This window comes from Perissodus microlepis, chromosome 7, assembly GCF_051167445.1.
Source record: "Perissodus microlepis isolate ML-2025 ecotype Zambia chromosome 7, ASM5116744v1, whole genome shotgun sequence".
NCBI lineage: Eukaryota > Metazoa > Chordata > Actinopteri > Cichliformes > Cichlidae > Perissodus > Perissodus microlepis.
In genome coordinates this window covers 2,968,421-3,029,398 of record NC_140467.1, presented here as the reverse complement: position 1 = coordinate 3,029,398, position 60,978 = coordinate 2,968,421, and the positions used below count along the sequence as shown (strand labels likewise).

Genomic DNA, 60,978 nt, shown 5'->3' with positions numbered 1-60,978 from the left:
ATACTGACATAGAAAACTAACAGACTGTAACAAATTTGGTAGTTATTCCACTTATTTTCTCTTTCAGCTTTTGTTTGTAGACAGAGAACAGTGTTAGGATTTGTCTAGCCACGGGCCACCATGAACAGTTCTAGCAATTGATTACTTCTGACCATCTTCAGGATGGTTATTAAAATGTTGAATATGGCGATATTTCCATTACTATGTGACGTGAGCAGTAAAGAAATTTCAACAAAGCTGATTCTTATGAAAGTTCAAGAAAGACAAAAGGAACTGTAATTTAGCTGGATTTTTAAAGATTGTGTGCAACCATATACACCTGCTAAACATCATCTTAGGGTCTAAATAAATCCGTGACGTGTTAGCACACATTGTGGGCAGAAAATGCTCAGCTTTCTGTATCGGTGTCTGCCTGCTTACTGCGTGGTGAGTGTCTGCCTTCCCTCCCTCTTGAATAATGTAACAAGTGGCCAGTGGTGTGGGTGGTATGGGGGATGGCCTCTCCTCAAAATAGACTCTAGAGCAAAAGCAGAAGACTTCAGAGGTGATATACAGTAGCATATGCCTGCATTATTAAATTGCTCTGAAGGGTTTATGTTGTCATTACATCAAAAAATGCTGCAGCAAGAATTAAAGGTGTTATAACAAGTTACATCTATAACACTGCTGTCATCATTTTTGGTAAAGGTCAGATTTAGATGAAAAGGAAAATATGTATTGTATATGTGTGTAAAGTGATGTATGTTTATGGTTTGTTTTCTTTCCTGGTTCATCTCAGAAGTGAGCAGGAAAGATGAAGCACAGGGTGTCCTCGCTCTGCTCGGAGAGCTGGGACACTCCAACTTTGTCTGGGCTGGCGGCGTTCGGCACTTTGTGCAGATGGGGAACGATTTAACTGGAGCATAGACTTTGATTCTGGGGGAGCAGCATGAGTGGTGCCATGTACTTATAAGAAATCCCCCTGCACGTTTTAAGAGTCATCACATTTCCGTGCATGCCCTCGGCGGCAAATCTTTCCACTCTGCGAGGTAGCGGCGGCTGCGGTTCTATTTTTAGAAACAATGTTGCGGCAGGGCAATCAATCAAACTGGCGCTAAATCTTTGCATTCGTGACAATCTTCTGCTGTTAGTGATGCAGTCTTAATGCGTTCCTGCCTGCGCTTGCTGCGTTATAGGACAAGATGGTGCATTTTTATCTCAGCTGATGCCAAATTCCAAATGATGCCTTTCCCCCTAACGCTCTCCAGGAACGCACACCGGTGGACTGCAAACTTTTATACCATGGAATCCAACGCACTCTGTGGCGAGAGTGGCTGCAATGCTTTTGGGACCTCATGTAGTTCTGGGTTTTTTAGCAGTACTGGAATTTCTAAAGAACTGCACAATTTGGGATGTAAATGAGAATTCTCTGATGTCAAAGGACTGAAGGGACTGATAATCGCCAAGCACACGTTTTTTCTCTTTTACTTCTGAGTGCACATTTTTGCTGGCCCTTATGGGAATTAAGCACTCGTCCCGCTGCATGCTCCTCAGGAGAAAAATGGCGGAGTCTGAGAACACTGAGGTAAGTGTTAGAGACAGCTTTAATATTCCCGATAAAAATCAGAGTCCAGTTTTTTGGAATCTATCGGCGTCCTGGATGCCTCTTGCAGTAGCCTGCGTGTTCCACCTCTAGTAGAAGTTGCATGTCGGACAAATTATAGGATGCCGACTGTCCAGAGAGTGAGACTGACCGGACTGATAGTCTCCCTCTTTGCAAGGATGTTTACCCTCCCGAGGAAACAGGCAGTCTGTGCAGAGCAGGGCAGTTCAAATTAGTATTCCCAACCTCAAACGCACTTGGAAAAGTCTCGTTTTTTGTAGCTGCTAAAATTAGGATGCCGTACGATGATCAGGGTAAGGAGCGGGATCGACTCATCCATTCTGCTTCGCAGATGTTCTCCGGCAAGAGTCTATGAGATGAAGTCTGAAAAAAAATATATGAATGTATTTGAAGCTCTGGGTGTTACGTGTGAAAGAATATGCTGTGAGCAGCGTGAGATATAACAGGACAGTGTGTAGCTGCTTCACTCTGCGCGCGATGGGAATTAGAGCTGTCCAAGGTACTGCAGCACCTTGCAGAGGAAAAAGAGAACGCTCAGACTTCTGGTGTGAAGCAGTTCTGCAGAAAGTACAGTAGGTTGCTGAAGATGTCATGTCTCAGCCACTTGAACTAAATCATCCACCCCTCACTCTAACTCTAATCGACACTAATTGACAATTTAAAGGTCGATACAGGAGGGATGCTGATTGTAATACTTAGCAGATTCAAACACCCTGCGATGTGTGCGTCACACCCCGTGATGCTCTGTTGTAATTATTAATCAGAAAAAGTTCATTCTAAGCAAGTTCATGAAAGAAGCCCTGCACACACTCATTACATTTGATCAACATTCTGACCTCTGAGAGCAGATGGTAGGAAATACTTCATAATAATATCCCTGCCACTGAGGCTGTATCCTGTTTCGGAATCAGATATCCCAAAGTGGCATAATGGCAGAAGACCAAAGGTATGCTCTTTCCTGTTAGAGGACTTTTTCAGTGAAATGCCTTCACCAATATGAACAGCCGACTAACATACAGCTACTACAATTAGTGTAATTTTAGTGCATTTATTAGAATAAATAATAGTTCATCACCATTTTCCATTATCCTAACTGACTAGAAGCAACAGCATAAACTCACAGGCTAAACGTCAGCATTCACACAGCTACAAAGTGGCTGTGGGTGTCCTCTCATGTGTAAGTGTGTGTCCTTCTCGAATAACAGGTCTCCCCTCAGTGTAGAGATGAGGATCCAGTCTGAAATACAACCCTGAATGTGTTTATTTGTTTTGAAGGTCAGAGGCAAGGATGTGCTTCACCCTCTCTTTCCTGTGTCAGGAGATCTCGGTTACACTCACTGCAGCTGCTCTTCTCCGACCGTACCCCTAACTTCACGTTAATCTGTCCCACAATGACTCTTTCCCCCTGCATTGCACAGATTCTGTATTAAACTTGGCAGTCTTAATCGCCTCTTCTGCGACTCTGTCTTATAATTATTGACTTGCTCAGTGCTCTCTTGGTGCCAGCTGTTTGTCAGCTCTTTTTCTTTTTTCACTGTTGCTAGTAATTTTTTCTTAACACAGTCTCAAGGTTTTAATTGCATCTTTACATCTGTTATGGTGAGCAGCTCTGAGCTGACCATAGTGTAACTTTAGGCCACTGGTCGCCTCGGTGATCCAGATGAGTAACATGTGAGAAAATGAATCCTTCACGCAGTATGGTAATGCTCTGCAATGAACTAGTGTCTCCTCTGCAGATCAACATCAGAGCTGAGAGGATTAAGTATTAAGTTCAACAGTTGGTCTCTCCTCATTAAGAATGTGGTCTTGTATGTTATCAACATCCAAAACCCTGTGAACCTCACTAAGCAGAGACAGTAATGACTTTCAATGCTACTCTTGTGCTGCAGAGAAAGGGCTACTCACATTTTCTTTTTTTTAGATATTCAGTCACTTTTCTGGTCAATTATAACCAGATAGAACTCTATTTAATAATAATAATAATAATAATAATAATAATAATAATAGTCTTGATTCTCTTAACAAAATATTTAAGATGTTTCATGTGATTTAAACTCTTAAATTTTGAATCTTAATCTCTTATAATTGGCCAAGTATAGCTCATGGGATCATCTTTTCTTCCTTTGTTTGTGTGTGGTGGCAAAAATAATCAGGAGCTTACCAGTTTTATTGGAAATCACCCAGACTACGTCTCCCTAAAAGGCATACAGTAGCTGATCTGACATTTCATTGAAAACTTCAAAACCTTGATGGGAAAACTACAGAAGAACTTAAAGGATCATCAGTCAATGGAATTTGAATAAATAACAGACAGGTAGACCAGCGCTGTCGTACTCAAAGTCATGCAGTTAGCACGGCTTCTCGTATGCCTCAGTAGTGAAAACCTGACATTTGACTGAATCATATCAGCTTCTCTTTGAATTCATGATTCAAGACCCATTATTTACTTTATTTTCATGGTAACTACATTCCAGTGTGTGCCATTTAAGCCCTGCGGGACAAAGGTGCAGGAGACATAAATACTGTATGATGGCCATTTTAAAGAGAGAAGAGAGAAAAGGGGACCGAAGAATCAGTTCTTTCAACCAAGGAAAAGCCAGTGCAGCAGATAGAAATCTAATTTTTATACTTTGCTTTCACTGTAAAGGAGAATTGAATAATTTCATCTGCCAGGGAGGTTATCCACCTCATTAAGTCGTATAGATGTTTAAGATGTATGTCACTCCTAGAAAAATAAATTAAAGGACTGATGACAAGCTGGGCTCATTGGTTTATTTAAAAAAAATACTTGAAACAGTTATGGGAAAGTCCGTGAATAACCTTCAATAACCTTGTGATAATAGAGATGGGCTTCATACAAGATAATTTTGTTGTAATCTCAATACTTAATCTGAACATGGCATCAAAAATAGATTTCCCAAAATCAAATGTACAGGATACAGAAGCATAATTAAAACATAAATTAAAGCTGTAGAATTAAACTGAAATTGCTAGAAGATCCGACTGAATGAATGCAAACTGAATGAGGCAATAACAGTGGCAGAAAACACTCATAAAATATCGTTAATATTATGTAGAAACTGAGTGAGAAAATGTCTTGCAGTCTTTCACTATCCTTTCCTTCTTTGTCACTGTTGTCTGAAAATGCCTCCTATTTTTGGTGGCATTACCAGTTTTATCATTTATTTTTAGACTCCCAAGTTGGAATGAGAATAAACACCAGAATGGCTTATTGGCTCAATACTGAGATGTGAAGTTTCTGTTTCTCCATGCACATCGTGGTTAGAGCTTCCCAGCAGGCGTTATAGGTGATAATCCGGGCATTACTGGTGTACCTTCTGTGCTGAGATGAGCTTTCTTGCCATCTCTGGCTTTTGTTGACTCCATGTCAGTGATCAGCATATCCTCCAGACTCACAGGGCTCTCTGCACTTTGTGAACTCAAGAGACGAGTGCTGGGAACATGAGCTAAGAGTGCAGGAACAAAATGTAAAGGAGAAAAGCTTACATGTAAAATCCCTGTTTATGAATGCAAACCACAACCTTATTGCAGCCTGTACTTATTTTGTTTCTTACGCCTCAGGCCGCAGCACTGAAGAGGTGTTTTTCTTCTTTATCTGTGTTTTTTAGCAACCACAGTCGCAACCAGAACCGATCCGCATAATTCCATCGCAGTCGGCACAGCCAACCGCGTTACCCAAGCCTGTGCCTTCTATCCAGCATGCGCCTCGGCCTCCTCTTCCACCGCACACGCCCCACGCCGCCAGCCTCCCTAGCTGTCCAGGGAGGGGTAAGATGGCCAAGTTTCTCAACCCAGAGGAGATGACCTCGCGAGACTACTACTTTGACTCCTATGCCCACTTTGGCATTCATGAGGTACGCCTTGTCATCGCAGTGTGGATGAAAATCACATATGTTAATCAATCAGCTTTATGGATCAATAAAGCATTTTATAATAAACAGGGAATTTTAATTTCCATTATTGCTGCTGCACATTTCACAGAACCAGAGCATGCAATGCCCTTGTGTACTTGCAATTAATTTTAGAAAATTATTAGATTATGCATCATCCTTGTCTTAATCATTTCATATGCTCTTCTTGCTTTTTCTCTTTTAGACATGTTCTTGCCTCAGTTTGCCCGTGTGTGGGCAGGATAGTTTAACGATGATTGTGTATGACTTCTTTTTTTTTCTTGAAGTGAACCCCTCCGCCCTCTAAACCGAGAGCTTTATGTCAAAGATGGTTTAGGCCATGGCAGGAGCTACAATCAGCCAATCCCTTGAAAGGACAGAAAATCCTAACGTTCCCTGACAGAAATGTTTCCCAGGAAAACTCAGGTTTTTTGCAGGTGCCCCACAAAGCTCTATGTACAGTTGTTAATTGATGTAGGATGGTGATGAACTGCCTGGAGCAGTTTTAAATCTTGTGAAACTTTTGAAAACTTGAGGAACAGAGAGCCATTTTTTCGAACACATTAAAAGTGTGTATTGTGTTGTGTATGCCTATTTGTCCACACGGTTTCCTCAGAGTTCACAGAGTTCATCTGCATTTTAGAGAGCAGATGCAGGAAGCATTGGAGGCTGTATAAAAAGAGTATGTTGCGTGCGTGACCTGTGGGATGTTTTTTTATGTATTTGTGGAATGTAGGTCAGGTGTATTTTAGTCATTTCTGAATATTCTTTGCACTCACACATGCACACACTGTGAAAGAGGTACAGATAGAAAAGAGATGCAGACAGGCTGAGCCTGCGAGCTCACAGGGCTTATTCAGAAACACCAACAATGGATTTGAATGTAGAACCACAGGGCTGACAGGGAATAGAGTAAGATTAGGTGAAGGCTGTGTGTTATTTGTAAATGCTGCACTGAAGATATCGGAGCTATTCAGACCACTGACATCCAGCCAATGTTTTTAATTTCACACAACAAACTGTCGCTTTCTGCAGGAGTTCGTGTTGCCAGGACCTTTCTTATATTTTTCTCACATGTCAAACCAGGAAATGTTGAAGGATGAAGTGAGGACACTCACCTACAGGAACTCCATGTACCACAACAAGCACATCTTCAAGGATAAAATAGTGCTGGATGTTGGAAGCGGGACTGGGATCCTTTCTATGTTTGCGGCCAAAGCAGGGGCAAAGCATGTATATGGGGTAAGATGTGTTTCCCTTCAGTAAACTGCAAACATGTGGACCAATTAGGATCTGATTTCCATGTAGCCCAAGCCTCACAAGGTGCTTATATTGTCAGCATGTAGTGCATATGTAGGTCTGCTGCTGTGTGGGTTAGAACATACAGTACATTTTAAACCATCTAATCTTGGGTAATATTTCTTTTGACATGCAGGTGATAAAACCGTGTGACCTCTCAGGCAGGTTGACCAGCTAAGCCATAGAGATTTGAAAGCTATTAGTGTTATTGAGCACTGGGGCAGAAGTAATTGCAAGTCAGAGCATGTCTGAGAATGCCTGCTGCACACACACACACACACACACACACACTGCTAGCTTGGGATAACCATGTGGAACTTATTTTTGCATGGTGGGTCGAGACGAAGTGCTTCAGGGAAGGAATGATTAACTTGGAATTGCCAAGAGACTTGTTCTGAGCCACTGAATGACATTATGTGTTTATGTGTGTGACTATGCCTTGTGTCATGTGTTTGCTTGCCTTTCCTCTCCTGCTGCCTCAGTCAGTTTTTGTCTCCCTCTCTCTAGCATCCTGTTTTAGTACTTTAGTTGATTTGATTCAGAGTTTTGTTACTGCAGTCCATCTGGCAGGATTTTATCCACATAAATGGGGACAGGAGTTTCAGGATTTTCTTATCATACCTAAAGCTTTTAAAGTTTGATGTGAGGGCCCGGGCTCACGAGCTGGACGAATATACCCCCGATCATTCCTTATCAATAAGAACAGTACATGACAATGTACGTGTGTTTAGTGTAGTCCTTCAACAATTCCAAGTAGCAACAAGACACTTAGGTAACATGTCCAACCTACGCATGACCTGTGCACCACAAAGGGTCAAGGCAAACTAGACTTGTACTAATCTATTAGCACACTATTCACTCCCTTTTGAATTTCCTGCCTGCTGCCGGCTGGATTCCTTCGTTCTTATGGCTGCTGTCCTCAGTTAGCAGAGGAGGGTCGTATTCTGGATTATTCTTTTTCATATACTTCAGTTCCTCAAGCTCACTTTTATGTGTGAGATGCCCTTTGATTCTGTTCACAACTTTTATGTACAGACTTTCTCGGAGGTGGAGGGTGTCCAGTTCAGTGGTCTGAGGATCACATCTTTGCTTTTGCAGATAGCAAAGTACTGGTGGCTTCACTGAGTGGTGTCCCATTGAAGCCTTTGGCTTTGGCACCATCAATCCCGAGGCTCTGCTTCCCAGTTAGAAAAGACAGGATTGTCCACTTTAGGTCAGGGATGAGATTCTATCTCAAATTCAGGAGTTAAAGTCTCTCTGGGTTTTGTTCTCAAGTGAGAGTAGAGTAGCGCTATATAAGAATCAGTCCATTTACCCATGCTTTCCGAGCTGCGGACAGGCTGCAGACGTAGCCGTGCCATTCCAGGGCTTGGTTTTAGCATGGGGGGTCTAGCCAGGACCCTTACTGGATACCGGGAGGTGTCCCGCTCCAAAAGGTGTGTAGTCTTATCACTACACTATCCAGCTGGATGCCTCCTAAACTGCAAGTAAGTGAAATAGTCAATGTGGGAGAAGGTATAGCTCTCTGTTGGCCATTCGTCTGGGTAGCTTTGTTTAGAGCGCTGTCCCTGTGACCTGGATAAACTGTAGAAAATAGATGAATAACACATGAAAAGCCAGGTACTGTTTTTTCAGATAAAAACAATACATTGTTCAAAAAACTGGTTAAGCTCAGTGTAGCTGCTTTGATGATTCTAGGAGTGTTTCTAATGTCTTTATGTTAGTATGATGCAGAGTTTAGTTTCTGCCCAGTAATAAAATGCTTAAGGTTGCTAATAAAAAGTAAAGAAACTAAACTATGTGTAAGTCACAGGTTAATAGCTCAGATAGAGGACAAAAAGTACAGTGATATCTGGGCAAAGTTAGAAACTTCTACTTGCTGTGTCTCCAGAGTAAAATACCAGTAGGAGCCTGCAGGGATGTCTTCGGTGACAGTGACACTTTCTGACACTAGTGAGAGGTGCGAGAGGCAACCTGTGCGGGGGTGCCTCTGTCAATACACCCTGAGGCTTCAGTGCGCTCCTACTGGATCGTGACTATGACAGACACGTGGCTAATAGCTGTCTCTTATGACTTTGACTCAGAAAGAGATGAGGAAGATTGCCAATTAGAACCTGTTATTACACATGAATAGAGCAATACAGTTACATGCGTCTCCGCAAGTGCACAAACATGTTCACACCTGATGCAACATTAGCCTTTGCTGGTTATTTATGGATTTGGTACAGTCTTTTTAATGGGCAGCAGAGGCAGCAGAAGCCTCCTTCCTCTTTCTCTGCTAATAAGCAGCAGAAAACAAGGCTGCTCCGGGGAGTCAGTGCTAATGTGAAGTCCCTACAGCCTATATGCCTGCGGAAAAACCCAAAAAGTTTATGTTCTGTATTTGAGTTACTGCAGTATAATAAGCAGAGATTGGAGCATTGGAACATTGGTTTTATGGCATGTTTAACTGGTTTCTTTCCTGTAAATAATAGCCCTCAAAGACCTCATTCTTCCATGCCAGTACAGGGTCAACTAACACCACACTGTAAAATGACTCTGTCTTACATGCGTAACTGTGAGTTAAGTAAAAATAGGCAAGTACAAGGAAAATATACTTTAAGTATAAAATAAAAAACGCTGGTCATACTATCAAATAGTGCAGCACTTACAGATTACAAGTGCTACACTATTATCTCTTATAGCATTATATTATTATTAGTAACAATTTGATGTAAAAATGGGGTTTTATTAATTTATTTGGTTTAATGGGTTGATTTAATAAATGGTTGGAAAATTCTCTGAAAATACTGAGAAATGCCATCACAAAATCTCTGAACTAATATATATTTTTGCGTGAAAGTTAGAAGGTGCTTCATGGCGTGAAAGGAAGCACTGTATGAATGTACCCTACAGTAGAAAATTCTTTAAGTGTTCAGAATAGGAAAGAGCTGGGTGAGTAGCTGCCCATCTACAACCTATTTGTTTAAAAAAATGTACATTTACATTTTTTACATTTATAATTTTTGTATAAAAAGTCATATTTTTAATGTAACAAATTACTTCAACTGTAAGATAAATAAAGTAAACAAAAAAAAGCTGTACAACTTACCTCTGAGAGTTAGTAGAGAACATGCACTTATTTGCACTGAACAAAAATAAGTGCCTCGTTTTTGTGGCTACCTTATCCACAAGACCCCCAGTCTGACCGGCTGCTTTGTGACACAGAGCACCCAGAGTTCATTAAAGGGTCTTCTGTGTGACTATAACCAGATGGGTCTGTTGCAGCATGCTGCACAACTCTGACAAAAATGCTAAGCAAATGGGACACAGTGTTCAAAGGTGAAAATCTATACTCTCAGATTCCCACTGCTGTAAGAGCCTAGTATTGATTAATGTATTCTGCTGAATTATGTCCATATTTTATTTGAGAGAAACCTGAGTGTAGTTTGATGAATCAATGAGCTTTATTATGTTATAACGATGATATCAGTGGCAACTCAATAAATCAGCTCTGAGGCAGAAGAGAATGTACAAAATATGCCAAGAGTCAGGACAGTGATATAAAAGGAGGGACATCTATCTATCTATCTATCTATCTATCTATCTATCTATCTATCTATCTATCTATCTATCTATCTATCTATCCTTGACTCCAGGTTTCTTTGGAGTGTTAAATTAACCATGGTGGATTATGTCATCTGATGAGCCCTCCCTTGCTAGTTACCTATTGCTATCACGCATACTATTCACAAACATACTAACACAACTTACTTACTGCTAACAGATGCTCAAGCTTGTTGGCTATTTGATTTTACTTCCTCACTTTTTACTGAAATCTGGCAAAGATCACAGAAGTTTATTTTTTTGTTTAAAGAGCTAATCCAGAGGTAGAGAGGCTCTATAAAAAGATCTGATCTCACTCTCCAACATGGGGCCTTTTAAAGATCATGTGAGTGCTTATAAAGCAGTTTTGTTTCGAGCCAAAATGCAACACAATCCATTGTTATTGGTGACTGGAAAATTCAAATTTTCTACAATAAATTGGCTATCTTGTGCTCTTGAGGCCCCCCACATATTTCACGGTTCACTAACAGCTACTGGCACACGTTACCTCCCTCTGACTGTTATCCTGTTTCCAAGAAGTCTTCGTGCCTTCTCCATTCCTGGCTCAGTCCTTTTCCTCCTTTGCTCCACTGGATGTTCTTCATACTACTGAATAGGTTATCTAAGCTCCACATGCTCTCTGGACCCAACAACCTTGCCTAGCCACCCTATGGTCGACAGCATCAACAAATCCAAAGAAAGTGGTGTGGCACCTACAAATTTCAAAACAGCTGCTGTTTCCCCCATTCTCAAAATCCTGACTTGATTTTATGATCACAAACACCCTGCAGACTCTGGCCACATTAATTTCCTCATTACCCTGGACCTTTCAGAAACGTTAAACACAGCCTCCTGTCCTTCTTGACCAGCTATCCAACTATTTGGCGCTGTCTTCACTCCTGCTTTCAGGATGCTTTATGTCACCTGGACACCTACTTCATTCTCTGCTCCAGTGAGTCAGTCAGGACTTTTCATCATTTACATTCACCCCCTTGGTCAGATCATCTTCCACCATCGACTAAGCTTCCATGATATGCAGTTATATCTAAGCACTAAACCCTCTGGTTAGTTCCCTGCTTTGTCCCCTATCAGCAGTCTAAAACTATTTAACCAATTCGCTCAAACAGAACAAAATAAAGTCTTGGTTGTGGCTCCTACGTCACTGCTTTCAAAGCTGACTGATTTGGGCCTTAATTTTGAGTCTTCACAATCTGGGTGTCATTCTGGACTCCATTCTTTCATTTTCATCATATATTAAACCTATCTCTAAATCTGCCATCTACCACATCAAGAACATCTCCAGACAACAGCTTATACCCTTAAACTCAGCAACAGAAATTCTCATTCAGCAGCTGGAACTCTTATTTATGCTTTTATCACCTCTGACATGGACTGCTACGGTAGTGTTCTGTGTGGGTTGCCAAACAAAGCCCTGCGCGCGCGCACACACACACACGCACACACACAAGCTGCAGTATGTTGCATGTATGTATCAATAAATCAATCAATCAAGGCTTTATTCGCCACGTGCAGGTTGCCCTGCAGTGGGAACCCCCCCCCACCTTACACACACAACACAGACATCACATGGGGATACAGGTTGGAGATTGGTAGCGTTACAGAAAACAAACACTGAAATATACACTACAATGGGAAAGTACAAGAGGAAAAAACAGAGACCTCTACTCATGCTGGGCTCCTGGGAGGACAGCATGAGAACAGGAAACAAAAAAACTCCTCTGCACAAAAAGCACATAAATGTCCACAGCACAACATTATGGAACACGTGACAAGCCACAGGGTTGGGTGGGGGGTGAGGAGTAATCCGAAGCAAACACAGCAGCCATCCTGCCCAGCGCTACCATTCCAGCGCGGGCTCAGACCCGACGTGTTCCCAGGAGGGAACAAGCATCGAAGGCGTTTGGAAAGGGAGGGGGGATGAGTGTGTGCATATCAGTGTATATGTATGTGTGTGCGTGGCCAGAGTTCAGCTGAGACAGTGTCCTTTGCCCTGCTAGGCTAAGTAAACAGTCTTCCAGCCAACCCAGGTGGCCTTGCATGGAATGGGAAGGAACAGACTAAACACAGTCGTTATCAGGGTGTTTTTGTTCGGCTCCAGCCTTGAGACCACAGCTGGCGCCGAAAGGGTATCCGCATGAAGTGATGGTGCTTTTTACTTTAGTGCGAACAGCTCATATGAATTTCAAAGCAGTTCTAACAGTCCAACACTGGTCTCTCAATCTCCCGTTGGAGAGCCGCGAGCTTTGCCATGATGTTATCAAACTTGCGCTCTGCGATGTTGTCATTCTTGTGCTCAAAGAGCCGATTCTGAGAACTCACGACCACAGTGAGCCTCCCCAAGATGTAATCCAGTCTGCGCTCAGAGATCTTATTCTGAGTATTCACGGCAGCCGTAGCCTCTCCAAGATCTTATCCATGCTGCACTCAATGAGCCCATTTTGAGAAACTCACGCCTCTTCCCATCGTTTCAATCCCAGCGGGCAGCCTTGTGGGGGTTTGAACAGCCGGTTCTGCTTTCTTAGTTCTTCGATAAGTCAGGGCCAAGCCAGCTCCGATCAGCCAGAACCCTGTTACCATGGTTCCGAATAGGTAGATATCTTCAGCACTCAGGCTCACCCAAGCCCAAACTTCTCGTTCAGAAAGGGGTGTCAATTGCATTTAGGGACCAGTTGATCAAATCCATAATTCCTCTTTTAGGTTTTAGAGAACAGACTGTGAGAGAGTGTTCCAGGGAAAAGTAATACAAAAAACACGAGACTACACAAGGACATAAGAGGCTAAGCAGGGAAGCAAAGGGAGAGGAGGAAGAGGAGAGGAGAAAAGTGCGACCGCCTTCGTCAAGAGCAGAAAAAGAAAGAAAAATGTATCACCCCCAGTTTTATGCAGTGGTTCCCGGTTAAGTGTTTCCTAAAAAATTCTCACCTACCAACCTATTCACTGCTCCACAGGACCTACTGGACTTTCTACCTTACACCTCATCTTGAACTCTGTGTTCCTCAGTGAAATACTTTCCATGCCCCATACAGGACTGCAGTCCTTTGGGGACACATCCATAGTTGATTTTGTTGTTGTTATTGTTATTAGTATTATAGAGACTAGGTTAACAACTCTTTCAGGTTTAGTGACCAGGTTAAATTTAACCAGGTTAAAGCAGGTGAAAGCCTTCAGGGTTTTATTCTGTTTTATTTAGGAGTCGAATGCGCAGCATCAGCTTAGAGATACTAAACAAGGATGACCTTGTTTTTACCCCAGACAGCTTTATGGATGGTTACACTGTTACACAGACATTTCTGCCTGTAGCAATGATTCAAATTTCAGTCTCAATTCTGTATTTGTTTTTAATCTCAACTCACACGGTGAAATGTGATTATCAAGTATAGCAATGTCAGTGTGACCAAAGTCACTGTCAGTGTCTGTAAGTGTCAGACAATATTCTAAAGTTTAAAAAGAAAAAAGTGTCCTTGTGTGTGATCAAATTTTGATCAGCTATCAGCTGTGGTGGAAAGTATCTACATACACATATAATAATCCTAGACAATTCACTGCTTTGTTGTGGAACAAACTGCTTGTCTACACGAACTTGTGCCATCTTGCAACAGTGCATCAAGAGGGTGGGCTTTCTTGTTACATTATGAAACTCTATGAACAGTTCCACCAACTCCAAAAAGGTTGGAATGGTCATTTTTAAATGATAGATTAAGATGTTTCAGTTATATTCTTTGATTATTGTAATTCACGGGTTTTGGTTGTGCTTGTGTTATATTTTTAGTGCTAGGATTTTGGTTTATTTTGGCTTTCTCGTGTTCCTCGTCTTGTCACGCTTGTCTTCGTGTTCCCTCTGTCTTTCCAGTCAGTCGTGTCTCCGTCTCAGTGACAAGTCTGAGTCTCTGTGTTATACTTCCTGTTTTACTTTGACAGTCTGTGTCCTTTGTCAATTATTCTGCTTTGCTTCCTTTGTCTCATTAGGTCTGATTACTCCCAGCTGTGCTGCCCTTTGTCGCGTCGTACCCTCACAATGCTGTGTTTTTCCAAGTTTACAGTTCCTGGTTTGTTTTCTAGTTGAAGTTTCTTGTTTCCAATTTTTAGTTTAGTTTTGTATTTAATGTTAGTTTTTTCCAGTAATAAAAGGTGCTGCTTTCAGTTACATTCGCGTGTGTGAGTCCTGCATTTGGGTCCTACATCCTGCCAGTTTTGTGCTAGACTAAATAAAGTGTGCTAAGTATTTGTTTACACTCTGGAAATATGTCCCGCACAAAAATTCGCACAACTTTAACAAGTTACATTTGGAAAATGCTGCTCAAGTACAATTTTAAAAATATCACACAAAATGACATATTGTAACAACCTTTATTATTGTGGTATAGCACAGCCAGTGTGTGTGAGTATAGTGGCAGCCGTTACATGCTGCTCGTGTGTCTGTTCAGAGAGACCTCACCATTGTAACGGGCTGGCACCGGCGACTATCGATCTCCGTGCATGTATGTACGGACAGAGTCGAGCCGTGGAGACCTGGCTTGTATGGTCTTATGTTGCTAACAACAAATAAAGATCTGTTGTTCGATTTAACTGACTGGCTTCGAGTTATCTGGCTAACCTCCACAAATGCTGGACCTGCTAGCCGCTCCTTCCTCGCCAGACTGCTGTTACAGTATCAGTCGCAAGGATGAAACTGAAGCTTTTTGGTTTTATGCTTTGATTTATTGTTGCTGCTAATATGTAATTCATCTGTATTTGCATGACTAAACGGATTCAAGAGTTTCATAAATTTTTTGTTAGAAGTTTGTTATTTATTTTCTATCTACTTTTGTAATTTATCATGGAGTATGCATGTAACGTTTCCAGTTTGTGCAACAGCAACGTAACATACGGTAGTTTGGCTTTTATCCAGGGCTTCCCAGGCAACATCAGTAGGGCAGTAATATTTAAAATCGCCTGCATTATAAGTGAAGTCATGTTATTGTGAGTACAGGCAAAGTGTATGTGAAATTCTTCACTTAAATAGCTTTTCTTTTTTTCTGCCAGATTGAGTGTTCCAGTATATCGGAGTACTCCGAGAGGATCATCAAGTCCAACCACCTTGACAGCGGTAAGAGCTGCAGCTGTTCCTCGTCTCACAATTCTGATGACACATGCACTCCATCGTCAGTGAAGAGAGCAGTAAAGTAGGTGAAAGTCATGATAGTGAATGAAGATAAATGAGGGAGGAGTGGCAGAAGAGAACAAGAAGAGATGTGATCAGCTGTCCAGGATCACTGCTAATATGTAAAGATGATCTTTTCACATTAAAAAAAACTGCTCACTGCAAACTCACTGCTCGTTGACTAGGTTACACTGTATATACTGCTGGTTCTGTCTAAGTGCTGTGACATGCATTTCATTTGATCTAAAATAAAATGTCCAAATAAAAATTAAACTGTGCTGCCAAAAGCATTTGCTCGGCCGTGAAAACACAATCCACTCCACATTCCTCAGTAAGTTTGGAGGTCTATAGTGACGCTGCAGAAAGCTAGCGACCTCTGTGGACTACGCACCTCAGCGCCTGCTGTGATTTTAAGTGGCCTACTACTATGTCACTACTTCATTGTAATACCACTAACACATAACCGTGAAATTTTTAGTAACAAGGACATTTCATGACTATACTTGTTGCACAGGTGGCATCCTATCACGGTACCATGATAGAGTTCACTGAGCTTCTGAGAGTGACTTAGTCTTTCACAAATATTTGCATAAAAAGTCTGCATGCCTGGGTGCTTGATTTTACACACCTGTGGCCAGTGTTGGGAAGGTTACTTTTAAAATGTATTCCACTACAGATTACAGAATACATGCCCCAAAATGTATTTTGTAATGTATTCCGTTACGTTACTCAATGAGGGTAACGTATTCTGAATACTTTGGATTACTTAATATATTATCATGCTGTTTACAGCTACATGAATGTGATTTATTGCTATTACTGAAGGTCCGCGGCTCCGAACCGTAGTAAAGGGACCTCTGGCTACTACGTCGGGTTCCGTGTCGGGCTCGTAGCCGAAAAATAGCTTTACTTTGTTGTCTGGGTCAAGTTTGCTAGCGAGAGACAGAGAGAGGCGTTGAAAGGCTGCTCCAACGGAACTTATTGTTTCGGAGGAAAACACGAACAAAGCGTACAGTCGAGTCTTAATAGCTTACTTACAGCTGGGCTCGTCAGGCTCTCTTCTTGGCTGCAGTGGTTATTATTATATTTACATGCTTCCAGCTCCCGTTTTTGCTCGATGACAACTGGTAGTTTTCCACTCTCCTTTTTCTCCCTCCCTCGCTCACAGACACATAACAGGTATGGCAGTCCATTCTCCCTGCAGCACGGACTACACTGCCCATCAGGCTACATTCTTTAGGGCTATGCCTGTAGCATTCTGCCTATTAGCTTAGCACAACAACAACAACAAAAAGGCGCTCACTCACCCAGGAAACACACAGTCGCAGAGAGAGAGAGCGTCACCCTGTAACCATGGTAATCGTAACGCTGCCGCCTGGAACAACAGAACGTAGCTGTCAAACAAAACCCAAACAGTCCTGACCCGCGACAATATGAAACAGGAAAATACCGCAGTGTAATCCATTTATTTCAACAAAGTAACTGTATTCTAAATACCACCTTTTTAAACGGTAACTGTAACGGAATACAGTTACTCATATTTTGTATTTTAAATACGTAACGGCGGTACATGTATTCCGTTACTCCCCAACACTGCCTGTGGCCATGGAAGTGATTGGAACACCTGAATTCAATGATTTGAATAGATGAGTGAATAGAGTGTAATTACACTGCATGTACCAATAGGCTAGGTTAAATATTGTATGATGAATAATAATAACGATGAGTATGTTGAAGGTATACTTTAAAACAACAGCGCGTGCACATTGTACAGTATGAGCATATGCGTGACCAAGGGCGTTTATAACCCAGCACATTTTTGAGTGGACATTCCTTCATCATTGTTCTTTACACTGGCTCATTTGTATTCATTTGCAGAAATATGCTTCCATCCTGTGTAACTTCAAAGTGTATGTTATGATCAGACCACCTGCTGTGCGTCAAATTTCCTGCCAAGCCCCTGACTCTGCACCTACCAGATAATGGAGCTATAAACCACCCTGTCAGCAAATGCCCCGTTTTTTTCTAAACCTATGAATAACAAGTATGCTTAAGTAACCGAAGAAAAGAGTTATCTGTGTGTTTACTGAGTTCTGGAAAGCAAATAAGCAATCAGCAGTTGGAGTAACAGGGTTGACGTGTCATTGTGAAGACATCTTACTTACATTTTACTGAATTTCCCGGAGGAACCCACCCGAGGGATTAATAAAGTTTCATCTAATCTAATCTAAGCTCTAATCTAATCTGTATAATCAGGGAAACTCTTCAGTCACTTCTTTCCAAAGCAGAACAAACAAAGCTGAAGTCAGCTAATCTCAGGCAGGGCGAAGATCGACTCCTCCACCGCAGTCCCCAGCTGGTTTCATTTTCATAACAACACAATGGCTGCTGTGTTAGCCTACAAAGCATGAACAGGTGTGTCACCACTCACAGTTTCTTTTCTAAAATTACTAGTAATAAACTACGTTTTTGTTGGAAGTGGTTTAACAGATGGTGCAGCTATTCCTTCACCCAGCGAAATAATAATAATTTTAATAATAATAAAAGTAACAAACAACTAATAATACAACTTTCATACGTCCCCTAAAATATACTTTACCTTATACTTTTTAGCCCCCAGAATTCCCACGTTATTGTAAAGACTTAAAGATTCATTTAAACTTTATTATATTACGGTTTTAAAATGTTTTGTGTGTTTCAGTTATCACCATTTTCAAAGGCAAGGCTGAGGAAGTGGAGCTTCCTGTTGAAAAAGTTGACATCATCATATCTGAATGGATGGGCTACTGCCTCTTCTATGAATCCATGCTCAACACTGTCATCTTTGCCAGGGACAAGTGGCTGGTAAGACGTCTGGATTGTGTGCGTTTGTGTATCCTACAACAACACAAGTCACCAAGATACCTGATACGCTTATGAAGAACACGTAGGCAGATGGAGTTAAATAAACACGAGCTGTTGATCATTGAAGAAAATATCAGCAGCACAACAGGGAGTATTAACAGATGATCTGGCAAGGAGAAGATTAGGGACACAGGTGAAAACAATCGTGAAGTCAGGGGGAGACAGACAGGAAGCTCACATAAGACGCTTCAAAGTAAAATGTTTTATTAGCGAGGGAGACACGAATACTAACGCTAAACATGAGGCAAGTAAACAAAAGGGACCGAGGCATCAATACAGTCTGAGACAGAGGGAGGTGTGACAGAAACAGAAGCAAGCCAAAGCATAAGAAAACTAAAACTCACGACTAGAAGCCGTAAAGTAAATCAGCAAGAGACTCCAATGTAGTCAGAACTTTGAAAGTCAAAGCACGAATCTAAAAAAATACAATAAACAATGATAGGTTTGTAGCTTGAACCTATTCGCTGGAACGTTGAAGACAATATAATTACACAGCAAGCAAGACACGAAGTAGGCAAAGTTCTTCATGTTTCTCGTGCACGGGAGAGAACCGGACAAACGCCGTTCCTTCGCTTGACCCCAGTCGCTCTCGTCCGCTCCCCCGTAACACTGCTCTTTTATTGAGGTTACATGAATATGCATAGGTTCATTAACATATGACGTCTACATACAAACAAAGAGTACCTTGCCTGTGTGTGTGTGTGTGTGTGTGTGTGTGTGTGTGTGTGTGTGTGTGTGTGTGTGTGTGTGTGTGTGTGTGTGTGTGTGGGGTCAGAGTGTGACCCCATAAATGACTTCCCTAAACCTGCTGGTCTGGAAGTCCAACAGTTCATCTAAACAAAAGGCACTTAGACTAAAACAGATATAGCTACGTTTATCCTACCATAAAACAATAAGAGAAGGTACGACCTCTCCCATGCTCCCAGAGTGCTCTGGACTGCACACAAAGTTTGCAGACTATTAAGGATCAAACCTCTACCAATCTAAAACTAATTATAAAACTCTAAGCATACATAAGTAGATATTTCTAAGCATAAATGACAATCAACAATACAAAACCTAACAAACACAAAACTCTAAACTTTACACAGAGGAACAACAGAAGAACCTCAGAAACTACGAAATCCAAACCAAGCAACCACGACCGACACAAAATGTTTAAAGTAATAAAATACAGAAAGTATAAAGCTGGAATTATAATATTCTCAAATGTTAGGACAATTGAACAGATTTAGGATTACATTTCTAATAACACTCACAGCTGTCTGCACTCGCTGTTAGCAGATCTCGGCTGAAGTCCCGGGGTGACCGTGCGTTTGCTCTGGCTGCCCCGGTCTGATTCCATTGCACTGTTCAAATCACGACTAAAAACCCACTTATTCAATCTTGCCTTTCCCTCTAGTTAATATTTCTTTTATGATTTTATATAATGCACTTTTATGCTCATTTAATTTCTTGTTTGCTCTGTACCTGTTGCTTTCCTATGTATCAGTGACAGCTACCTGCTTGCATACTTAGTACTTGCTTTAGTCCTATTTCTATTATCTTCCTTCTATTCTCTATGTTACTTGTTAAGCACCTTGGCATACCCTTGGTTTTTAAGTGTGCTTTATAAATAAAGTTTATTATTATTATTATTATTATTTATTTATTTTAAAGATCTACATGTTAGTTTTCAGTTTATTTTATTTTATTTTGGTCAAACGTTTTGCAGTTTTGATGCATTCCTAATTCATCTCTGGGTTTTTTTTTTTCCAGAAACCTGGTGGATTAATGTTTCCTGACCGGGCCTCCCTGTATGTGGTGGCCATAGAGGACAGGCAGTACAAAGACTTCAAAATACACTGTAAGTGCAGTTTATTGCCAAAATCATGTTTTTGCCACTTGTCCTGTACATAGCGTGGCTCTTCAGTGGCTGTAACCAGAAATACGACTTGCTGGATGGATGCAGAAAGCACCATCAACACACCCACGTTCTGCTCTCCACTGTGGGCACACACACACAGCCTTTCCAGCTCTGCAAATAATTTTAAACTATTTCTGAGGTACAAGACTGGGCGTGATAATTGATATTATAAGTCAACAAGCCTCTCCATCTCTGTATGATCCCCTGTATAAACCCTGCAAGGAGCACTGTGGGCGATTTATTGCTGCTGGACATAAAGCAGCATAAAGTCTGCGCACAACCCAAAATGACAACAGTAGGCCTCCTACTCACAGTCCTCCATACATCTGGGAAATTATACAACCACAGTGCACCAGATAAAATCTAGCCAATCATATCATATTGGCCTTCTTATGTCTGGCTAGTTCAGTTAAGCTCGCTGTGGCTCTGAAGTGCTCTATGCACAAAGTCACGCTGAGACAAGTGTACATATTGACCGCAAACTTTTTCCAATGGCACGGAGCCAAAGACGACCTTTATCTCAGTTGGAAGTGCCTTTCTGTAGCACTCCAGCATTCTAAGAGCATCCTGCAGTCATTAGTGCTACTCTGGGCTGCAGAGTAAGTTAAGTGGGCAGCAGGAAATGCAAATACACAGCATTACAAAAGCCCCCGGGGGTTTGTGACCTGTTCATTATCACCAGTATTTCAGCGCGTTCAAGTAGTTCTTCCCTGCCTCTTGGGCCACAACAGAGATGTTTGCTCACACACTCTCTTAAGGTGCTTTGTGAATAATTTATGCACCAATTTCACTTGAGCAACGAGGATATCCAGGGCAAGAATGCTGCCTGTGTTCAAGGGGCTCGTGTTGACAATTCATCGCCATATACAATGTGACTTTCATCTGTCAAAATGAAAATCATTCCAAAATGTCAGGATATATATCTCTAGGATCTTAGATGAGACTATTCTGGGAGGAGCAAAGCCCCCAACCAGAGATTTTTATTTATTTATTTTTTCATATTCAGCCCAAATGTTTACATATCCTGTGGCTTTTGCCGGCTCTATAAACCAAATAGAAACTTGGAGCAAATACAACAGAAGAAAATATTAATTCTAAATATGTTTAGAATGTGATAACAAATCATTTTGTGACGCTATATTTACCAGGGTGGGAGAACGTGTATGGCTTTGACATGACGTGTATCCGTAATGTGGCCATGAAGGAACCCCTGGTGGACGTAGTAGACCCCAAACAGGTGGTGACCAACTCCTGCCTGGTCAAGGTTAGTACTGTGAATCATATTTTGGCTCATGGGTAATGTTCACTGCCTGATCAGTCAATATGCACCACTGCCATTGCTGATTATTAACTGAAGCAACAATAAAAAGGGTTTAATGCCAATTCTGAGCTTCAGATTTCATTTCTTGCTCTGGAAATATACAGTTTAGCAGTTCTGTTTGTGGCATAATTAACCTGGTAAAACACACCAGGGTTGCACGTTAACTACTGATTAACTACCCAATGACATTGTTTGACTGGCAAACGTATTGTCTAACATACCGCGGCTGTTATGAGTGCCACCTCGATGTTGTTCTGTCTGTGGCTCCCACTGTGTTTATTTGACTGATCACACTGCTGTGCCATGCATGCCAATAGCAGTCTGTCTAGTCTCCCTGATTGTGCTCCTTGTCATAGTGACCTTCTTATCGCTGGCCTTGATTAGATGGCTCTGCCCTGTCACACCTTTGTCCCGGTGGAATATTGTTGTGCGGTTATACCTGCATTTCAGTGTTGCCTCTTTCATGTTCCCCTTTTAGCTCATACTTTTGTCACCTTACAAGTCTTTCCACACCGCTTTGAGTTCAGCTGTTTTCAGTCCTATTACCACGCAGGCATCCCATTTGCCCTTACAGACATTTGTGAAAGAAATAATTGCTCTGAAGAGGTCAGTGAATTTGAATGTGTTACTGTAATAGGATACAATTGTTGCAACAATTTAGTTTGTGAAATTATTGACAAAAGGAAGCATTTAGGAACCACAGCAACTCAGCCACAAAGAAAATTTGCAGAGATCGATGAGCGCTGAGGCACATGTTAGCTAAAGAGCCATAGACCTCCTCAGGCATTAACATCAGCACAAAAACTGTGCTAGGAGCATCGTTCCATGGTTTCCATTGCCAAGGTGTAACATGTAGGTGGGCCAGTACTTTTGCCCATATAGCATATATTGTGATCTGAGAACTTTCTAGAGTCAAAGCTGCTATGGTCCCATAGCAACTATATGACTATGGGGAGTATCACAGAATTATAACGTATCACGGTGTTTTGAAATCTAAATGCTATGATTTTCAGCACTATCAGCACAATTTCTGCTTCCAGTTAAACTGACGATGTATTATAGAGCATTGCAGTGCACCCACACCCACGAGTGCAGTCTCCAGTATTGGTAAAATAAGCTGAGCTCAGAGAGCAGTGAAAGATGACAAATGCAAGTAGCAAAAAGAGTGACTCACTTAAAATAAAAAGAGTGAGATTTCTTTTCTGTGAAGGTTCTCAGTCATCCAGCTCATCCTAGTCTAAATAGCTTAGAAACGTTTCAACTCTCATCCGAGAAGCTTCTTCAGTTCTAAGAGCAATTGGTGGAGAGTCCCAGATTTAAGCCCTATGGAAGTGTCCCCCCAAGAGAGTCATGGACCCCTTAATGATCCTCTACCGGTCCGTGAGTCGTTTGGTACCGGGTCGCGAGAGTTGAGGCTCAGGTGTGAAATGTATGGTTTTCAGGGTTTTTATCGGTTTTCAGCGTTATTTTGTTATCGTTTTTATCGTTAACTCTGTTTTCCTGGGTCTTTTCACGTGTGTTATGAATAAATCTTCTTTTTTTCGGTACCGGTACTAGTTTTATTTTGTTGTATTTATCCGCGACACCTTAAAGGCCGGTCCATGAAAATATTGTCGGGAATAAACCGGTCCGTGGCGCAAAAAAGGTTGGGGACCGCTGCTCTACCTAATCACACGAGCCAAGGTGTGAAAACAGGTGTGGGTCACAATCAGCCAAGGTTTTGGGTGAAGCCTAGCGCCACCCTATCATGTGATTTCCTGAGGTCAAATGGCCCAGGATGTGATTGGGCCTTATGGTGTCTGAAGGGATCTCAAAACTGGATTCTAGATGGCAGACAGTTGGTGTCGTAAACCACCGCCTCTGTTCAAAGATGGACATGGATGCTTCTTTCACTCCTCTTTCTTCAATGGATGGATCTGTCTTCTCTGTCCAAAATGTGAACATTGGCATCCTCGAAGGAGTGACCTTTGTCCTTTAGATGCAGGTGAACAACCGAGTCTTGTCCTGCTGACGTGGCTCTTCTGTGTTGTGCCATGCGTTTATAAGTATGTTAGTCTTTTTAATCAAAGCAAAGGTCTGTTCAATATTTCTTGTGCAAACTAGTTGTTTATATGAGTAGTTCCAGTAACTTAAATCACTGCAGCTTAGTTTTTTAGTTTTAGTTTCCCCCTCTGTATAAACTGACTTAGGCAGACAGCCCTTGAGATAAAAAGTGTATGAGGCTGATGGGAATAGGGGTTTTTTGCTTCTGGGATTTTTTTTATATCAAGGCCTTACACCATTGATACCACACTGAAAAGAGTGGTATTAAGGCCTTGGTGTAAGGCCTTTTAAAGACATGCAAATCCATTCAAAGTCACTGTGTTGACTTTAAATGAATTACTGAATGACCTCATTAAAGTTGTATAACCGAGGAGTAGCACGTACAGGACCCCGTGTTATTAAACCTTGACTGAAAGCTACTGTAACGATACTCGGGGAGCATTATTAGCAAGTATGATCGTGAAGAAAACAACCTGTATGATGGTGCTCTTAAAATGTTTATTTTGCCTTAGGAGTAATTGCTAGAGGATAAACATTGCAATGCAGTATATTGCTGTCTTAAACTTTGAAATGTGACTTTGAGAAGTTTATACTGCATGACCAGAGTAAACATCTCGTAAATGTGTTTATGGGATTAATTATATTTTAAAGACAGCAGGGGAAATCTGATATTATTGTTGCAGTGTTTTATTGTCACCAAACATAAGGCTCATTCCTCTGCAGCAAATGTGGCATCTGGCACCAAAGCCATCAGTGAATATCTATTAGCACTGATGCCACGTGAAATGCCTTCATGTTTATGCTGTGGTAGCAGGTTTCGGGTAAGCTTTCCTCTGTTGTGCAGTAATCATAGATAATTCTTTATGTTGACAGTAAACCAGAATAAGGAGGAACGTGCTCCACACTTAGCATGACTCACTGGAATGATATGGGAGACCTTGTAAAATTGATTGGAATCACATTTATAGACTTGGGTTGTAGAGCCTTGCATGACATGATCCCCAACACTTGGATCATGACAAATATGGGCACAGCTCCTTCTTCTTGTCTATCCTACACAGCGGTTACTGGCTTCTACTTGTGGAGGTAAATGGTAAATGGACCGATTCTTATATAGCGCTTTTCTACTTCACGGAGTACTCAAAGCGCTCTATACAACATGCCTCATTCACCCAATTACACCCATTCTCACAAGCACTTTATCTGCACTTAGTGCTTTCTAACGACATTCATACACATTCATATGGATGCATCGGAGAGCAAGTTGGGGTTAGTATCTTGCCCAAGGACACTTGACATGCAGACTGTAGGAGCCAGGGATCAAACCACTGACCTTCTGATCAGTAGGTGACCTGCTCTACCTCCTGAGCTACAGCCACCCAAGTGGAAGCTTCACTGTAGGCTCCATCTTAATGTTGGTCGTTTTTTCCTCGATGTATTGCAGATTTATTTTTTACAGCCTTTTAAAAATGGTAGGTTTAATTTCTTGTTGTGTGAATAAATAAAAGGTAAGAGCAAAGCGCTCTATTAAAGAATTCATATACATTTCTAAAAGCACACTTCTGAGACTTTTCTTTGAAACACAGTGAAAGGGAGAACTTAATGTAATGACTCACATAAGAAACTTGTCATTTGTTTATGTAAAAAAAATATTTTTTACTTTTACAGGAAGTGGACATCTACACAGTAAAACCTGAGGACCTGTCCTTCACATCATCTTTTTGCCTGCAGATCCAGAGGAATGACTACATCCACGCACTGGTCACTTACTTTAACATTGAATTTACTAAGTGTCACAAGAAGACAGGTTTTTCCACAGGTAAGATACCCAGCACTTCTGCTTACTTCATATTCTGTACAAGGCGTCTTCATCTAGCTGTTTGTTTGCCAGTTTATGCACAGCTTCAGTAGTCGAGCTGCATTATATCTATTAATGTGACAATTAAACTTTCTGGTCATCATCAAGACATAAAAATTTGAGAAAAATAGCCTTACAGCCACTAGCAATCTGACTCCTGGCCCTCTGAATCTGAGGTCTGTAGAGCGAGAGATGTAGTGTTTTTTTTCTTTGCAATTTCTCTGAGCATTGCACAGTCTGACCTCGAGGTGAGTTTGCCTTGGTGTCCACTCCTGGGAAGATTTGCAGCTGTCTTGAATGTTTTCCACTTGTGAATAATCTTCCTCACTGTAGAATGAAAGATGTCTTCATTTTATTTATTTATCTGCTTTTTTTTTTATTGAAAGGGCCTTATAACTCTACCAGGATTCATTGCTTTTGTTTTTCCTCCTGGGCACTGTGATAAAACACACACACATAATTATTACATATCAGAAACTTCTGATCATCTAAAAGTGATTACCAGCACCTGGTTGCTACTTTACCTTCTTAATTAGTGTGGAAACAGACTGCATAGAGTCCTGTGAAAAACGTGTTGCACTTTTGATAGACATGACACATAATTAGAGACTAATCAGCAAATAATAGAGCACAGACATTATATGGAGATAACCAGATGAAACCATCCAGTTATCTGCACCGTTTTGTCTTAAAAAAGAAAAAAAAAAAACTAATTAAAAAAAGACAAATCTACATAAACAGATCTAAAACTATTTTCTAAAACTAGTCTCTTTTATTCCATTGAGAGAATTCTGAACTTTCTTTGGAGCAACAACCTCAAAAGGCCCGGTCTCCTTTTGTCTTGAGCAGTGTTGGTCAAGTTACTTGAAAAAAGTAATCAGTAACTAAATACTGATTACTTCCCCCAAAAAGTAATCCCGTTACTTTACTGATTACTTATTTTCAAGAGTAACTAATTACTCAGTTACTTAGTTACTTTTTAAAAACACGATTTACAACCTGAACAGGTGATAAAGCGATAGATCTTTCAGACCAATTCTACTTTTTCTATATAATCCATCATACAAAATGTAATCAAATGGAAAAGTCTCTTTTTAAAACTTGTTTTATTAGTTTTTATCTTTTAACTTTATGCATCAAGCAAAGATTTAATTATATGCAACATTCTCTGACTGGAAGAAATTTGTTTAATATTTAAACCTATTTTCTGCACATTCCAGCACATAAAATATATATTTTTTTGTGTGTTTACACTCAGTCTATCAAATAGATGCAAGTAAAACACAGCAGAAAATAAATAAAATCAAAGACTAGCGGTCCTGTTGCTCTATTTTCACCTGTTAAGCAGGAGCGGGGTAGGCGGAGGTTTACCCTGGTGCAGGTGTGCCGCAGCGGTCAGTGGAAGAATCCGCGAGTTTTTCTGTGAGTTTCCCATCACGTCGTTGCGCACTCGGTGCTTGCTCGGAAGTTTAGGGTTTTTTTCGCTGTAAAAAGAAGTTTTCTTCCCACGCACAACGGACGCTAATGTTTTTGTCACTTTTTATGGAATCAAACTCAAAGTAAGGTCAGTACTTCCACGCTTTAAACGCTGCACGCTCATACTCTCTCCGCACTTGATATATGATCCATTGTTGATCTGCACACAGCTGTTGTCACCAACCTCGCACTCGCTTACGTCACTGTCATGAGACACTCTTGCAAAAAAATCACGGTTTTAGTAACGCAGTAACGCAGCGTTCCTACGTGAAAGTAACGGTAATCTAATTACCGTTTTTGCAATAGTAATCCCTTACTTTACTCGTTACTTGAAAAAAGTAATCAGATTACAGTAACGCGTTACTGCCCATCTCTGGTCTTGAGTGTGGAAACTAACAATAAACCCTGATAAGAAGACCATGGATTCCTACTGGTATTATGTGCTACAGTTGCAAGAAGAATGGAATCACATCAGGGAAAACCTGCCTTTATGTTTAAAAAACCCAATCCCTTTCATAGTAGGACATACAAATAACACAAGTCACTTTCTGCAGTCTAAATTAGGAGTGATAGATTCAGAAGACCCTAGGTTAAAGAGTGTCCTGTTTCTGAAGCCCTGTGTTTCATCACAGTCCAATGAGAATCAGAGCTGTATACTTTGCCCAGTGGGAAAGGCAAAAACCACACTTCCTGTCAGGTTTTGTGTTCCTCATTGTGCTCACTTCTTTTCATAGATGGCAGACCAGTGCTTTCTCACCTTGCATGTATGGAGGCCCCAATTTGTGTGAAATTAGGCCAGTCCAAACATTTGAGATTGTGGCGTTCTAAGAGAATGACTGCAATTTTAAAACCTGTGTGTGACTGACCTCTGTTGGTGAAGGAGAACATTAAACTGAAATGTAAAGAGGAATAAACTGTCTTAACTGTTGGATTAACAAATATATCTTTTGGCTCTTTTGGTTAAAAAAAATGTGTGTAAGCACAGGTCACCTTTAATTTGTCAAGTACACCATCATCAAGACCTTGTGACTTTTACTCAAAGAGATGTATTGTTTCCTAACATTGGCTTTTTCTGATAAAGGAACAGTCCCGTCTATTGATTTTCTGTAAGTGTGTCTGCCAAGCAAAGTTTCCAGTGTCAAAACTTGGGCCTTTCCTCCTGAAAAGGTTAGACAGATTAAAAATTACACACAAAAGGCTAAAATGGGCCATCAGTCTTTCACGCGGTCGTGAAGGACAGTGTATCAGACACACACACAGACTGTCAGGTGAGGAGAAAAAGGTTAGGTCAGTACAAAAATACCATTTCATCTACTGCAGTTGCAGAATTAGATGAAACAGAATTAGTTTCTCAGTGCCTTTATTGAACTATGCCCTAAAAAAGACCCTGGCCTGTGTAGCAGTATGCTGATTGGCAGGCCCTTATATCTATGGACTCACAAAGCTGCCACACAAAAGCTAACAAAAAGTCTAATTTATTTTAAGTGGTATTGACAGCGATGGTCAGAATCCTGGCCAATGCTCACATTGGTTTTGGGACTGGGATTTCAGGTTTTACATTCATGCAAACTATATGAATGCAGATAAAGAAAGACTACAAAGACACAAAGTGAAATGGTAATGGAAGAAGTCTGACAAAAGTTTTAGTTGAGAGGCAAGAAATTTGTTATCTGCATTTTACTTCAGAGCTGTATTCTGGATCTCAGGTGAAGACACATGCCTTTTTTTGCACTTAGTTAAATTCACATCAGGTAGTTAGGCAGCTGTGTATCGGTAAAAAGTCTCATGATTAATTTCTTGTATGCTTACATAGTATTCAGATCTTTGGAAACATTGTAAAAGGGATAACTATGTGGAGAAATGCACAGCTGCATTGGGATGACTTATTGTTGTCTTCAGTCTGGGTTATTTAGTTGGTGTATTGCACAAATTAAACACCTGAGATATCTGCAGCTGTTCATTAAAGTCAGTAAATAGTAACAAGACTTTAATCCAGACGTGTGGCAATAAACACCAACTAAAAGGTCTTTTCACAAACTGCGAACTAGTCAACAGTTCCTGTAAGTGATCAATGATTTGTTGATCATTACGAAAGTCATTAGTGACATAAGTCAATTATGATTACTCTTGATTTTAGGCATTCATTGTGAGTATTGTGAAAGTGTTTCTCTGTGTGTATTGCAGCGCCAGATGCTCCATACACCCACTGGAAGCAGACAGTATTTTACCTGGAGGACTATTTAACAGTCCGAAGAGGAGAAGAGATCGTTGGCTCAATTGCTATGAAGCCCAATGAGAAAAATGTTGTAAGTACTGGTATGGATATATTTTGAAATTAGGATGGATGGATGGATAGATAGATAGATAGATAGATAGATAGATAGATAGATGTGTAAATGAGTCATCCCCTGCCCACAGCAGGCTGTTTCCTCTTCAGTTTTGTCTGCCTGTCATGCAGGCAGCAGCCCTGCAGTGACTTCAACAAACAACAACAGATTCTATTGTTGACCTTGTCAGTGTCCTCTCCTCCCCTACGGGATGGAGAAGCGGCGCCTGCTTTCTCTTCACAAACACTCTGCTTTTGTAATACCATGTTCTGCACTCTGGTCAAAAAGGAGATCTCATCTCTTGTCTTACTTGTTATTTTCTTTCTTTCTGCTGTGTATTTGATCAGTTGTTGTCTGAAGTATTGCTGAACACCATTTTTTTATTTCTGTCTCTCTGCTCACTTGCAGCGTGACTTAGACTTCACTTTTGAGCTGGATTTCAAAGGGCAGCTGTGTGAAGCAGCCATATCCCATGACTACAAGATGCGTTAAGTTTCACTGCGGGGACATTGGTGCCCCGCTGAGTGCAACTCCTGAGCACCAGAGGGAGACAAAGATGCTCTCATGACCACAGACAGATGCACAGCGGGACCGAGACTCACAGAGGAAGAAATTAGACCGGGCTAAAGACCCGGTTTAGCTGGCACCACTGACAATATCAATATTGTTGCTACTTGTATGATGAAGGCAGGATGTTGACTGTTAAGCAATTCTGAATGTAACTCTGACAAAATGTGTTAAGAAACTGTTCTAGTCTTGATGAATGTTAATTACTGACGTAAGTATATGTGAGATGGAGTGATGTACTTGTGTGTTTTCTTCAGTATTTGTTTTTCCACACTAACCCGGACCTTATGGAGCGATATTTGGCATTTTTAAAATACAGTAATGAGTTACTCTAATGTCCACATTCTGTTACAGTAGAGAATACATTTAATTTTTTAAATGTCATGTACTGTAGCAAATGATTACCAGTAAAATGATTTATTTATTGTTGTATCAGTTTAGCAATGCGAGAAAAACTAGAAGCGACTGAACACCACAGCCAGGACAAAGAAACGTGTAATGTGAAAGGTAATGTGTTTGCATAGTCAGTGTAGTAGTGGTTTACAGTGCGTGTAAAATAGAAGGTGTCAAAGTTCACACTGTTAAACTGTTTGGACATCCGGTGTGCTTTGTGTTGTCAGTTCGAGCTGTGATGTTGACCTGCCAATAACATACTTTTCCCATCCTAAATTCCTTGACCAAGTGCCGAAGTGTACCTGGTTTTGTTCCACACTGCTGAGTTTAGCTTCTTACAGTGGTTTCATATGTAGACACAAGCCACTCTTATTCTGTTGATTTAAGATTAAGCAGTTCGTCAAATCTAGCCTCAAGCCATTTAGTCTATGCCTGAGCATAATTCATGTCAAGGAATCAAAGGAAAGCCTGCGTAACTCATACTGTTAATAATGCAGCTGGATCCTAGACAGACAACAAAGAATTATTACAAAGGGAGTCAATAAAATATTGATGACCTGCTTTAGTTATATCCCAATATCTTGGCCTCAACCAAACTGACGGATACTGAGGTTTCTTCTAGCAAACATACGGACCACAAGATATGGTTCTTTGGTTTTTATCTCAGGCTCCCCCTGCATTGCACACTTTTGATTCACACTGGATTCAGTGTACTGATGGGGATCTTTTCATTTCCCTGTACTCTTACTACAGTCATTGCCAAGGTACCCAGTGAAGAATTTATTCAGTAAAGATCTGCAGATATTTTACATATCTGAAACCTCGCATTAGTGCTCCGGATCGCCTCACGCGTCACAGATCTTGACATTGCCAAATCCAGCCTCCATTCTTAAAACACACAGATGCCCTTACTTAGGGCTGGGCGATATGGCCTAAAATTCATATCGCGATATAATTTGTAGCATGTGCGGTAACGATATATATCACGATATATTCTTTTCTTCTGTATAACATATTTTCCTCACTATAAGGCACACTTAAAATCCTTTAATTGTATGAATTCTGGTTGTGCTTACTGACCTCGAACCGATTTCTGCGTGCAGAAATCTGTTAAAAAATGTTTTAGTACAACTTTGGTAAGCCGCACTGCTTGATGGATTGTCAGAGCATTATGGCTGCCGTAGTGAGGAGCTTCGCGGAGTAATCTGGGTCCAAAACTCCATCCGCTTCAGGTCCCAAAGTCAAACGAACACTAAAAACAGTCTAAATTCTTTCATCTTTAATTAAATCATCAGCATTGCTGCTTTATCGGGTGTAACAATTAAGTTTAACATCCATGAAAACAGAATTTATTAAATTTAACGGAGTTAGAAGTTAACGGGAAGTTAGCTCGCTAGTTTACACCTAAACATTTCATACCATGTTCTGACTGAGAGATTTTTGAAACTAATTCAAACGTACAGCTCTGCTACCACTTCCAACATAAATGAAGACAGAAAACTAAACAGCAGTGGCGTTTGTAGGGTTACTGAAGTTGGACTACCTGGTATATAATGATGTGCTACGTGATTGCTAGCAACACAGCTATGTTAGCATAACATTAGCACAGTGAAGCTGGAGGATGAACGCCAACTTTTTTTCCACTCGATAAAAGTTAACGTGAGGGATTCTGGTGGTTTGGGACAAATGCAATCGCATAGCAGGATGCTATACACGGGTCAAACTTCAGTCAGGAGAACAACTGAGATTATTCATCCACAATATGAGGTTAGTTATTAATATACTGCAACAACATGGGAATAGAACAGCTGCGAGAGAATTCAACATTAATGAATCAATGTTACGGAAGTGGAGGAAGCGCAGTTTTTGGCTTTCCCCATATTTCAAAAGTGCTTCATCTCTTTGCTATGACTGCCGCCCGCCATAATTTGCAGATAATAATGGTTTTAGCCGCTGCTTTCGACCAAAACAGGCGCAGCTTGATGACATCATCAACATGCGATAGAGCGATATAGTCAAAATCTCTATCGTTGGCCAAATTTATATCGTTTCTATTGTATATCGTTTATATCGCCCACCCCTACCCTTACTACCAAATTCTAAGCAAAATGTACAATGTGTGCATATGTTGGTAGTGAATGAAGATCATCATAATAAACTCATGTAATTACCAACTAAAAGAAAGCACAGCATCAAGCTGCAGCGTTGCCCTCTGAGAGCACACGGTTTGATAATTGCTTTGATCGTGTGCATTTTATACAGGATCATCGTGTGTACAGGATCAAAGCTATTGGCACAAATAAGCAATATCACGAGTCATTTATGCTTACAGTTAATTCAAATTAAAGGTTATTTATCTATAATAATACCTGCATCGAAAGAGCACCTTTAGATTCAGAAAGAAAACATATTCGGACAAACATCCAACTTATTAAACACAAACATGGCGACGGAATAAGTTATAAAAACTCTATTAAATCAGCATGCACATGTATTACTTTTTTATTGTTGAATATATTGTTTCACATTTGTCATGTACTGTAAGTTTGAAAACTCAATAAACTGCAATGTCCAAACATATCCACCAGGTGATGCTGTACAATATATTTTTATTTCATGGTGCCAGAAAGGAAACAAAGTCCTCCCGTGCTTTTCACATAAACTGTACACATAGATATTATTAAGTTATCGCCATTTCCATTTTTTATATACATATGTAGGTCTACATTAGAGTAATGTGCAAGATCCTGGCAGTAGTGATTCACTGTTAGTGAGAGTACTTTTTTTTTTTTTTATTACCAAAGCCACATTGTTACAAATTACACATCAAGTTACAGGAATATCATTTTCATAAATACTTGGCACCAAACATAGTAAAGTGAAAAGCTGAATAAATATTTGTCAACTGTCTGGTCTCTTGGGAACAAGGGTGTGTCTTTCAAAATAAAGCTGAGATGAGTTCTCATGTTAATACACAGGTAGCCTAGTAACTTGCAGTACTGCTATAACAACACCTATAATATAAAAGAACATCAACAATAACAGCTGTGGGACAAATACTAAACGACATTTTTTGTTTGTTCATTAAAAAGATATAACTGCAGTTCACCAAGTGAAGCAACCATAATATCCCGAAATGTTATTTAACACCACAGTTAATCTTGGTCCAAAGACTAACCACGAACTTAAAGAGCGATCTAAACCTGAACACCAAAGGCTTTTCAAAAGTAGTGTTAAATGCAATGTTGTTTGACAATGAGTCATATGCTACAGTTATTCACACTATTAAGTCCACCTGAAATGTTTGAAAAAGATGTAAAGGCGAAACATTTAAACACTGAATTCATATATTAAAAGCAAAAACTCCACATTTGAATACTACAAAGCCTTTGGAAGATTATTAAATATTGGAAATTTGTGAGTTACATTCAACTGTGAGTAAGTATCCTTCATTAAAAATGTCCTAGTTTGACTTGAAAAAGAGTGAACTTAGCTTAACATTTGTTCAGTGATATTTACATCTGACCCACGGAGGGAAATCCACATACTAGCTATGACTCGTGTTTTACTTCATCCTCGTGAATAAGTGATTTTTAAACTGTCACTAGTTTGACAAATCACACATTTATAACAGAGAACTTTTAATGCAAAGAGTAAACATGTATGTTCTCGCTTGCACATGTGATCACACTTTTACAACGTGTATCTACGTAAAGGGTAGTGCTTCTGTGTAAGTGTCAACTGTTTATCTGTCAGCAGCAGGATCTCTTCTTCTCTGAGTGGATACTGACGAGATGGACAGTCTTCTCCTTTTCTTGGTCTTCTTGCTCTTTCAGAATTCTACGAGACATAATGAGACAAAAATGTAGCAATTTGTAACAGGAGCCTTGATGTGCATCATGATGCGCTTCGCCCTTTGGAGTTGGATTTGCTATGAAAATGCAAACGTGCATATGCATTAACTCTGCTCTGTCGTCATCAGTGATTAGTTTGTTCTCACTATGGGAAGGGTCCTCTGGTGAAACCATGATGTAAATTCCACTTGCATTCATTTGGGTTTGTTTTGCAAGTGGTTAAGATGTCGTAACAAGTTACTTTATTTGACAGCAAAAATTGCAGACTAGCACGTCAGAGTACCTGTGCTAATAGTGCTGCTATATGCAATGCATGGCAGTGGGTATCTCTGACGCTCTAGTGTTACATTCGTGGTCTGTGGCTGCTGCTGACACTGTGCATGGACTCCCCCCGTGAGGACTGACAGAAACCACTCAGAATACTTGGGTACTAACTACAGTACACGTTTGGCTCATAATGGTAAGTGCTGACGTTGAGAGATGGTGTGAAGGAACCTTTTTTTCATTGTTGTGTACGGCATGCATTATCTTCCTGTGTAAATTGCTAGATAGTGATAAGGCGCTAGGGATGTTTAAAAAGGTAACCAGTTCAACCAGTCCATGTCCTGAGCTCTCACTCGTGATTTTTTATTTTCCCCAGGAGCAGCTGGCTGGTGGCGTATGTGTGCCAAGGACTGAAACCTCCTGTATAACTGTGAGTGCTTTCCATCAGACATATGGCTACTCGTGGGCCCTGCTTACAAGTGCTGGTGTTATCACATACTTTTATTAGACTCTACTGCCTGCAGAACAGGGCTCCCTTTGGACAGGCCGAATGATACTGGAGCTTCAGGGACTGATCATGCCATAGGGCCCTTCGCATGGTGAGATACCTCACTGCGTTTTCAGAGAACGAAAAATATTCTAGTAACCATTTTGTTATCTTTTGTTTCTTGTGTCCAAGACCAGAACCATAATCCTCACTCACACCATAATGCTGTCTAGATTCACAAACCTACAGTATCCTAATTTTTAGCAGTAATTTCATAAAACAGGTTACTGTTACTCTTTTACTTTCACTTGGGCATTTTACATGACTGCTTTCTTATTGTTACAAACATTTGACTTACGTCTTTATACAGTTTTTACCACAGTAATTACCAGTTAAAAGTAGTGGTAAATACCAAATGTTTTATGTTTTTGTAATGGTTAATCCAGTAATATGCTCAAGGTGTGTAACTGAAATTATATTTTTAATGCCAAATTGTAATTACGGTTGTTACTGAATAATTTTAAAATGTGCTGTTTTACAAAAAAGCTGTAGAAAACAGTAAAGCACTTTATCATTTTTATTTAATGCCAAATTACAGTTATTTATTTACCTTCACTGAACGTGTAAAGCGCTATACAAACACAGGCCATTTGCCATTTCATGAGCAGAAAAATAAGTTTTAGTGATTAAACATTAAGCTTGATTAATTATTGACTTCTCATAAGTAAGAAGTCCAGTGTGCCAACTCAAACTTGGCTATAAAAGTGTGGATTCTTTTTTTTTTTTTTAATTAAATAACATGTTTCTAATATATTTTTGTTTTCTTGTTTTTATTACAGGTGGTCTAATAAATTTGTTAAGTAGTGTATTGTCACAAATAACATACATAAAGATGTATATTGGTGCAGGAAGAGTCTCACTGATAATCACTCCACAGTTTGCCAAACTGAAGTTTTCCTGCAGGGCAAAATGTTGCTGAAATGTCATTATTTTTGCTCACCTGGCTAAATGAACCATGGACTCCACGACATTGTACCCAGAGCAGGCGCTGCACTCATAGAACGTCATCTGGCAGTCCTAAAAGAGCCAAAAGGTGACAGATTAAAAGAATCTTACAAGAAAATCTAAAACTTTTGACTAAAACTAAAACTGCTGGAACACATGAATTTCCCCAATGATCCAATGAAGGACAGTAAAAGAAAGAATGTGTACTTTATTGACCCCCTTGGGGAAATTCCTCTCTGCATTTAACCCATTCACTCAGTGAAGCAGTGGGCACCCATTGGGCGCCCGGGGAGCAGTGTGTAGGGACGGTACCTTGCTCAGGGGTACCTCAAGGTAGCCGTTCAGTGGATTCGAACCACCGACCTTCCGATCATGGGGAAAATAGGATATTTCTATTCTATTCTAAAATGACTTCTGTGCTACCTTGAGAAATGTAGACGATAAATCCTACACTTAAAATTGTAAAAGCACTAAGAAAGAAACATTTCTTATATAGCAATATTAGTTCACAAGAGTCTGTCCAGTAACTATAGAAACTACAACACTCGCTAGAGATTAGAAGGTAAAAAAAAAAACTAAATTATGAATATTAATTATTAATTCATGCTTCTTTTAATTCTTTTCTTGTCTTTTAATTATTCTTCATGTTTCTTTCATTTGTAGTATGACCGACCAGAAACTAACAGTGACTAAAACAGAATCTCATGCTTAGCAGAAACAACAGACACAGACCTTGGCTAATCTTTCGCCGATACTTTTCTGAACTTCTCTTTGAGTCTCCTTGTCTGTTTTGTTTCCCAGGAGCATGACGGGGATGTCCTCACCTGCCCCTTCCTGTGAAGCAAGTTAAGGAAAGAGCACAGGCTAAAACAGATCTGTGTCCACTGGGATTAAAGGGAGTGGTTCATACATGCCTTGTTTTTTTGTTTTTTTAATGTAATTTGTTTGTTTGTTTTTTATGGCAGGTAAGCAAAATAAAGCAAAACACAAAAATAGGATTGTGGTGTTTTTGTGACTGGTACTGCCTTACCTTAACACTAGTGAGCCACTGTCTTACAGCTGTGAAACTCTCCTCGGTAGTGATATCATACATCACAACCACACCATCAGCCTTACGAAAGAACTGCTTGGTGATGCTTCGATACCTGCAGGACAAGCAGGAGGAAGTAGCAAATTTATGGGTACAGCTTACATAATGGAAAAGTGCTTTTTCTGCCTCTTTACTCAGGTAAAAATATGCGAATGTTTTGTCACCACATAAGAAAAAAACATTTTGTTTGATCATTGCTCTTCTGTTAGTTAAGAACATTTGATCACATTAGAGAAAAAAATAAGAACTGATTAGAAAGTTTAAAGATCTCAGCCAAATTCCACACCTGACAGTGTCTGAAAAGCTCACCTCTCCTGTCCTGCTGTATCCCACAGCTGCAGCGCCACCTGGCTGTTATCCACAGTTATTGTTTTTACACTGTAGTCTATACCTGCACATTCAGACAAAACAAATGACATCATAAGCATATAACGCCAAAGGTTATTATACTTTACAGTTTGATCGTGTTTAAGGCTATTTCAGCCCTGGATTGAACGTTCATTGCTGACAGCACTGCACCCTGAGGAGAAAAAAACTGTCATAACCAACTGTCACATTTAGTGCTGTGCAGGCAAACGCATACAAAGCTCGAGGTCAACCACAGAGCTTCGAATGCTTTTCTTAAACCAGCTAATGTCTGTTTACACTATAAAATACGTACCCACAGTGGCGGAGGTGCCAGGGTGGAAGGCGTCATCACAAAATCGTCGGAGGAGGCAGGTCTTTCCAACACTAGAATTTCCTACCAGGACGATCTTGAAGAGGCGTTCAGGTGCTAAAGTGCTAACTTCCTCCTAAAGAAACAGGATGAACAGGAATAAGACCTAAAGAATATGAGAACTCGCTATTGCCAGTCAGCAAAGGCTCGCATATTGCATGTGTGAGAAAGTTGACGCTACAACAGCGTGACGAAGCTTACATTCATGCTGTTCTCTTTGCCAACAGGCTGGCCTCTCGGAGACGAGGGGGTTTCCATTTTCTCCATGCTTTGTTGGTGCGAGGCTGAAGACATGCGAGGATGAATATCACTGATCACCAAGTCTATATTGTCTTCATTATCTGAGACCTTCTTTCCTTCATTGCATTCTTGAAGTGGGGTTTGGACTTGACAGTCATACAGGAAGGAGGGGAGGTGGTCCTCCTCAATTGAAATGATTCTCTGGAGATGTCCTTGGCCTCTTGCTTGTGCTGCACAAAACGGCTGGCATGACCCATTGACTAAGCGGTGCCTCATAGAGCTGGAGGTTAGTTCCTCCTCATCCTCACTGCAGATAGAAAGTAACATTGCACATACAATAAACATTAATACATAAAATAAATAGCCAAGGCTGTATAAGCTTTGGCTTGCCTTCCATTCAAGGTAATGACATTTGTTACCTTTTGAAGACATCTGTATTTATGCGTTTCCCGACACCAATTAAAGGCTTCAAACCCGATGTTTTAGAATTCTTTGGTTTCTGCAGAGTCACAGTGTTTATTTGCAATATGACACGAGAGTCTGATATTTTTATATATATACTGTATTTGCAATCTTTTTAAAAAGGACAAAAATAAAATGAACTGAGAGGGTAAATTTAAATAATCAAGGGAATGAAATTCACACACGAAACACACCTGATAGCAAATGTCCCTTTCATCTCGTAAATGTTTGTTCATCTCCCTGAAAAGAAAGAAGGGATAAAAAATAAAGACTGAGAACTTCAGTCAAAGTGGTTCAAACATTCAAATATATACAAGGCGCAATTTCTTTGTTCTTCAAATTAAATCTTTTTGAAAAACCTTCTTTATACTTAAATCATCAGCAGAAACTTTTCCCTGCTAGATTCAGTTCAGACACTTCAGCCCAAGTGTCGTTGTTGTTGTGACTGCTGCCGTTTTGGTCCACAGCAAGTGTAACGCAACTCGGTCAGATTAAATTGGCCGGTCATCATTATGCCACATCTTCGCCCTGATGATTAGGATTCTTGTAATGCTCGATACAGAAATGTTGTCTAATACGTTTTAAAGGAACTGGCTGAATGTGAGCATGCAGAATGCTCCTGCATACTTTCCAGTGATCCAGATAACGGGATAAAACAGTGTGTCATTTCATATGGAAGCCCACTGTCTGTGCAGGATAACAATCATGCTGGACGTAAAAGTACAATACAAAAAAAGGGTTTGTCCCATTCAGTTTTTGGACACTGTGTTGAGTTATTTTCTCGATGCATTATTCATTCATTCATTTCAAATTGTTGGTGCTGCAGACAGAGATGTGAAACCGTCCAAACACGCGGTCTGGAGCTGATACAGAAAAAAGCCTTTGGATAATCGGATAGGAATCGCTGTCATTTACTGTAAAGCAACATTTCTTTCAAAAGCAGCCTTAAATGATCAAAAACTCATCTTCTGAAAAGGCTTTGAGGCTGAGAAACTAATCAGTCTTTCTTTGTGATGGGACTGGTACACTTGTAAAAGATGAATTGCCAAGATGTTTGCTCCTCAGTGCTGTTCTGATTTAGTTAAACAACAAATCTCACATGAAAACAGAAAGAAATTTCTTTTTGGGATAACTTGTTTCGGTTGTCAAAATTGGCTTTGGAGCTCATCAGTGGGAAAGAAATAGAGACAAAACACCCAAAACTCATGTCATGTTTCTGTACACTCCTATTCTTTCTAAAGCAGACATGTACAGCTGTACCTTCTTTATTCTGATCCATACCTTAGCAGGTCCAGTTGTTTAAGGAGACTTTCTCGCTCTCTCTGCAGGCCTTCAGTTATTCTGTATATTTCTCTATTTTAAACAGCAAGACATCAGTGATTAATAATACTCTGTGATTGCATTATACTGTATTTTGCATTTACACTTCTCACATATGACTTGAACAAGTTTATAGTGTTTCGAGACAGTTTTTACAGCATCAGTAATAAAAAAAAAACAAAAAACACAACTGACAGACTGTGGGTTCATACAAAATTCAATATATAGGAATAAATGCCAATGAAATCAGAAATACTTACAATATGAGTAAGAGTATGAGTTCTATGAGTTCATATACTTTTGTAAATATTTTTAGATGTTTAATAGCTTATTAACCGTCGGGTTTGCATGATGACAGTAAAAAGTATGGTGGACATTACTTTGTTTTTACAAATTATATTTATGTCTTCAGTATCAAAGTTTTGCATCCTAATCAATCAGCAACAGATAAGAAATTGAGAGACCAAGAGCTCGAGGTACCAAAACATCAGATAAACCGAGATCAGTCATCGCTTACATCTCTTTTTCTTCATGTAGTCGTGTGGACTGCTCTTGCAGTAAACTCAGCTGCTCCTGTGCCAACATCAGCTCCTGGGAGGTGTGTTCCAGCTCCTGTGCCAACTCATCATTTGTCTGCTTTAACTTCACATTCTCCACCTTGGTCACATGCTGCTCACTGTGTAGTTCCTGGCACTGACTCTCCAACTGGAGGTAGGTGGGTAGCGAAAAAAGAAAAAAGGAAAAGAAGACACCTCTGATAAGATAGATAAATATAACTGGTTACACTGTCTCTTTAAATACGACAGCATTTCATGAATACTCATAAATGCCTGATGCAACTTTAACTTCTATTAATATGAGGAATGTTAGCAGACAGCATGAAGCTAGGATACAGTAACATCAGATATGTTACTGCATTAAGATCAGATTAAATTAGCCAGTCATGATTATACAGCCTCTTAACCCTGCTGTTTAGGATTCTTGTCCTTGTTAGTAATGTGACGTTGTCTAATACGCTTTAAAGGAGTTGTCTGAATGTGAGCGTGCGGGATGCTCCTGTATACTTTAGGCATTTTTCCAGTTATGATTCAGGTAACAGGATAAAGCAGTGTGCCGTTTCAACTAGAGGCTCAAAGTCTGTGGAGAATAACAATCCCACAGGTGTCAAAATGCCACAAAGATGCACAAAGAAAAAAATAAAATTGGGTTTTCCGCGTTGTAACTTTTGGACACTGTGTTGAGTTATTTTCCTACTGCATTATTCATGCCTTCGTTTTAAAATGTTGGTGCTGCTGACAGAGCCATGTGAAACTGCCCAAACACTTGTGGTCTGGAGTGCATTTGGTACATAAACCAGTAAAAGAGAATAATCAGCATTATCAGACTGGATGCTTTAGCAGCCATTATGATGTGTGGTTGATTGTTCTGCATAAACAGCAAACCAGCATGACCAGAACTAATTTTCAGCTTGGTAATTAATCATAAAAGCATAAAGGTGTGATATAACCTGCTACTATCTGTCTAGCATTTATGGTCAAGAGTGAATTACTTTATGACTCCATTCTGTTATCTGTCGTGTCTCACATGTTTTAACAACTGAATTTACCTCACTTGGGTTAAAGAGTTTCATCTGTAATTTATTTTCTCTCTATTAGATTTCATCTAAATACTCCAGCGTGGGACAGTGGAGGAAATCATTCTGCTAAATTCAGCTCACTCTTTTCTGTTTCTGGAAGAGTTGTTCCAGCTCCTTCTCCTTACGGGACAGCTGCAGCTCCAGGTCCTGACTGCGAGACAGAAACCGCTCATAGTCCTTCAGTGGACAAAGAACAAAGTTGAAAAGTCAGATTAAAATGCAAAACATCTGACAGAGCAAAGGTAAGTCGACTCTAACAGAAAACACCAGTGATTGCTTTGTACCTGCAGCACAATTCTCTCCTTTTCACTTTTTATTTGCTGCTCCATCTCCTCGTATAGTCGCTGGATCTCATTATCATGTGTTGCTGCTTTCCTGATTTAGATATAATAGTTAGATATAATATTGTGCAATGTATATAAATAACCCTGTTGACATAACAGATCTATAAAATTGATCACTAAAATAATAATGCACTAGAGAGAAAAAGCTTCTGTAAATGATTTACACAGTGATTAAGGAGCTTTGTCGCAGCACTGTGAGTCATTCAAATCTGAAAAACCTCCAATAATATTTCAACCTTTCATGACGACTGCATCAAATATACATGAATGTTTTCTGACCTTTTGAGAGCACTCTCCATCTCCCTCTTCTCCTGGTTGGCCTCTCGGATCTGGGATGTCACTCTACCTAGGAAGTCCTCGAAATTGGATAAAAGGTGTGGTTCATCCCGGTGCAGCTGGGCCCAAAGACTGCGCACTTCAGCAGGACTGATGGGACAAAATTAAGCAGATAATTGCAGCGGCTAAGCCAATTAATTTACTGATATCAGATGTCTTTGTCACAAGGGTTCATGTGGAAAAAAGTACCGTTATTTGGAAGAAAAATAGAAGTAATGCGGTGGGGAATGTTAGAGATTTTACCACAGCAACAGCACATGACAATAACAATGAATAAAAGCAGCTCCTCCGGTATCACATAATTTTTAAAAGGATATTTTATGTTTAACCTTGAGAAATCGATAATTAATCTAACTATAACGCTCTTCATGCTGGTTTAAATGTTTTTTTATGTGCTTCAATGTTTACAACCAATGCATTAAGAAAACAGAAATAGCATTAAGTCTGAAAATCAGAGTCAGAGGTTGTTTTTACACTGTCACCTCGTCCATATAATAAACTCTACAAACATGAAAATTTAGTATTTTCTAGACGAGAAGTTGCAGCTGTTCACAGTGAAGGAATTCTTACGATACAACTTTTGATTTTTGCTTGGAAAGCATTTGCTTCAGAGCTTAAATTCTGTTTGGCGAGCTCTCTGTGTCTGACCCTGAGGTACACAGAAGTGTATGTCACCCCCAACCACCGCCACTGGCAGGAGTCGCTATAGTAACCTCTCCTCACAGATTTTTACTAATCAGCTCTGAGCAGGTCCTTTGCTTCTGATTTGGTCTTCATACAACCTGGTACGGCCTATTGTCTTCTGACAACTGACCCTGTAGTACCATATGCACACTCGTTCCCCTCTGTTCCCTGGCAACGACTACATGCCACATTTATACTGTTAGTTCATCTCTATTTCCCTCATTTAGTTTATCTTTCTATAAAATTTGCTGTATTTTATTTTAGATCGCCTAACTCTATTTTCAGTTTATTTTATCTGGGTGCTAAAAAACAAACAAACAATGACTTTAAGGTAGATATCATGTAGTTGGTGCAAAATTATAGCATTTGACTTGAAATGGGACACTAATACTGAAAGTCACAAGCTGCTGTGTGAAGGTTCTCCATCCTGAAAGTCTTTCACACCTTCAGACCCTGAAATTGCTAAATATTGGTCAAAGACCAAACAGCTTTAGGTCAATGCAGGTGGAGCCCCTAATGCCCTCCTAAGCGGCTGTAATCAGAATCACTTTATTCATCCCAGTGATATTATGTGGTCACAGTTTCTCCAACACAGTAATAATAGCAACTAACCAAACTAAATTAAATAATACAATTTATTATATATTGCAAATATATTACAAAATATGGAAAATATAACAACAGCTCTAATAAATACAAAAAGCTGTAATTATAAATATCCCAGTACATCACACAAAATGAAAAATATATTAAATAAAAGCAACAAGTGTTGATTTCTGGAACATCTATAACCTGTTACATTCTATTCCTACTATGGAACAGAATAACAACAGCTTATCAACATGACTTTAAGTTATTAGACTAAGAAAGTCAGAAACATTTTGAAATATTTATTCTCCAGGTCTGCCCAAAATCAATATCAGTTAGTGCTGCACAAATTCATCTGAACTAAAATGTCATTGTTCACCTCTAACCAGGTAGGTGGAAGCCAACAGGATGTGTAAGTCTGGCATCCACCTCCACTACTGTTTGCTTTTATTGAGTTAGAGTTGCTTGTTAAAGGTTAGTCTAGTCATGCATTTCGTAAGAGTCTGTCACTACATAGCTTTCATGCTAACAAAGAAAACTCTAAACAGACCTCAACAGCAGTTACAAAGAAGCAGTCATAAAAGAGGAAAAAACATGAAAGCTTACATTAATGAGGTTTGTTAAGGCAGTTTTAAGTATAAAGATTTTGAGGAAATCAAGTTTCTTTGAAAATCCTAAGGCGTAACACTAAATTACTATGTTTTTAATGTAATCATATAAAAATGACTTGAAATTTTAAGCAGACATACTCTACCAAGAGGCAAGAGGTTTGCTTATAAGTGGAAACAAAGTTTTTCTCATGCTGATTAAAGTGTCAGGCTTTAAATAGGTTTTCATTTCAAATTTAATGTACAAAATGCACAAAGGTGTGCAAAGACACTCATACGGTACTCACTCTTCAAAGACATTGTTGGCTCCAAGGCTCTCCATAAGCATGCAAAAGTGTTTTTCCTCCTCATCCTCTTCTGCTTTTGCCAGGCCCTCTTCTGTGTGTGTCTGGTACAGGACCTCTGGCAAGCTGTTCTTCTCCCCCATGACTTCCTCTTCAGCAATGGTATTACCAAACAAAAAGGAACCTAAAAAAAGATCAAGAGCTTAGATGATTAATAAGAAGTGTGATGCTATTTGAACATGAATCAGAGAGAAAACGTACTAAAGCCGGAGGAGAACTCTTCTAGGGTGAGGTATCCGTTGTTATCAGAATCAAGGGTATCAAATACATTCTCCAACTCCTCCGCACTTAGAGGAAGCTCACTGTTCAGCCGCTGTTAATCAAGACAGAAAATACAGCAGATATTCAAGGACATTATTAGTACTGAAACTTTACAGTAGAGTTTTATAAGGAGAGTCGTGCGCAGTGGAAATTGTGAGCTAAGGAACAGTCAGGTTATTTTCCTTTTATTCCTGGTGATTCTAAATTGAACCAAATAAGCTCTAGAGCTTCTTTAACAGATATATCTTGTTTAGCAAAACACTGTTTCACACTAGTGCAGTGAAACAATCTTTCTCGTGTAGCTACAGCCTTCAGTTTGTGACCATTGGCATCTCCACTGGAAATGATGGTGATGCAAGACTATCAATCTCTCATAATCTTTAAGAATTTAAGGCTTTAAAAGGTTAATCCAAAGGAACGTGGGAAAGAGAGAGTCTCCTAAAGAACTGCACATGACAGCAACTTCTTTTCTTTAACAAAAGCCAACACAACCACACCTCTGCAAGCAATTTGAGTTTATGTGATGTTTACACTGTTGCAAATGTTGACTGATGCTCACCCTTAAAATCTAGGGCAGGGACACAGAAATGATACCATCTTTCTACAACTATCAGCTGTTCCTGTGAAGTGTTATCTGAAGAACATATCCCTTATGTGGGCAAACAGTTCAACTGTAAAGCCATCCCCTTCGTGATCGTGGTGGGAAATGTATTTTAAGCTGTGAAGCCAAGTGAAAATGACTCAGCCACTGAAATTACAATGTCAACAGTGAAAATAAACTTAAGCGACACTGTTTATTTAGCCGTTATATCGTCACAGTCGTTGTCAGCTGAAAGCAAAGTGTGAAAATAAACCCTGTAACACGACAAGGTATTGCCTTTAAGTAGAGAGCAGTCAGTGCAGATGTTCATATAAATAATTTTGAGGACTGGACTGCCGTCATCATTACTAGCTAAATTAGAAACCATTATCATAAACCGCAGATCAAAGCTTATCTTCTACGTGTTTGTCCTCCTCAGAGCAAGAGCCTAGAAGTGCTTCATCAAAGTGTAAGCCGTGGCCTGGATGAATATCTGAGGGACAAATGAATCTGCACAATAATGTGAGTGGAGGAGCTGCATGACAAAGCTTCCGCATGGCTCTCTGTCTCTGAGTGTCTATTATGTCGCTTTGAAAAGGGTGTGCATGTCGTATCCGTGTCCTGTTCAGCATCATTAATGAGTGCGCAGACACATCCCTGCATATTATTCTGGATAAATGATGACCTGTTATCTTTAAACACAATAAAAATGTGATGTGTAAACTGTGGTTTTAGAATAATGATTGAAACAGTGCAAAAACTTAACTGATTAGGAATTAATTAAATTAAAGTTGGTAGTAATTATGTTTTCTAATTCTTCTGCTGGCTACTATGAAATAAATTATTTTTAGTAATGTTAAAACAGATTATAACACTAGTTTAAAGATAGCAGAACTTTATCAGTCATCCTTAAACCAGAAGCCTCACCTGCATGTCCCGTCGGGTGATGAAACCCTTGTTCTCGATGTCGCACATCTGGAAGAACTCGTGGGTTTTCTCCAGAATAGTGTTCTGTCCAACGTTCCCGTTCCCACTCGTACTTGCCTCATCATTGCTTTCTTGGCTTTGCCAGGCGGTATGGGCCAACATGGAGTTCATGGCACTGGTGTTGGCTAATGGAGCAGTAAAAGCTGCCATGGTAACTATGAGTTTGTTGATAGAAGATCGTTTGCCACGTCCTTCATATGAGCCAGGTACAGACTGAGGCGTGCAGGAAAAAGATCCCAAACGAGTGGAGCTTCAGTCTGCTGAACATCTGAGGCTTTCACCAATGTCACCGACTGTCATCTCTTAGCAACCACCTCTTTAATTACCAGATCAAACCTATGAGAGAGACAAAAAGAGTGTTCAGTTATGACTGCTTTCCCATTAAATATATCTTTTTTTGTTGTTCTATATGCAAAAGTACATAAAATTGTATAGAAATTAGAGATTTGCATAAAAACATGAAGTCTATAAAAGGGAGTTTTGTTTGATACATCTAATTAAACTAATATTAATTGGTTACAATCGTATAACAGACAAGAATCACTCATTTAAAATGTGTAGTTCCTTTCTCTCTTTCTGCTACAAATCCTGATTCTGTTTTTGACTAACATAGTACTAGCTGCACACCTAAAACTACTGCTGCTCTTCTCTTTACATTCAGGGATGACGGCTGCTGCTGAAAGTAATGTCATCTGACAAGTAAACCCAAAACTGCAGCTGAAACTTGTGGTATGACGAGGGTGGTCTTTGCCAGGAAATATTGACTGATTACTCTATTACTGGTGGGTTTTATGCAGACAACAGTTCTGTGTGCATTGGTTTGGAAGACTGCCTTCAACTTGTGCACCGTGACTTTGCTCAATCGATTTATAAACAGCAGCTTCTGAAGCTGTGTGTGATGACCTACGCAAATGCAGACATGTGGAACAAACAGAGGAAAAATCTGACATGCATGTAGGCAGGTAAAAGAACAGATGAGAAAGCAGGTTCAGACACACACTGGCAAACCCACATGGAAGGACCTTCAAACTTAAGGGCAAGTCAAATGATTCATATTTGCTTTGCTCATAAAGTTGACTTAAAAATGTCTGTATTATATTTAATCTAAACTGGTTTGGCAAACCTTGACGATAAAGTAAACATTTTACCACAGATTTAACTTTTTACATTTATCTATTACAGCATTTGGTGTTCAGCCATCTCAATGGTTGCATAAACTGGTAAGCAATATTAGCTATTGTTTAATATGCTACAATTGTGTAACATTTAGCATGTCAAGCCTCATGAGGTCTATGCAAAAGACAATGATTAAGGATTTCAGAGGAAACAAGAAAGGGAACTAAGGTGAATTGCTGTTTCGAGAGGGTGATGTAGTGCTTTTTTCCTCAGGCTCATAATATCAACAATAATATTGTCTATAATCGTTCCAGCCTTTAACCACATAAGCACACAAGGTTACTGCCTCCTGTGTTAAAACTTGGAAATGTTGTCAATACTTTTAGAGAAAACAAATAAATACTTTTTTTTTTTTTAAAAAAACCTACCTAAGTAATGCCTGGATCCTTGTTTTCACTGCCAGAAAACTGTCCTTTTCCTATAATCCAGTGTTTAAAGACATAAAAGGTACCTGCTTTGCATAGCTGCCTTATCTGTCTCTGGGGTTGGCATGTAACAGCTGTTAGAGCTACAGCAGTTAGCAACATTTAAGCAAACATTGTGGTCAGGGCTACACTGAGACAATTTAAGTTGTTGGTCTCCAACTAAACACAACAGTCATAACCTTTATTTTCCATTCTTTCAACTAGCCTGTCACAGATCAATAACTGGCAAAACTGAGGTGCCATTTCTCAGACCTGTTCATGACAACTACAATTAAATATAAAGTCTAATAATAATCCTCTTGAGAAAATTTTTAACAAGTTGACAAAAAAAAAAAAGTGGACTTTTTTGCAACACATCGTCAGAATATTTCACAACATGTAAACTGTCCTCTGCTTTCTACCTCTTATAAAAACTGATTAAGTGTCACACTTGTATTTTGAACCTGTATTTACAGAAAATACATTTTAATGCACAGCTTAAAACTAATGACTGAGCCTGTTTTTATTTAAGTTCAGCGGGTCATAACCTCCTGTCTTCTGCCAAGTCGTCCAATGTTTTTATATCGCTGCATGTGTCGGCAGAATATTTCACGTATTACAGGCTGCCAAACAAAAATATTCACTCAACTTCCTAAAAAGTCAACGGCATCTAAATATAACAACCGTCGATTTTCCGCCACAGGGTGGAGTATGTCCAACTTCAATTTGTTAAATAAATACCAGTTACACCTGTCAAGCAGTCAAATTAATCGTCACATGCACATTGTAAATATAGCGAAAAGAAAGCGGGGACAACGCTTGTGATAAACGAGACAAAGCTAAGAGAAAAGAATAGCTCAGGTTTCAGTTCACGTGTGGCTTGACAAGTTAAAACGTAATGTTTACTTCATTTCCGATGTTGTAAAACTTCCTGCGGCAACTGAAATCTTCTCAATATAAAAGCACTGCAATAACAACAGTGCAAACAAACGTACTGCATGAACATATTAAAAAGTCTTCCCGAAAACATACAGTTGTAACGTTTGGCTAGCAGCAACGACAATGTGCAACCTGTTACTAAGTATTTAGCGGGGAATGGGTAAAGTACGTACCCGTGACTAAAAAGTAGAATTCAAGTAGAAGAAAATAAATATCTTGCGCTGTATCAGCCTCATCCGCTTCATATGAAGTTCACTGTTTACTATAAACTCCCTTGTGTGGTTGGGTGTGTGTGTAAAGGAACTTGAGTGAGCAGCACTGACGGGGCAAACTCGGAGGGAGGGACTTCAGCCAAGTCATCACTGGTAACCGTAGCAACGGTAACAAGGAAGTCCACACGCGGTAAGCGGCCACTCAGGAACCACCGTCAGCCGCGAGGAAACTTATACATCTTGTAAGATGTGTTATCTTTCTTGGTAGTATTTCCTTATACTACACTAACTTTGTAAAGTATGAGGAAATAACCCAAATTCGTAAGAGAATGTGCCCTGCAGTCGCTGCTTGTTTTAAGACACAAAAGAGAGGTCGTGTCGTTGTTTTACAGGTTGTGTTACAAGTTTTACGTGTAATGAATCCTTATGTGTACACAAGATCCATCGTATTGTGTGAGTGGTATTCACATTTTTGTTTATGGTAGACACTGATGAAGGACTTTAATTGGAAAATTATCAAAGACAAAATTATAAACTAAACAAAATCATGATTCTATTTATATTGGGCGAGTTTAACTAGACTAGGCTAGGGACACTATATTGGCCAATTTATGTAAAAAAAAAAAAAAAAAAAGAAATAGGCCTGTTTGTACTCTGAAACTCAAGGTCTTGAGCCTCAACATATTTTTCACTGAAAATCACCTGAATGAAGCTAGCCAGATAGCCGTGCTAACTCCAGAGTGACAGTCTGGCCTCTCTCTGTTTCAGAGCCCAAGCTGTACATTGAGGTTAACCTTACCTATATATACTGTCAACCTCAAGCACTAGCTCAGGGTTAACTGAGCTACAGGTGATATTCCATGTTCCCAAAGCCAGATTCGGACAGCCAGAACCTCTGCTCCTGACCTGCCCCTCCTGCAAACGTAATTAACTGTTACATATGTGAAAATACCATGCACGTACTGATTCGGCAGCAGAAATAGCCAGGTGATTGTCATGTCATTGGGCGATTTAATCTGTATTTTCCTTTTAACCCTTGTGTGGTGTTCATATTTTTGTTACTCAGCCAGTGTTCATGGGTCTGGTGGACCCGCTAGAGTTTTTGGCTTTCCAAATTAACACTATCAAACAATTTTATGTTAAATTACTAAACAGATGTTTACTTCATCCCAATTACAAGCCATATGAACAGCAAACATAGTTATTTTTTTCCCTTTACCTTTGTTAGATCACATTTATGAATTAATGTGCTTCTCGTTTTTTTTTTGTTTTTTTTTATAAAATGTTATAAGACACAACACATTTACACGTGAAGCAATATGTTTCACAACTAAATGGGATCAGCTGCTCATCAATGGTGACATTAGGCCCAGGGTTGTAAAACAGGGGGAGGTGGTGCACACACTTATCCCACACTGTCCTGATGGCAGCTTGCTTGTCTCTCTGCCGTCGAGCTGGTCTGTCGTCTCGGTTATCAAAACGGATAATCCTGGAAATTTTGTGGAAGTTTTCCAGAGACATTGATGCACGGAAAGGTTCGTGCCGGTTTCTGCATCCCACAGGGATTCTGTGGATTCCCCTTTGGACCTGAAAACTCCTGCAAGGATAAGAACCCCAAAGTAGGCCTTTGGGGTTCTTAGATGAATTTGGTCCATCTCCTTCCACCTCTCTCCAAAAACACACCTTCCTTCTAGATCACTGCAATCCAGAATAATTTTCTGGATGGAATCTGGGATGAAAAGCTCAAATGAAGACTTGATGTCCTGCACATGAGTAACTGTCAGCCGTGTTGGCCCTGACTTATCACAGTAACAGCTCTGCAGGGTGGCTCATTTCTTGGGCAAGAAGACCATTCAATTTCACCATTTATTGACATCCATATTTCTTCACCTGCTGTCTGGTGGGCTTGTTCTGGTCCTGGAGCTGGCTGCTGATGGGGTACTCGTCTTCGTTTTGTTACTAAATGATGCTCAACCTCGTCCTCTTCTTCAAAGTCACTGTCAGACTCTGAATTTTCAGAAATGTGAAATATTCTGAAACCTCTTTGTCAACATCATCATCCGAAGCCCCTCTCTCTTCCAAAATGAATTGGATGGCCCTCACAGCAGATAATCTTTTGCCATCTTGATCAGTTGTGATAAATAACCACACTGGCAAAGTCTTATTTATAGTATTATGCCCCTAATTTGCAGGTGGGACAGGGTATGAGAAAATAAAATTTGGATCCCTCAAGAAAGAGGGTAAAATGTGCGGGAATGTAAGAGCAGACGGTGTTTTTTTTTTTTCTTGTGTGTCCCGTTTGGATCTTTAGCCATCAGAATTGTTGTCTTAAGGCCAAGAAAGATGCCAAGCGGATTTATTTTACCAAGTGGATCATCATGGCCTTGCCATATTGGTCCATTTGATTGACCTTTATTATAATTATGTATTTATTTTATTTTCGGTTGATACAAACGGGACAGACGTGACTGGGGGATAGGACAGGGAGAAAGAATGAAAGAAAGAGAGGGAGAGAAAGAAAACCAAAGGGGAGAAGAGACGGTGAGAAGGGGGGGAAGAAAGGAAAAAACAAACAAACAAACAAAACGCCTGGATCACCTGTATGGAGAAAAAAAACAGAAGAGAAAGCAAACAACAAAGAGCAACATAATAAAAACAGCACCATCACAATAAACTAGCTAGCAGTAGATAACAGTAGATACTAAATAATAAACGATATTGTGCAGCACGCAAGATAGACAGCGCACAATGTGCTTTGAGGCAGCAGCCAAGAAAGGTGTAGTCCGCGTCTGTGAACACCCGTGTGTACACCTGTGTGCATACCTGTGTGGATCAGCATGCTTGTATTCCAAAGGTTTCTCCATGTAACGATCTGCTAGGGAGTGTGGGGAGCCATAGCCCCGTCCACCAGGGTATGAAGCAGGTATGGAGGAGATCCAGGCCCCAGATATCCAGAGGCCCCAGAGTACAAGGACCCGAGGAGGACCACCAAAGGGGGGGGGGAACCGTGCCACCCTCCTGGGAAGAGCTGAGTAGAGCCCCAAACGAGAGGTCACCCCGCAGCTACGGAGCAGAGGCCAGAGGGGGTTGCAGTGGCGTGCCCGCGGGCTCTGCCGGCAGCAGCTGTGCCAGAGAGGACCGAGCTTCAGGCCCAGAGGCCAGAGGCCTGAGGGCATCCCACCCCCCGGAAGGAGCCCAGCCGGGCCACAGGCGCCCGGCCCCGCCAATCGGCCACCAGGAGTGAGCCGGTACATGCATGAGCGCCCAGCCCCAGATGACAAGGACCACCAACACACCAACGTCTGAGGGCATCAGCCACCGGCAGGGAGTGTGGTGAGGGGAGATAGGCCTCCGTACTTTAGAGGGCCTGAGATGTACCCAGAGAGGTTGAGTCTAAGACCCAACCTGACATATAGACACAGACAAACAGGCACACGCGGACACAGACGTGCATTCCCACCCCCATATGCACAACCAAATACTCGGCACTCACCCAACGTGTAGACAGACACAAATAGACACTGCACAGACAGTCGCACTCCCCAAACATACTCTATATCCCAGGTCCAGGTACCCCCACCCCCAGAGGGGCAAGCCGCACCTAGACCCAGGAGATGTAACCCTTCTCTCTGGGGTGGAGGCAAGCGGACCACCTCCTTATCTGCAGTAGCAGGGAGGCCCCGCATCCCAGACCCCAGTCTGACGGCCAGCACCTCCTCCCAGCCCCCCAGCCCTGACGTCTAACAGAACCGGGGTGAGTGAAGACCTCAAACCTCCCTACGCCCGCTCATATGTAATGTTGTTGTGTGCTGTTCTAAAGTGCATTTAAAACTCAGGAGAGCATGGTACTAGCTTCCTCTCAGAGAGCAGCACGGCTCCTCCCGAAAACCCTCAGTGTCTAAATGCATTTAAAATTGAGGGTAGGGCACCAGCGCCAGAGGTGGGTTGGAGTACAACGACCATCCTCTGGATGCTGTAAAACGTGCCCACCCCCAAGGCCCTATATGTATGTGTTATGTGAGAGTGTGAGTAATGTGGATGTCTAGGTTGCAGAATAAAATTGAGGCACAGGCGGCCAGAAGGGGACAGAGGGGGAGTGCCTCCCCTGCACCCTGGTGACATACCTGCACCCCAAGCCCTGCGTGTGTGGGTGGGGAGTAAAGAGCAGACGGTGTTGATAGTTGAATTTTCAACAATGTTGCAACTTTGTGCGGGAGCAGGAGGGGAAGAAAACACTATCAGCAGCACCAGAAAGGAGGAAGACAGAGTGTGGGAACACAGGACCTACACTTTCAACACTTTTATTAGACCTGGGTCCAGTGGAACCCGTAATGTAAATGCGTGGGGGGAGGTACAGTATGAGGTCATTGAAAATTAGTTCAGATTTATGTTCTTCACAGAAAATAAGCCAAAGCCAATGAATTTCAGGTTGAAAAAATAATTAATTGTTTAATTTTTCTTTTGAAAAAAACTGAAAACGGGTCTCACAGACCCGAACACCATACAAGGGTTAACCACTAAAAGCGTTGGGTAACTTTAAAAAAAAAAACATGTAATTGAGTGTCATGTAATGAAACCTACCTCTGAAATGTAGTGAAGCAAAAATAGACAAAAGTACCTCTAAAGTATTTATTAAAAGGAAAAAAAGAGAAATTAACCTCATTTCTATCTTCTTTTTTTTGTGATACCAATGAGTCACAGATGAGGGCACTGCAGGATGTGTTATAGATTTGCTGACATGAACTCAAACACTTTTCAACACCAGCTTTGCCATCATAAAACAGGAAACTTATGTTTATTAAACTGCTTTTATAAAGGATATTATAGTAGTTATTGACCTTTCAACACACTCCAGCAAGTTCTTGGCTGTCCATCTGGCCTGATATTTTCTAATAAATGGTGCAGATGAGTTTGGACCTACTTTTATAACTAGTGAGTCTAAGCTGCAGGGGGAAGCCTTATAATATACCATAAAAATGTGTCTGTACAGCAGCCAAACAGGTGTGAAAGCACTCTCCCAGGCAATGTTTGTCACAGTTTCCAATTTCACTGACTGAAACTACATGGATGTTCCACATGTGCGACGATGATGAGAGCCCTTGAGCTTTCAGTGTCCTCCTCTTGAGGATGTTTTTGAAAGGCTGATTTGCAGCAAGCAGATGCATGCAAAGTGATGCTTCAGTTGAGATTTAAGAGCCAGATGTGTTTACACTGGGGGACACTGAGTAATGATCAATGCCATAGCACACATTTCTTCCATGAATGAAGATTCCAACATAAATATATTTCACAATGTTTTATGTAGTTTCAAGTCTGTATTTGTATGTGTTTTTATGCGAAGTTGATACCTAAAACAAAAATTAGATAGTTTCCGTTCTCATAGCCATGCAGAAATCTACTACAATAGGAAATCTAGGAGCCAGTTTTACCAGTACAGTGAAGAACTAGTGCACATTCACAAAAAGAGATGACTGGTGGAGAAGAGAGGATGACGTGTATAGTCACTGTCACCGCACAGCTCTGGTTTAAGGTCTCGGAAGGGTTGACATCACACTTGGAGACTTTCATTCTGTTCTGCATCTCAAAGTATGAGGGGGTGTGTGGTCGGGGGCCTGGAGTCATCTGTGCCACTGCTTTAGTGGTCTTTCAATGTCTTTGGGATTATGCTGGCTATGATCAGAGATATCCTAGTCTCAGTGCATGCATGAGGACAGCATTTCCATTTAAAGCTTTGGCCTTTGCTGTGTCTTTGAGACTGTGGGTCTGGGTTTTTATTATGTATGTATCCCAGGAAAAACTGAAAAACACATTTTTGTACTGCATCAAAAAAAAAAAAAAGAACTTTATGGAGAGTACTTGATCCTTATAATTTCACAATCACTGTCTGGATAAACAATTCAAAACTCTCACATCCATACTTTAAAGGGTTCTTTTTCCCCCCATTCTGATCTAATGATTTAGATCATTTTTGACAGCTATGAGGCAGTGCATTCGCCTCTTTCATTTAAGACTGGCATTCAGGCTTCATTTCCTTCACTGCCCTTTTTCTTAAGGTTCACTTGTATTTTTTGTCATGGCCTTGACATGACTTTAGCTTGTTTTGTTTTTTTTAGGTTTAATTAAAAGATAAGTCTGTTTGCAACAATAACTGGGGATAGTTCCCTGACTTCTTTTACTATAATTCATGCCATTGCATTGAACACTCTGCTCAAATTATGTGAAGGTGTGTTTATGTCTGAATAACCATAAACACATCTTCATCATCATCACAACTAATCACATCACAACTAATGCATCTATTTTTTAAATAAATTCTTTTGTCAAAACAATTGCCAGAAAGACTTTGGCAAAGGGTGCATCTTTACTCGTAGCTCTCTTTCTTCTCATCTGAAGACGCAGTATAGGATTTGAGTTATCTGTTCCAGGAAGCAAGACTGAGACAAGAGAAAATAAAGTGGCAATGTAATGCCAGAGGGCACTGCAAAAATTTATATTACAGTATTTTCCATGTTTTCCCCCCACAGATTTCGATATAAATGTCAAACGATCTTCTCACCAAGCATCTCAGGCAAGTTTGCACTTTGTAGCCAAATGAAATTGCCATTTTTTGTTGCCAAACACAAAAAAACTATCGGATTTCAGCAAAAAATTTGCATAGCTGTTGACAACAAAGTGGTGAGGACCACAAACTGTATTTAAAAGATGAATTAAAAGATGAACATAGCCACTGTGGCATCACTTATTGATTATGAACTCTGCATGCAGACTCATCTTTAGTGTTTTGGCTTGGGCTATGCTGCAGAGGGTGGAGGGTTGGGTCGTCAGCTAAAGCGTCTAAGCTTGGTTAGCAGGTTATATGCATAAATGTCATTGCTGTAGTATATGGGTGTTTTTATATAAGCACTTACAACCATGTTTTAAAAATGATCAAATTAAGTTGCCATGCTGAAGTCATCATTGCTTGTAGGTAAATTATTCATGTTTATTGTAATGCAAAATGTATTGGGGGGGGTTTCAGTATATGACAGTTGTCTTGAACATACACTGGAATTTCATTGTCTTACTGGAACCTGTAGGTGGCTCTCTAAAAAAGGCATGTTAATGTGAAACATGCCTCCGCACCTGTAGACTTAAGTTCTCACTAATGACTCTGGATATGGAGATAGTGGGGAATTTGCTGTATATAAATTCTTGAATCAATTAATGATCTCCACATCTCTGAAAAACCTTAATGTTCTAGTCCTTTATGATAGCTTGTGTGAAGTCCTATTATTTTTTAGAGAGAAATGTTCTACTCATTGCTTCGTACAGTGGGAGCGTAAATCTAAAATGGAAATGTTGATTTGGTTTTAATGTGCTGTTGTCTGGGAACTATGGTTAATTTGCCGTTACAGCAAAACTTCTGTTCACAAACAGCTCCATCCTTCATGTTGTCCCTCTGTGTCTGTTACTGCCATATATTTTTTTACATCACAGGGATGATAGATCTGACCCATCTGACATATTTTCCAAGACTGTGACAATGTTGAAGTGCAGTCATGTGGCAAACTGGCTTCTGACTGTTGCCAAGTTGGAACGGCATATTGTGCATGCAAAGCAAGCATGCTGCCGGTATCGCTTCTTATCACACAAAGTCTTATTGTGCAAGACAAGCTATTATGTGCTCCATTTACAGGATTTCTGCAGAGAGGGAAAGCATTTTAACAGAAATAGTGGAAAGCTTCTAAAGCTGCCGTTATTGCGTCAGTGCTATCATATAGCGAATATAGTTGGTCTCTTCGGATTATCTGCAACTGAGTAGTAGTCTCCTACGGTGATGAGAAATGCTGAAAATCTTACTTATCTTGGTATTGTATATTTGCATCGGGGATTTCCACACCCTGTTGATCCTGAATTCCTCCAAGAAAATATGATTACGTATAAGAAACTTGCCAAGCAAACGGCCCCTCTCCCAGAGGAAAATAGAACATGTGTTTTCTATTGTTCTTTAAATGTTCCCAATGACCACACTAATTTTCCACTTGAGATTGAGCATGTCCTGCTTGCCTTTAGATAATATCACCTGAACCAGATTCGGTCGGTAAGCAGAGTCTTAAAGAACTTATTTTCCCATTTGTGCCCAATAATCTTTTCCAGCTTGATGAAATAAAATAAGAGGGATCTATCTGACTCTGATAAAATACTTTTTTCATTTGATATCTGACAGCTTGAGCTGAGCAGAATCATTTTCTCAGTTTCTTACCGACTATGGTGTGTAAAACCCCAAGTTCTTTATTTTTAGCCTTTCGTAACTCATGCATGTGAAAACATTATCTTTTTTTATCTTTTAGTTGGCCTGGGGTTTCACAAGTCCTGTTTTACAACCCACAGGAGTGAAATTCTGTACCAGAAGGAAGAAAAAAAGCCAATTTTCTGGCCAACATAACTTCAAGATAAATGCTGCTTGCAGAAATGAATTGCAGGTGTTATTTCAATCATAAAGACCTGTTTTGCGATGTCTGAGATTTGTGTTAAAGGGAATTGAAGGAAGGGAATACACCCAAAATTAGAATTTTTCAGATAAAATGCTTAATCTGCTTTTCCTGACATTTGTCACATCACGACAGAGCTTTTGTGTTTTTGTAGGATGGCAGAAAGGCAGATTTTAATAATTTAATAGACCAACACCTTTATATATCTATCAAAATGTCCATTTCAATACTTTGTTCTTTATGCCACAAATTCAATAACTTCCTGGAAATACTCCTCAAATATTTTGGTCTATACTACACTGTTCCAAAAAATAGTAATGTCAAAGTATCTTACTGTATATTTTACAGTTTTGTACTGTCTTTCTAGAATACCATGAAATTTACATAAGTAGACTGTGATTTTACATGTCAAAGGTAAGATAACATAACATCACTGTAAATATAGTAAAACACAATTTACTTGTTTTTTAAATATATATTTTTGTACATATGCATATTTAGATTGTAAAAATACATTCAGAAATGTATCATCATTTCACAAATATTTGTCTGTTATGTGAGAGAATGATCTGTTAAATCCAAATGTAATACTATGGAAAAATATATAAAAATCAATAATTAAAGGAGTATTTGAATTATAATTGTGCTGGAAATTTCATGTCATCTAGGTCTGATTCAATAATTCAGAGGTAACAAGTGAAAATATAATTAATAGGAAGAAAAACTAAAAAAAAAACATGTAAATGGCCTGTATTTGGACTATAGCTTTCTAGTCCCTAAGGACCCCAAAGCGCTTTACACAACCTGTCATCCACACATTCACACACTGGTGATGGCAGCTACATTGTAGCCACAGCCACCCTGGGGCGCACTGACAGAGGTGAGGCTGCCGGACACTGGCGCCACCGGGCCCTCTGACCACCACCAGTAGGCAACGGGTGAAGTGTCTTGCCCAAGGACACAACGACCGAGACTGTCCAAGCCGGGGCTCGAACCGGCAACCTTCCGATTACAAGGTGAACTCCCAACTCTTGAGCCACAATTGCCTCCCTTGCAATAAAACATTGCCTGGCCACGCTGTGCTAATTATATATTTTAAAAAATAAATGTAGAGGTAGGAATTGCAATTAATATAAATCTCAAAGTATTCCCAACATTCCTGAACAGAAATAGGCCTCTGCACCTGGGGTGAGGGTGTGGCCATTCAATTCAATTCAATTCAATTTTATTTATATAGCGCCAAATCACAACAAAAGTCGCCTCAAGGCGCTTCATAGATACAGAGAAAAACCCAACAATCATATGACCCCCTATGAGCAAGCACTTTGGCGACAGTGGGAAGGAAAAACTCCCTTTTAACAGGAAGAAACCTCCGGCAGAACCAGGCTCAGGGAGGGGCGGCCATCTGCTGCGACCGGTTGGGGTGAGAGAAGGAAGACAGGATAAAAGACATGCTGTGGAAGAGAGACAGAGGTTAATAACAGATATGATTCAATGCAGAGAGGTCTATTAATACATAGTGAGTGAGAAAGGTGACTGGAAAGGAAAAACTCAATGCATCATGGGAATCCCCCGGCAGCCTACGTCTATTGCAGCATAACTAAGGGAGGATTCAGGGTCACCTGGTCCAGCCCTAACTATATGCTTTAGCAAAAAGGAAGGTTTTAAGCCTAATCTTAAAAGTAGAGATAGTTTCTGTCTCCCGAATCCAAACTGGAAGCTGGTTCCACAGAAGAGGGGCCTGAAAACTGAAGGCTCTGCCTCCCATTCTACTTTTAAATACTCTAGGAACAACAAGTAGGCCTGCAGAGCGAGAGCGAAGTGCTCTAATAGGGTGATATGGTACTACAAGGTCATTAAGATAAGATGGGGCCTGATTATTTAAGACCTCGTATGTGAGGAGCAGGATTTTGAATTCAATTCTGGATTTAACAGGAAGCCAATGAAGGGAAGCCAAAACAGGAGAAATATGCTCTCTCCTTCTAGTCCCTGTCAGTACTCTTGCTGCAGCATTTTGGATTAGCTGAAGGCTTTTCAGTGAGTTTTTTGGACATCCTGATAATAATGAATTACAGTAGTCCAGCCTGGAAGTAATAAATGCATGAACTAGTTTTTCAGCGTCACTCTGAGACAGGATATTTCTAATTTTAGAGATGTTGCGCAAATGGAAGAAAGCAGTCTTACATATTTGTTTAATATGTGCGTTGAAGGACATGTCCTGGTCAAAAATGACTCCAAGGTTCCTCACAGCGTTACTGGAGGCCAAGGTAATGCCATCCAGAGTATGAATCTGGTTAGATACCATATTTCTAAGATTTTCAGGGCCGAGTACAATAACCTCAGTTTTATCTGAATTAAGAAGCAGAAAGTTAGCGGCCATCCAGGTCTTTATGTCTTTAAGACATTCCTGCAGTTTAACTAATTGGTGTGTGTTATCTGGCTTCATGGACAGATAGAGCTGGGTGTCATCTGCATAGCAGTGAAAATGTATGCTATGTCTTCTAATGATGCTGCCTAAGGGAAGCATGTATAATGTAAACAGAATTGGTCCTAGCACTGAACCCTGTGGAACTCCATAATTAACCTCAGTGTGTGAAGAGGACTCTCCATTTACATGCACAAATTGGAGTCTATTAGATAGATATGATACAAACCACTGCAGCACAGTACCTGTAATACCTACAGCATGTTCTAATCGCTCTAATAGGATATTATGGTCGACAGTATCGAACGCTGCACTGAGGTCTAGCAGGACAAGCACAGAGATGAGTCCACTGTCAGAGGCCATAAGAAGATCATTTGTAACCTTCACTAAAGCTGTTTCTGTGCTGTGATGAGCTCTGAAACCTGACTGAAACTCTTCAAATAAACCATTCCTCTGCAGATGATCTGTTAGCTGTTTGACAACTACTCTTTCAAGGATTTTTGATATGAAAGGAAGGTTGGAGATTGGCCTATAATTAGCTAAGACTGCTGGGTCTAGAGATGGCTTTTTGAGTAAAGGTTTAACCACAGCCAGCTTGAAGGCCTGTGGTACATAGCCGATTATTAGAGATAGGTTGATCATATTTAAGATCGAAGAATTAATCAATGGCAGGACTTCTTTGAGCAGTTTTGTAGGAATGGGGTCTAAAAGACACGTTGATGGTTTGGAGGAAGTAATTATTGAAGTTAACTCAGAAAGATCAATTGGAGAAAAAGAGTCTAACTTAACATCAATGGTACTAAGAGTAGCTGTAGATAATATTACATCTGTGGGATGATTACTGGTAATTTTTTCTCTAATGATAAAAATTTTATTTGTGAAGAAGTTCATGAAGTCATTACTAGTTAACGTTAAAGGGATGGTTGGCTCAACAGAGCTCTGACTCTTTGTCAGCCTGGCTACAGTGCTGAAGAGAAACCTGGGGTTGTTCTTATTTTCTTCAATCAGTGATGAATAGTAAGATGTTCTGGCTTTGCGGAGGGCTTTCTTATAAAGCAGCAAACTATTTCTCCAGGCTAAATGATGATCCTCTAAATTTGTGACACGCCATTTCCTCTCCAGATTACGAGTCATCTGCTTTAGGGTACGTGTTTGAGAATTATACCACGGAGTCAGGTACTTCTGATTA

The 60,978-nt window shown here is 40.2% G+C and overlaps 2 protein-coding genes across 2 annotated transcripts; one reads left to right on the top strand and one right to left on the bottom strand.

Moving 5' to 3' along the window:
* Positions 1–749: 749 nt before the first annotated feature.
* LOC146382290 (protein arginine N-methyltransferase 8-B) lies at positions 750–32,934 on the top strand. Its single transcript, XM_084932810.1, has 10 exons — positions 750–1,564; positions 5,233–5,478; positions 6,601–6,756; positions 15,442–15,505; positions 18,261–18,403; positions 20,222–20,309; positions 21,518–21,633; positions 25,402–25,552; positions 29,252–29,373; positions 29,803–32,934. The coding sequence occupies exons 1-10, from the start codon at positions 1,496–1,498 to the stop codon at positions 29,884–29,886; spliced, it is 1,239 nt and encodes a 412-aa protein (XP_084788936.1). The 5' UTR covers positions 750–1,495; the 3' UTR covers positions 29,887–32,934.
* On the bottom strand, positions 32,841–49,021 carry cracr2aa (calcium release activated channel regulator 2Aa). Its single transcript, XM_084932809.1, has 18 exons — positions 48,855–49,021; positions 46,103–46,498; positions 44,536–44,647; positions 44,278–44,458; positions 42,054–42,200; positions 41,715–41,805; positions 41,512–41,607; positions 40,312–40,499; positions 39,756–39,827; positions 38,669–38,714; positions 38,432–38,511; positions 37,974–38,319; positions 37,716–37,848; positions 37,364–37,445; positions 36,995–37,109; positions 36,697–36,798; positions 35,960–36,036; positions 32,841–34,194 (listed from the first exon to the last, which is right to left on the bottom strand). Exons 2-18 carry the CDS (start codon positions 46,310–46,312, stop codon positions 34,107–34,109), a joined length of 2,166 nt encoding a protein of 721 aa, XP_084788935.1. The 5' UTR covers positions 46,313–46,498; positions 48,855–49,021; the 3' UTR covers positions 32,841–34,106.
* Between the last annotated feature and the right edge of the window lie 11,957 nt (positions 49,022–60,978).

Excerpts from the sequence above, each read along its gene's own strand:
- LOC146382290 (XM_084932810.1), top strand. The coding sequence starts at position 1,496 with ATGGGAATTAAGCACTCGTCCCGCTGCATGCTCCTCAGGAGAAAAATG. Across the intron at positions 15,506-18,260 it reads GTCCAACCACCTTGACAGCG|TTATCACCATTTTCAAAGGC; the intron begins GTAAGAGCTGCA and ends TGTGTGTTTCAG. Across the intron at positions 29,374-29,802 it reads AGCCCAATGAGAAAAATGTT|CGTGACTTAGACTTCACTTT; the intron begins GTAAGTACTGGT and ends GCTCACTTGCAG.
- cracr2aa (XM_084932809.1), bottom strand. The coding sequence starts at position 46,312 with ATGGCAGCTTTTACTGCTCCATTAGCCAACACCAGTGCCATGAACTCC. Across the intron at positions 41,608-41,714 it reads AGGAGAGAATTGTGCTGCAG|GACTATGAGCGGTTTCTGTC; the intron begins GTACAAAGCAAT and ends TGTCCACTGAAG. Across the intron at positions 38,320-38,431 it reads AATACAGATGTCTTCAAAAG|TGAGGATGAGGAGGAACTAA; the intron begins GTAACAAATGTC and ends TTCTATCTGCAG.